The sequence below is a fragment of the Rutidosis leptorrhynchoides genome, chromosome 10, assembly GCF_046630445.1.
Source record: "Rutidosis leptorrhynchoides isolate AG116_Rl617_1_P2 chromosome 10, CSIRO_AGI_Rlap_v1, whole genome shotgun sequence".
Lineage (NCBI taxonomy): Eukaryota > Viridiplantae > Streptophyta > Magnoliopsida > Asterales > Asteraceae > Rutidosis > Rutidosis leptorrhynchoides.
Window position 1 is genome coordinate 73609750 of NC_092342.1, and position 72089 is coordinate 73681838.

Consider the following 72089-nt stretch of genomic DNA (forward strand, 5'->3'; position numbering starts at 1 on the left):
TTCCAAGGTGCAACCTTCAACATTACACGATCACCAACGTTGAATTCAAAGTCTTTACGTTTAAGATCGGCATAACTCTTTTGGCGGTCACGGGCAGTCTTAAGTCTAGCTTGAATCTGAGCAATCTTCTCCATGGTTTCGTGGACTACCTCGGGTCCGGTGATTTTCTTTTCGCCTACTTCGGCCCAACAAATAGGAGATCGGCACTTACAGCCATATAATGCTTCAAAAGGTGCAGCATTAATGCTTGAGTGATAACTGTTGTTGTACGAGAATTCGGCTAATGGCAAATGCCTTTCCCAGGCCTTTCCAAAATCAATGACACATGCACGCAACATGTCTTCCAACGTCTGAATCGTTCGTTCACTTTGCCCGTCAGTCTGAGGATGATAAGCAGTACTCATGTCAAGACGAGTTCCCATGGCTTCTTGCAAAGAACGCCAAAATCTAGAGGCAAAACGGGGATCGCGATCGGAGATGATCGATAAAGGTACACCATGACGAGATACAACCTCTTTGATGTATAACTGAGCAAGTCTCTCCATTGTATCAGTTTCCTTCATCGCTAGAAAGTGTGCAGATTTGGTAAGGCGGTCAACAATAACCCAAATAGTATCGTATCCACCCACCATCTTCGGCAGCTTAGTAATGAAATCCATTGTGATCCTTTCCTACTTCCATTGTGGGATCTCCGGCTGTTGGAGTAAACCGGAAGGTCTCTGATGCTCGGCTTTAACCTTCGAGCAAGTTAAACACTTACCAACATAAGTCGCAACGTCCTTCTTAAGATTCGGCCACCAATACTGTTCTTTAAGGTCGTGGTACATCTTACCCGCACCGGGGTGAATCGAATATCTCGATTTGTGTGCTTCATCAAGTATGAGGTTCCGTAGATCTCCATAGAGAGGTACCCAAATTCTTCCGGCATAACATCGGAGTCCAGACTCCCTAATCTCGAATCGAGAGACAAGTATGTTCAAATGTTCATGAGATATATTCTCCTCCTTGAGAGCCTCAACTTGGGCTACTCTGATCTGGCTGTTGAGGTCGAATGGATGGTGATGTTCAGAGCCCTAACACGAAGAGGTGCCGTCCTCTCCTTTCGGCTTAAAGCGTCAGCTACAACATTGGCATTGCCAGGGTGATAACGAAGTTCACAATCGTAGTCGTTGAGCGTCTCGATCCATCGACGCTGTCTCATATTCAGTTGCTTCTGATCAAAGATGTGCTGGAGACTCTTGTGATCGGTGAAGATAGTGCTCTTAGTTCCATACAAATAATGTCTCCACAATTTAAGTGCAAAGACAACGGCTCCAAGTTCAAGATCATGTGTAGTGTAGTTCCGCTCGTGAATCTTCAATTGTCGGGAGGCATAGGCAATAACTTTTGATCGTTGCATCAGTACACAACCAAAACCACTCTTCGATGCATCACAATAAACAACAAAGTCGTCAATGCCCTCGAGAAGTGATAGGATAGGTGCGAAGGTTAACTTCTTCTTCAAAGTTTGGAATGCTGATTCGTGTGCGGGTTCCCAGATGAACTTCTTCCCTTTGTGAGTCAGCGCGGTCAAAGGACGCACAATCAGAGAAAATCCTTAGATGAATCTTCGGTAGTAACCGACGAGACCTAGGAATTGGCGAATATGCGTCGGAGTAGTGGGGGTCTCCCACTTGCTAATGGCTTCAATCTTGACGGGATCAACTTTGATACCCTGGTCGCTTACAACATGACCCAAAAATTGTACTTCCTTCAACTAAAATTCACACTTGGAGAATTTGGCGTAAAGTTGCTCTTGTCTTAAGAGTTCAAGCACTAATCGGAGGTGTTGCTCATGTTCTTATTCGCTCTTAGAGTAGATGAGGATATCATCTATGAAGACGATAACAAACTTGTCCAAGTAAGGCTTGCAGACACGATTCATGAGGTCCATGAACACGGCAGGTGCATTTGTTAAACCGAACGGCATCATGAGAAACTCATAATGACCATAACGAGTCCTGAATGCAGTTTTCATCACGTCACTTTCCTTCACCCTCAGCTGGTGATATCCGGATCGCAAATCGATCTTTGAATAAACGCTCGATCCTTGTAGTTGATCAAAAAGATCGTCAATTCGTGGAAGAGGATACCGATTCTTGATAGTCAATTTGTTGAGCTCACGGTAGTCGATACACATACGAAAGGATCCATCCTTCTTCTTCACAAACAGAACCGGTGCGCCCCAAGGCGAGAAACTTGGTTGGATAAATCCTCGGTCAACTAGCTCTTGTAGTTGACTCTGTAATTCTTGCATCTCGGAAGGTGCGAGTCTATAAGGTGCGCGAGCTACAGGTGCAGCTCCTGGCACTAAGTCAATCTGAAACTCTACTGCTCTCTGCAGCGGCAATCCAGGCAATTCCTCTGGGAAGACATCGAAAAATTCGTTCACAATTCGAACGTCGTTCACGCTCTTCACCTCAGTTTCTACCGCTTTCACATGTGCTAGGACAGCAAAGCGTCCCTTCTTCATAATCTTTTGCGCTTTCACGCAACTAATGAGGTTCAACTTCGAGGTACATCTCTCTCCATAGATAACCAGTGGTTCGCCATCTCCTTGTGGTATGCGAAGTGCTTTATCTCCGCAGATTATATCGGCCTTTATCTTGCTCAACCAATCCATACCGACGATCACGTCAAAACTTCCCAGTTTGATAGGTATCAAATCAATTTCGAAATCTGCACCAGCTATGTTGATAATAGCTCCACGACTAATATGGTCAACCTTTTCAAGTTTTCCATTTGCGACCTCGACAAGCATACTTTCTTTTAACGGGACTAATGACCAATTAATCTTATCGCAAAAATGTCTACATACATAACTTCTATCCGCACCAGTATCAAACAAGACAAAAGCTAAAAGATTGTTGATTGTGAATATACCTGTCACCAAGTCGGGGTTATCGCGTGCATCCCTTGCATTAACATTAAAAGCTCTACCACAGGGTGGCCCGCCATCTTTTCGCTTGTTTGGGCACGCATTTCTGAAATGGCCCGTCTGTCCACATTCGTAGCACTTCTTTGGCCCATTGGTGTTCGGCTTCCCATTCAAAGTGGTGACCTTGCAGTCTTTCCCGATATGCCCAGCCCGTTGGCACTTCTCACAGACGACATTGTAATACCCAGTGTGGTTTTTGTAACATCGCTTGTATTGAGGTAAGGTTCCTTTGTAGTTCGGGTTGGTGTTGGTGTTGTTGTTGGGATTAGGGTTTCCACCGTTGTTGTGCCTCTTGGCAGGGGTTTGATCGTAGTTTCTCCCCCTGTTGTTGTTGTTGTGGTTGTGGGGGTTGTTGTGGTTGTTGTCCCATTTCCTCTTTTCACTACTACTGGCTTCAAACTTAGCCTTCTCCGGCTAGTCAAGGATGATTTGATTCAGGAGAGTATGCGCCGTGCGCATTGCTTCGGGGACATTCGGTGGCTTGGATGAGGTAACATTACCCTTGATGGACTTAGGAAGTCCCGAGAAGTATTTCTCCAAGCGCTTAAATTCGGGGGTGACCATGGTCGGACACATTAATGCTAACTCCAAAAACCTACGATTGTAACTGTTAAGATCGTTTCCCACGGCTTTCAACTGCATAAATTCGCTCTCCATCTTCTGGATTTCGGTTCTCGGACAATACTCATCAATCATAGCCGCCTTGAATTCCTCCCATGGCGTAGCATACGCCTCATCGATACCTTTCGCTTGAGCTAACGTGTTCCACCACGTTAGCGCGCCGTCAGATAGCGTGCAAGATGCAAACTTGGTCTTGTTGTCCTCCGAACAGTTGCTAACTCGGAATACTGATTCAAGTTTCTCGAACCATCTGGTGAGACCAACTGGTCCCTCGGTGCCGCTGAAGTTATGCGGTTTGCAGCTCTGGAATTCCTTGTATGTACACCCATTTCGAACGGGTGGAATAACCGGTGGTGGTGGCGGTGGAGCTTCGAGATTTCTTTCTGCTAGGGCTGCAGTGACCCGTTCGTTGATCATGTCCTCAATCTGGGCGGCGGTAGGTGTGGATCTTCCGTTAGCCATGGTATTCTAAACAAAAATTTTGACTCAAGTCAAAATCCAGTATGCAAGTAGTAATAATACAGTATATAGTGACCAACATGGAATCAAGACATCACATGTTATTAAATAATGCATCTAGGTACAAATATCACAGAATCATCGTACAGCAATGTAAATAGAACATCGTGCAAGAATTAAATAACGCAAAGTTCCATTCATTAATAATAATAAGTTTCATACATCTGAATAAGTTCGTACAATACATATGAAATACATGAAACTATATCTAGATTACATCATGAAATCTAAATACAAGGTCCTACGGTGAAGGCGGGTGAACTGCTCCTCGAGCTCAGTGACTCGAGCTCGGAGAGTCTCAATCTCCCTCATCAGTTCCTCGTTAGAGGGAGCTGGTGGGGCAGGCGGTGCAGGTGGGGCGGGTGGTGCGGGTGGTGCCGGTGGTGCTGATGTAGATGGTCCGGCTCCAGATGTAGACGGTACGTCCCTAGATGTAAGTGGTCCGTATCTAAATCTAGGTGGTACGGTTCCAGGAATAGTCAATACGTAACGGGGAACCTTACGTATCTGTGGGTCGGCAGGGTATGGCACAACTCGTTTACGAGCAGTAACCCTACGACGATGGCCAAATGCATCAGTAAAAGCACGACCTCCATTCACCCCTGGAATGACGGTGCCGTCGAAACGGTACCGCTTCTTCGGCGGGGTAGAGGGTGCCTGAATAGGTCTATCAGCAGGATCCTCATCATCGCTGGAGTCGTCTGATGATGAAGAATCGGCGGATGATGAGTCATCCGAATCGTGTGGTGGTGACACTGGTGGCTGAGCTGGTAATCCGAAGCGTCCGAAGGCGGCCAACATCTGTCTGTGTCTGCCTGGCGGGATCACGACTAAACGTCCGTCGGGAGTGTGTCGGCAAGGCATGCGCATGTGGTTACGAAACGGCCCTTCCCCGAACTCCGCGGGAATCTCAATACCACCAATGCGGGGCTGTGACCTCGAGGGTCCGGGAGCAGACACTGGGGCAGGTGCACTAGTACCAGCTCCAGAAGTAGAAGCGCCGGGATCACTAGTGGGTGTCGGGGCCGGTGTACAGGCAGTAGCAGCAGCAGGTGTAGCAGTAGGTAGGGAGACGGGGTCTGAGTCTGTACTGCCCGAAATGCCAGCAGGTGAAACATCCGACATCTGAACAAGGAAAAATAAATTTTCCATGTCAGTATGTCATAAAGCAAGCAAATAATATGCCAACAGTTTAAATCATGTATAACGGTAACTAGCATGGCAATAACAGTAATTCGTATGAAAGTAGCATGCAATCGAAAGCAAGTAGCATCATGCAGTAGTTATATCATGTAGTAGCATACGGCATATAGCGGAAAAAGTAAGCAGTAGCATGCAGTAAATTCAGCGGAAACAAGTAAACTAGCAAGTTGTAGATTAGTCCTATTAGTGAATCCTACTCGGTTCGGTCTTAGACTCACTAATGCAACCTAATTCCCTACAACCTGGCTCTGATACCAAATGTGATGCCCCGTACAAAACCATCGTGTACGAATCATCAACAACAGGATCATTACAAGGTTAAGTACTATATGCTGTAATTAAAGAAGTTGCATTCACGATAAAAAGGTGATGTCATAACAGACATCAAATGTTTTACATTTCAAAAGCATGCTTCACTAAGTAAAAGCAAATAATAAGTGTATGTGACCACAATGGTCGTTACAAGTCATAGTTCAAAAGTACGAATGTTTGAATGCAAAATAAAGTAGTTCATGCGATGACAACTCTAAGCAGCGGGTGTCTACAGCACGACTAGTACACAGCGGAAGCTAACCTCAAGCACCTGAGAAAAACATGCTTAAAAATGTCAACACAAAGGTTGGTGAGCTATAGTTTAAGTATAACAGTATGTAAGTAGGCCACGAGATTTCAGTGCTACAAAGAGCGTTTCAAAACAGTATGATAAAGTATATGTTAACCGTGGGCACTTGGTAACTAACTTAACGTTTATACCCCCTGAAAGTACACTTGACAAGTGCGTATGTTTACGAAGTATTAAACACTCATTAAATACTAGCGCTACTAGCCCGAGTGGGGATGTCAAACCCTATGGATCCATATCTAAGATTCGCGTTCACCGGTTCAAAAACCAATGACTAAACGTTACCGAGCTAAAGGGAATGTTTCTGCCGTTATATAACCCACACATATATAAGTTTAAGTACTCGTGCCTAGTATGTAAAACATAAAATCCGCATGTATTCTCAGTTCCCAAAATAAGTTAAAGTAAAAAGGGAATGCTATAACTCACAATGATATGTAGCGGTAAAGTAGTAGTCGGGAAAGGTGTGCAAGTAAACGGTCTGAAGTCCTCAACCTAAGTCAAATAGTACTAAGTCAGTAAATCGTCTTAATAGGTTTAAAAGTATGTAATTAAGGTCTTAAGGGTCATCATCATTCATCATTAAACAAAAGGCGTAAGGTAGGTTTCGTTTATGAAAATAGTTTAAAACAAAGTCTGACTTCAGTCAGTCACCACCGCCTCTACCCTTACTGAATTAAGGTGAGACCAGTGGCCATGGCTCCGTCTATGAGTCCCTTAAGTGTGGTAAAAATTCCAGAAGAAAAATCGTCTTCGTTTGACCGTGGCGACGGTCTAAGTGCGAGTAGGTCAGAAATTTCTGCACAACGTTAAAGGACATAGTGACGATCGGAGGGCCATAAATCCTAAACCGTAACTCGGATTAAGACGAGTCCTATATGAAAAGTTATCTACTCGAAAAGTTCTATCTAAAAATCAAGGTTAGAACAGCCCAGGTCTACTGGTCTGTTACAGAAACATCAGATCAGTAGCTTTTGGACAGAAACAGTAAGTTTAAAAGGGTTCCGGTGGTCTTGGTGCTTGATGTTCATCATGGTTCTCATCCTTGATGCATATAGCTTCAAGTGTATAACTCAATGATGTATCTACATCATCTTAACCAAGTCTTGACCATCATAACCCTAGTGAAAGTCTAAGACATGAAGCACAACTCACTTAAGAGTTGCATGTAGTTTGATGAACCAAAGTTACATCAAAGTCTTAGGTTTGACACTTACATGAACTATGATAGAAATATTGAACTCTAAACTTGAAAATAAACTAACTAATCAAGATCTTAAGATGTAGAACATAGTTCTTAGTTAGATCTTGAAGATCCAAGACTCAAAAGTCTAGATCAAGCATAAGTATACAAAGTTATATTTAAAGAAAACTTATTTATATGTTCTTGAACTTTCAAGTTAACTTTTAGTTCAAGATTAATGAGATCAAAGTTAACTAGTAACATTTGACCAATAATAACATAAAGCATGAAATTAAAGTGCAAGTAAATGAAGTAAATAGCTAAGTAAACAAGTAATTAAGTTCATGGTTTGCATACTTTAAAGATTCAAGCCTAAGCTTGATCTTTAAGGAAAGTAAACTTTAAAGTTTATTTCATGAATCACAAGTATGCTTTCAACACATGAACTTACAAACTTTTGAAACAATATATGTAGAACATAAACTAGTAAGTTTAGTTCTTGTGTTCTTGATAAATACAAGAAATAAGAAGAATCAAACTAGAAAGTTTATTCTTGGAAACTAGTAAGTAAAGTAACAAGTAATAAAGTAACAACAACTAACAACTACAAACATTTAACAACAAAGAACAAAGATGATGATGATTTAAGGGTGTTAGGTTCGGTTTTAATCAAGAAAGAAGAAGAGAAAAACTCAAGATACTTACAAGACTTAGAGAGAAAAGTGAGAGAGAAAGTGGAGAGAATTAAGTGTGAGTTTTGGAATGAAGAATGCAAGAGAGCAAGTAAGTAAAAAAATGAACCAAACTCCCCTAATAGTGGCCTAAGGCCGACGGTTTCATGGGTCAAGGGGGGAAGAAAAGTGTTCAATGGTCCATGCATGGTAAAGCTCATAAAAGGTGGTTAATGGAGGTAGTCTCATGGGGATTATAAGGTAACTAGATTCTAAAAGCCTTAACCAACTAGTTACTCTCCAAATAATACTTACACTTTGAAATACATGGGCCAAGTAGTCCATTAAGATGCAGGGTGGGCTTATGAGTCTTTATTCATGAGTCCATTAACTTAAAACAAGCCCAAGTTCCAATAATAACAAGTTAATCTAATTAAAGCCCAAGTAACTAACTAATAGTCTTAGTTAATTAAAATGATTAATAAAATTAATCATGAATGCAAATAATACTTGAAAATATTATTCGTGAAGTTTCATGTGTCACAAAGACGTTTCGGGCACTTAAAAGTCAAGTACGGGCAATCATGGCAACATGTAAATGTAATAACATACATTCGTTTTATCACACGTATTAATAATAATAATTATTAATAAATAAACGTTGGAAATTCTAGGGTCATTACAAATAATGTGTCTTAAGATCTTGATACATCTTTCCAACTCCAGGATGTATCGAGTATCTTGTCTTATGTGCCTCATTCAATATCAACTTCCTTAATCCACCCAACTTCGGTACCCAAATACGGTTTGCAAAATATCGAATTCCGTCTTCCCACATAACGAGTTGCTTCTCATACTTCTTCATTATTTCATTTCCTATGTTTTCTTTAGTAAGAGCTTCTCGTTGAGCCTCTTTGATTTGTGATTTGAGATTCGTGCGAATTTTTATGTTCATTACTCGTACTCGAATTGGTTCCCGTTCCTTTCTGCTTAGAGCATCGGCTACTACATTCGCTTTCCCGGGATGATAGCGAATCTCACAATCATAGTCATTTATCAGCTCGACCCACCTACGTTGCCTCATGTTCAGCTGTTTCTCATCGAAGATATGTTGAAGGCTTTTATGATCGGTAAACACAGTGCATTTAACCCCATATAAGTAGTGTCTCCATATCTTCAATGCAAACACTACTGCTCCCAATTCTAAATCATGCGTCGTATAATTCCGCTCATGAATCTTCAATTGTCGGGATGCGTATGCTATAACTTTCTTCCGTTGCATAAGGACGCAACCAAAAACTTGTCGCGAAGCGTCACAATATATCTCAAAATCATCGTTCCCTTCAGGTAACGATAAAATAGGTGCTGTAGTCAACTTCTTCTTCAGTAATTGAAATGCATTCTCCTGCTCAGAAGTCCATTCGTACTTCTTCCCTTTTTGTGTTAACGCTGTTAATGGTTTAGCTATTCGGGAAAAATCTTGAATAAACCTTCTATAATAACCAGCTAAACCCAAAAATTGGCGTATCTGCGTTGGTGTCTTAGGAGTCTCCCATTTTTCAATGGCCTCAATTTTAGCTGGGTCAACCTGAATTCCTTTGCTACTAACAACGTGGCCAAGAAATTGCACTTCTTTCAACCAAAATGCACACTTAGAAAATTTGGCGTATAACTGTTCTTTTCTTAATAATTTTAATACCAACCTTAAATGCTGCTCATGCTCTTGCTTACTCTTGGAATAGATAAGAATATCATCAATGAAAACGATAACAAACTTATCTAAATACGGACTACAAACTCGATTCATGAGGTCCATGAATACAGCTGGCGCATTAGTCAACCCAAACGGCATAACCAAAAATTCGTAATGACCATAACGTGTCCGAAAAGCAGTTTTCGGAATATCTTCTTCTTTGACACGTAATTGATGATAGCCCGATCTTAAGTCGATTTTCGAGTACACACATGATCCTTGCAGTTGATCAAATAAGTCGTCAATTCTCGGTAGTGGATACCGATTCTTGATAGTTAACTTATTTAATTCACGATAATCTATACACATCCTAAAAGATCCATCTTTCTTCTTGACGAATAAAATTGGAGCTCCCCACGGTGAAGTACTTGGTCGTATGAATCCACGGTCCAGTAATTCTTTTAACTGACTCTGAAGTTCTTTTAACTCAGATGGTGCAAGTCTATATGGAGCACGAGCCACTGGTGCAGCTCCTGGTACTAGATCTATTTGAAATTCTACAGATCTAAATGGAGGTAATCCTGGCAACTCTTCCGGAAAGACTTCAGGAAAATCTCTTGCCACAGGCACGCCATTGATGCTCTTCACTTTTTCCTTCGTTTTGACTTTATTAACATGTGCTAAGATAGCATAACACCCTTTCTTCAAGCACTTTTGAGCTTTCAAACAACTAATGAGTTTTAGCTTTGAGTTACCCTTCTCTCCATAAATCATTACTGGCGTTTTATCCTTACGAGGAATGCGAATTGCCTTCTTGGCACACACAACTTCAGCTCCTATTTTGGACATCCAGTCCATGCCGACTATTACATCAAAACTTCCTAATTCTACGGGTATCAAATCAATCTTAAATATTTCTGCGGCTAAATTTATTTTACAATCACGGCAAATTTTATCGGATTTAATTAGTTTACCATTAGCTAACTCAATCATGTACTTAGCATCTAGAGGTAATGATGAACAATTCAATTTAGCGTGAAAGTCTCTACACACGTAACTTCTATCGGCACCAGTATCAAATATAATAGATGCAGATAAGTTATTAATGGTAAACGTACCCGTAACAAGCTCCGGGTCTTCGCACGCCTCTCTAGCATTAATTACAAATGCTCTTCCACATGCAGATCTGTTATTCTTCTCTGGATTCGGGCACTGACTCTTATAATGACCCTGTTTCCCACACCCATAACAAGTAACAGTGGCCAAGGCAGTTCTATTTGCATTGGTGGCAGGAGTCTTGGTACCGTTTGTATTTGTAGCGGGAACCCTACAATCTTCAGCAAGATGACCTTTTCGATTACAATTGTTGCACACCACATTACAATAACCAGAGTGATGTTTGTGACATCTGTTACATAAAGGATTTCGTCCCTTGTAACCTGAGTTCGAACCGCTACCCGCACCTTGCGTGGTTTCTTGTTTCTTGTTGGATTGTTGATGATTACCTTCCCACTTTCTTTTGTTTCCCGATGTCTTGACATCGGTGTTGTTATCTAGAATAATCTGGTCCATCAACTCATTCGCCATGGTGATAGCTTCATGAATAGTCTTGGGTTTGGATGCTGTAACATTTGCCTTGACCTTTTTAGGCAAACCGTCTTTGTACAGTTCAATCTTCCGTTCTTCGGTTGGTACTAATTCGGGACATAGCAAAGCTAATTCCATGAATCGCTGATTGTAGTTGGTGAGTTCAGTACCAACAACTTTCAGGCTTCGTAATTCAGCTTCCAACTTCCTAACCTCGTTCCTTGGACAATACTCGTTGATTAGCATTATTTTGAATTCTTCCCAGGGAGTATCATAAACTACATCTCCTCCTACGGCCTTCACATAGTTTTTCCACCATGTGAGTGCACTATCTTGTAAGGTGCACGATGCATACTTGGTCATGTCCTTCTCAATACAACCACTGATTTTAAACACAGACTCAATCTTTTCGATCCACCGGGTTAAACCGACTGGTCCTTCTGTTCCACTGAATGATGAGGGCTTGCAACCTTGAAAAGTTTTGTAAGTACATCCCACACGAGGATTTGGGTTAACTGCAGCACTTCTCGCAGCCTCGACCCATAACATTCTGTCGTCCACTCGCTGATTGATGAGTTCCTCGATTTCTTGTTCCGTCATTCGGTTCAATCGCGCCATAATCTTCAATAAGAATGAAAAAAAAAAAATTATTCACATGGAATATTATAGATGTAGTATGTATTTACAGTACATCGTAGCTTATTAATAATATGAACCAGTTATTATTATAAAAGCCTTTTCTTCTTATTAGCGTTTTATAATTATACCTAGGGTAGTACCTACCCGTTAAAGTTCATACTTAATAGCTTAGTACGAAAATCAATTACTATCACCCAAATAATACTCAACCATGGAAAATTATTGCATTTCACACTTCACTATTTTACATATGCTTATCTTACATCAAACATTAAGCAAACCACACTAGTAATATTATACAAAACATTATATGATCCCATGGTTTAAAACAACAGCGCATCATTTAACCCAAAGCGTTTGTGTTCAAAGAAATCGCTTAAAGGTTATCCTGGTTGTCTCCCTGCGTTTTGGCTGAGGAACCGAAGAACTGGATGTCGGGATAGAACTAATAGGAATAGCGGGAATAGGTGTGGAAGTATCTGGTGGAGTTGGTGCCATAACATCCTCTCTAGACTCGGGATTTGGATTTTCCATTTCAGTAGCCTTTCGTTTCTTTCCTCGTTCGAACTTGTCTTTCGTAATTTCCTGTATTTCTTCCTCCTCAGGATCACTTTCCGGTTCCTCTTCAATTGATTCATCCGGAACTTGTGAGTCTTCCCCAAAGGTGTCGTTTTCATCATCGGATAGGTTAATGACTGGAACACCATCTGAAGATTCTGGTTCAGAGTCGCTGAATGTGATAACAAGTTCTAAGCCAGACATCTATCACATAACAACTAGCACGTTAGTACCACATAATATTTACATATTAATTTTTTTTTTTAACCAACAAGGATAAGCAATAGTTTTCGAAATCAAACACGGTCAAAGTCCAGACTCACTAATGCATCCTAACAAACTCGATAAGACACACTAATACAAATTTTATGGTTCTCTAAGACCAACGCTCTGATACCACATGTCATAACCTGACCTTAACCATAAGGACGATTACAATAACATATGATTTCATCGAGAGGTATTGACCTCTATATGCGACATTTTTCAAAAACTGCATTCGTTTTTACAATACAAACCATAGCTTTTATTACAAATACAAGGTTTAAACAACTTAATAATGATTATCGTTTAGCGATAATCTTAGACTTACAAACTTTACATGTGATAATAACAATACGACTTCCAACATATTTTACATTACAAATCCTCCGATATGCAGTTTTATTTTTGACACAAATATGCATACTCGAGATCTTGCTTAAATTTAACATGTTGCAGCGGAAGCTTTTAGTTATCACCTGAGAATAAACATGCTTAAAACGTCAACATAAAGTTGGTGAGATATAGGTTTAATGCCGGCAGCGTTATAAATATAGACCACAAGATTTCATATATAAACGTTTTAATAAAAATATTCTAAGTTGTTGAGCACTTGATAACCATACTTAACATTTAATCAACGTCGCATATTCCCTTTATTATGAAATCTTACTACACCGTACCAAGTGTAGTTATCGAAACGAAGTACTGTGCAACCGTTGAATACTGGTCGTCCAGTCCGGTTGGGGTTGTCAGGCCCGATAGATCTATCAATAGGATTCACGTTTACAATACCTCATGTAAATAATAGTTACCAAGTTACAGGGAAGTATGCCAGTGGTACAACTCAACGTAGAATATATATTTTTAATCACTTGTGTCCATAACGTAAATCATAAAATGCATGTATTCTCATCCAGAAATATTTAGAGTTTAAAAGTGGGACTATATACTCACTTTTGCCTTGAAGGTATTTATCACGACTTGGTCTCCGATAGATATCACGAACCTAACCATATATATAATATATCAACATATTTTCTTTTTAAGTAATCGTTACATATATATATATATATATATATATATATATATATATATATATATATATATATATATATATATATATATATATATACTTTTAATATTTTATTAGTCCGTAGTTAGCAGTCCGATGTTAGTGGTCCACAATTAGTTGCTTAAATAAAATAAATAAAGACCCCATCGTATTCGTATTGATCAGAATTAATCTCGACCCATGGTACCATGTTGTCAAGTGACGTGTTGCGTACATAAAGTACCGTGTTGTCAAATGACGTGTTGCGTACAATCATGAGGTCTTATGATTAATCTTCTCGTGTTGTTTACGGGTGGTCCTGAAATATATAAAATCAAATCATAAGTAAATATATATGAAATATCATATTAATTAGAAATATATGATTAATTTAATTTTTCTCCAAATATTTTCGTAGCTAAACTAGCTTCGGATACCCGATCTTGTTTTAGTCGTAGTTTCTTCATTACAACTCCGTTTTTGTTGGCTCAACTTGCCACTTCCTTGGATCGAGTCAAAATTTAAGAATATGAACTGGAAATACCTTAGGTTGTATTCGAAATCACAGGTTATAGGTCAAATTTTGGTGTAACTTATGAAAGTGATCATTTTCCATCATAAAAACAACATTTAATGATCATTTTTCTAAAAATACTTACACTTTGAGTTAAACCATGAAATTTTTATGTGTTAACATATTCATAATAAATATCATTTTTTCAGAACATGAACTTCTAATTCAAAGCTTAAGATGGTTTTTAATTATTCAACCCAAAACAGCCCCCGGTTGCACTCCGACGACGTAGATTCAGTTTTTAAGATGTTCTTTGTAAAACCAAGTTATATCTTGTTAAGTTAGCATATAATTATGATATATTACAAGTCTTGAAGTGTTTTAAAAGTCAAGTTAGAAGGATCTATTTAGTTTGCGAACAAGTTTGAAATCATTCAAACTATGTTCTTGTTGTTAAAATTTTATACCACAGAATAAGATAGCTATATGAATATGAATTAAATAAGATTATGAATAAAGTTACTAACTCAAGTTACTTGGACAAAGTTACTGTAAGATATGAGAAAAATCCTAGAATCAAAAGAGTGGTGGAGTTGGATTGAAAGGTTGGAAGTAAACTTGTTTACTTGGAAGGATTTTTGAAGTGTTCTTGAATGGATTTTCTTATGATGATTAAGGGTTGTTTTTGAAGCTAGATCTTCATGGTTATTTGCTGAGATTGTGAAGAACACTTAAGGTTCCTAAGAGTGTGTTTTTAGTTAGAGAAAATGTGTAGTAAAAATGAAAATGGAATGGAGTATAAATGGTGGTGAAAAGATGTATAAATTTGTAATATTGTGCAAAAGTCTTGTAATATGCCAAATTGATTAATCATGCATGCTAAGATCCAAAATTGGCTGACTCATGGCTGCTAATAAAGTGATTTTGATGTGTATATACTAATAGTAAATACGTATAGGAGCTGGGTATGATACGAGTACATATACTCTAGGTATACATGTAGAAATTTTGACGAAACGGGACGAGAATTCAAATATAGCTATCTTTTGTAAATATACTTATATTTTTTTATGTATATAAGCCCTTTAAAAGTGATTAAATACATATTTATATGATACTTGTATAAGTATTATAGGTTAAAGGTATATATGTCAAATATCGTTACGTATAGTTATCATTTTGAAAACTTAAGTTAGTAGTCTCAAAGTATACTTATAACTTATTGTTATTAGTACACAATAAGATGTTAAACCATTCTTAGATCATGTTAAATATATATAAATACATATATATACACAAACGTATAATTATCGTTTGTTATATAGTTCGTGATATCATCGGTCAAATTGGACGGTCAAACGTTGTGTAAAACTTTTTTTAAAAACATAAATCTCAACAATTTAGATTACTTATCATGTTGGTAAGGTTTAATTTATGTAAATATTAATCTCATAGGTATAAAATGATCGGAAAAATCCGTGTTGTTACAATGTAAAACATAAAATCCGCATGTATTCTCAGTTCCCAAAATAAGTTAAAGTAAAAAGGGAATGCTATAACTCACAATGATAAAGTAGCGGTAAAGTATGACTCGGAAAGTAAGCAAGTATGTAGGTTGTCCAAACGGGTCCTCAACCTAATTCAAATAGTACTAAGTCATTAAATCGTCCCAATAGGTTTATAAGTATGTAAAATAGGTCTTTTCATCATCATTCCTCATCAAACAAAAGGTGTAAAGTAAGTTTCGTTCATGAAAAGAGTTTAAAACAAAGGCTGAGTTCGGTCAGTCACCACGGCCTCTATACCTACTGAAATAAGGTGACACTAGTGGCCATGGCTCCGTATATGATTCCTTTAGTTGTGGTAAAAATTATAGAAGCAAACTCGTCTTCGTTTGACCGTGGAGACGGTCTAAGTGCGAGTAGGTCAGAATTTTCAGCACAACGTTAAATGGACATAGTGACGATCGGAGGGCCATAAATCCTAAACCGTAACTCGGATTAAGATGAGTCCTACATGAAAAGTTATCTACTCGAACAGAGATATCTGAAAATCATCTTTACAGTAGCCCAGGTTGTACGGGTCAGACACAGAAACAGTAAAACAGTAGGGTCAGTAGGTTCCGGTGGTTCTTGGTGCTCGATGCTTATCACGGTTCTCATCCTTGATGCATATAGCTTCAAGTGTACAACTCGTTGATCTGTTTGCATCATTTTCATCAAGGTTTGACCATCATAACCCAAGTGTAAGTCTAAGATATGAAGCACAACTCACTTAAGTGTTGCAAGTGTTTTGATGAACCAAAGTTACATCAAAGTCTTAGATCTAACACATACATGAACTTTAAAACTAATAATAAGTTACAAACTTGAAAGTGAACTTATGAAATCAAGATCTTAAGATGTAGAACATAGTTCTTAGTTTGATCTTGAAGATCCAAGACTCAAAAGTCTAGATCTAACATAAGTGTACAAAGTTATAATTAAAGAAATCTTACTTACATGTTCTTGAACTTTTAAAGTTAACTTTAGTTCAAGATTAATGAGATCAAAGTTAACTAGTAACATTTGACCAATATTAACCAACAAAAAAATGAATTTAAAGTGCATAATATGAAGTAATAAACTAAGTAAACAAGTAAATAATTCATGGTGGTTCATACTTTAAAGATTCAAACCAAAGTTTGATCTTTAAGAATGTAAACTTTAAGTTTACAAACATGACTTACAAGTAATGATTTCCAACACATGAACTTACAATCTTTTAACAAGTAAAGGTAGAATCATAAACTAGTAAGTTTATGTTCTTGAGTGTTCTTGGAATTACAAGATAAAAGAAGAACAAACTAACAAGTTTGATTCTTGAAAGCTAGTAAGTAAGTAACAAACAACAACTAACATACACAAGTAATTATACAACATTAAAGAACAAAAGATGATGATGATTTTGTAGATAATGCTACGATTTTGGCCAAAGGGAAAAGAAGGAGTTTAAGCCTTGCTACTTACAATTCTAAAGAGAAAAGAGAGAAAAAAAAATAGCAAGTCTTGTGTGTGTTTTGAATGAATGAAGTATAAGTGAGAAGTAATAAAAAAAATGAACAATCCTCCCCTTATCTCAATGTTGGCCGACGGTTAGGCCTTCCACAAGGGGGAAAGGAAAAGTCTATAAGGTCCTTGTATGTTATTGTCCTAAAAGTTGGTTACTAGGTGTATTGTTATAGGAATGAGTTGTAACTAGATTCCAAATGTAACTTAAGCAATCTAGTTTAATTTTAAGTGGTACTTACATGTAGTAATGGGCTAATAAGTCCAAGTTCAAGTAATTAGTAATTTAATCCAACAAAGCCCAAGTAATTAACTAATAACCATAGTTAATTAAAATGATTAATAAAACTTAATCATGAATGTAAATAATATTCAAAAATATTATTCGTTAAAAGTTCGTGTGTCACAAAGACGTGTCGGGCATTCAAAATTTAATCGTGGTAACAAGTAAATGTAATAACATACATTCGTTTAATCACAAGTATTAATAATAACCATTATTAATTAAAGATGGAAAAGTCAGGGTCGTTACATTACCCACCTGTTAAAGAAAATTTCGTCCCGAAATTTTAAGGAGTGACCAAACAACGGTACCGTATTCGAATAAGAAGGGCGTATCAAAGTTCCGTGAGACTCGTGGGCTCAGAAGTAAGTTATCTACCTTGAAAGGTACTTCGGTGTATGAAAGTGAGAATAGGTATATGCCGTTAATTAAGCCTCTTGTCCTAAGAGGTCAACAAATTGATTTCGTTTTCTGATTAACAGGAGTATGTCATCTGAATGTATATCCACAAAAGGAAAGATGGTGTGTTTAGCCTTACAGGCACCTTCGGTAAGCTGGATGCGTGAAATGCATCCTGAATATTTCTAAGCTCATCTAAAACATCGAGCGCTTATGTCGTAATACAAAGCTGACAGGTAGAATGGAAAACATAGTGATCACAACCATGCGATTTGATGTCTGGATAGTGTTAACCATAGATTTTACTAACCCCTTGATTTCGGAAGGAGACCATAGGCATAATGAACCTGATATTTAAGAATGTTTCGTTTGAATAAGTGAATTAAAATTTAGCTAAAAGTGATCAATCGGACTGGAAAGCCATAATTATTCTTAGTGTCTTCAGAACGGTCTGAACGAACAATGAGGGATATCACCCAGTTTACCATACTACAGGTGAACCTATCCTTGGATGAAATGAAAACATAGTTTCGCAATATAACTTCATCCTTTCAGTTACATATTGAAGTTAGGGTTAACGTTAACTAGAGCAACATACAGTTGCAACCAATGAAGGAAGAAATGTATAGAGTATCCACCTGAGTGTCGTAGATGTTTTAAGCAGTCTCTTCCCAAAAGGTATAACGAGATTCATAGGTTCTTAAAGTATCTTATATTACATTTCTAAAAGAAAGTCGCACGAAAGGCGTGAGAGTGAACTTTTTGAGTGGTTCGTTCTGAATTTATCTGTGTACTTAGGGGACGAGCGGATGAGAAGATACGTGAACTCTTGGTCCTAAAGAATGGTTTATTCCGAGTGAAAAGAATCTCCAAAATGATTCTTGTATCTCAACATACTGATTCATAGAGATGATGTTTACGAGGGTGTTGCGTTTAGTCATGAAATTTTGAGAGTAAAAACTCACCTAGTGCCTTTCTTACAATAGGGTGACCACTGGGTGTACCTCAGAAATCTGATTTATTGGCTCGCGTTTTTATCATGTCTAATTTTAAAAGAACATTTTATGGGTGCAGAGACTTTTCTAACAAATTTTGTAAAACCGCCATCCAAAGTGGCTCAAGAGTTTTTAACAAAGATCTTAATAGTAAGTTTCATCTCTAACAGAGGGCGAGAAAAAGTGTGATCCATACACGGTGTAGTCTAATATGAAAACCTTTAATAAAATCAACTAAGGGAGTTTTGAAGGACAAAACCTTTAAACGTTTGTTGTGACAACGTAACCGGAACGAGGTTCTTGGTAAATTTAGAAGTAGGTACAATGTGTACCATTTTGCACAAAACTATTTGACTTAAGTTGAGTAACTCGGTAAAGGAGCGGTTTTTAAATAATTTGAAGATGTAACTTAGTATCAAAATAAGTAAGTATAAGTTTAAACATATATGCTTTTATACATCGTAATAGTGACATAAAAGTTTTTAGTACTTTCATTGTCTGTAAACCTTGTGAGGACCGCACAAATAAACAACGTGTAAAAATTTTGATAAACATAGTTTTTCGTATTACAAAGGTTACGAGTTGGAAAAGATTGAGTGGAAAAGCTTTGAATTCATCGGGTGACTAGTTACTAGGTAATGAAAGCTAATGGTAATTATCAGGACACAAGTCTTTGGGCCAAAAATATTTACGTGCGAAGCCGTTGCTAAAAAGTGAGGTACGAAGGATAGAGCACGAGGATGAAAAGTTAATTGCTTCATGAATTTGCAAAGTGCCAAACAGGTTATGACTAGTATTAAAGTCGGAATGACGATGGTACTAATACTACTAAATGAGAATCCCTTGGAATAAGTCAGGACCTAGAGTTATGTAAGAAAGAGCATTGTTCCAACAAGCGTGGCACATAAGATTCTTGGGGTAACGCAATGATTTTTAAATGATTTAAGTGTCAGTGGATGTCCAAGGGCTCTTAATGACGTGGCAGAAGTGTCTTCAACACATACACACATGAACCTCTCGATTTGAACGGTTGTAAAGTTTTCACGATAACTTGGGTACGAATGAGCAGCGAAGAATTTTTATATAGCAAGCAACGAAAATTTTATAGAGATTGTTTATGGTGACAAGAAGAAACGAAGTTCTTAGTAAATTAGGTTTATGTATAACACGTACCGTTCAAAGTAAAATATATCTTGAACAAAAGGTTTGATTTGTAAGAGTGAAAATAAAATTCTACATGTATTTGTCAAAAATAAGAAATCATTTACTTTATTGTATATGATTTTAAAATTTGCGCGAATGACGAACAAAATAAATTAATTTTTATAAAACTTTGAGAGGATGGCATAGTAAAATAATGTGTAAGATTTTTGGCAAACATAATTTTTCATATCTCGGAGGTCACAAGTTGGAAAAGGTTGATGAGAATCGAGTAAAAGACTTTTGAAAATTTTGAGTGATATTTGAGGTAATAAAAATCGTTGAATTTATATGTGATTGACGACTATTAGTAGATCATAAGTCCTTTGACCCAAAATGTTTAAGTGTGAAGTTGTTGCTTATAAGTGAGATACGAATTGGAGAGTATGAGGATGAGAGTTAACCACTCATTGATTTTAGGAAAATTTCGAACTGGTATGACTAACATCGAAGTAAAAAGGATGATGTTGTGGTTATCATCGAATAAAGATTTCTCTTAATAAGTTAGGATTTAGAGTTGCGTAAAAATGAGTATCAAATGAGATTCTTGGGTAATCTTTAATATAGAATTTGAATTGTTGAAGTGACGGAATACAATTTCCTTTAAATATCGTTGTGCAAGTTTGTCCATTGTATCGGTTTCTTTCACGGCTAGAAAGTGAGCAGTTTTGGCGAGATGGTTAATAATAACCCAGGTGATGTCCTAACCGCCTTACCGTCTCTGGTAGTTTAGTGATGAATCTCTTCCCATTTCCATTGTGGGATTTCGGGTTGTTGTCATGTAACTAATAAGGTTCAGTTTCCGGGCTACATCTCTTCCCATAATAGTTTCACCATTCTTGCGAGGTATACGAATAAATTTTTCCTCATAATAATTAAATTCCGCGTTCATCCTTGAAAGTCAGTTCGTTCCAACTATTTCATTAAGTTTCCTAACTTGATGAGTATTAAGTTAATCTTAAAGTTCATCCCCACTATTGCATCCAATCTCCCCAAATTGATGGATGTTAGGTCAATCCTAAGGTTCATTCCAACCAATCTTATTATACTGCCGTGAAAAGTTTATAAATCTTCTCAAATAACATATGCGTGTGTGTAGGTAACTAATCCTTTTCAACTACTACATTAAAACTTCCAAGTTTGGTTAATATGAGGTCATCTCCAAATGACCCACCTGTTAATCTTAAAGTACTACCTTAAATTATTCCTCTATCTTTCTCAGCTTACCATTTGCTTGCCCTATAAAATACTTAACCCTCATGGTTGTTATTGGCTTATTGGTCATAACACTAAGGTTCTTGGATATAAGGTTTCTATCGCCCCAGTATTAAACAACCTTGAGACAATAAAACGTTGTGATGAAACGTACCCTAACTAAAATCAGGATCCATGCGAGTTTCCATATCTGAGATAACGATTGCTCTACCGCAAGTCAGTACAAGGTTTTTCCTATTTGAGAACTTTTTCCTTAAATGTCCAGGGTGTCGATATCTATAACAAATTTTCGGGTTATCAATTCTGCAATCAAGGCCCCTCTTGTACAGTATCTGGGCTACGTGGTTATTCATTCTCTACCTTTAACAGACTATAATGCGTATGCTCAAGTGATCCCTGCCAAAGTTTTCCCTGGATCACCTCATATTCCTCATGTAGTAACATTGGAACTTCTGCATGATTTACCTCAATATAATCACGCTGGCCTGGCAACATTATATTGTGCTAAATCGTACGTTCATTCCAATATCATTCCATATGGTCAATGCAATGTGATCACTTCCAGTTATACTAAATTTCATCTAATAGTGCTTTACCTGTGTTGTCTCAAAATGAAATCTATAAAATTAATCTCACGGTTTCTCGGTGTGGATGCATAAGTTCCATAGGTCATGCATCAATGCCTAAGTGCTCCGAAATTTCTTCAAAGTATTCGGGTTCAAGTAACATTGTTAGGTTCCTTCTAGATGTTCATTCCGGGTCTCGCGTTGGGTTGTACGTGTAGCAAGTAGTGATACGATATGTCTCAAGCGACTCGCAAGTCTTTGGGTATGGCTGAGTATCAGTAGAAGACACTATGACCTTGTTAAAGGGAATGCCTTCCCGACTTCTCCAATGTCTAGGAGTGTTAGGGACTTAAGTCCAGAAGTGTCGTTAGATCGTCGAGCAGTGGTAAAGAATGAAAGAGTTAAGTGACGGTCATGAAAGCGTACAGGGTATGTGTCAACTGAACAATCTTCTACATTGCGTGAAGTAATGTTTCGATCTCTGGAACGGTGGAATAGTAGTAACAGGTGGATTACACTACTAATTCTTAGGGTTAAACGGGTGGGAAAGTAGTTCAGGAAAACATCTGAACCGGGAAGGATAAGTTCTCCAAGTCGGTATAGCGGATAGTAGACAGGTAGCAAGAGCGTAATCAGGTATAACAACTACAGCAGCCTAGATCGCTTACAGCAGTACGTAACATGGCAACAGTGATAGTATCATACCGAGGTAGCATGCTAAAGGCAGATAGTAGCATGCAGTAGCGAGAGTAAGCAAAGGCATACATCGAGTTTACATAGCAGTAAAAGGTAATAGTAGAATGCAATCGAAAGCAAATGGCATCATGCAGTAGTGTATACAAGTAGCAGTATACGACATATAGCAGTAAAAGTAAGCAGCAGCATGCAGTAAGTTCAGCGGAAACAAGTAAACTAGCAAGTTGTAGATTAGTCCTATTAGTGAATCCTACTCGGGTCGGTCTTAGACTCACTAATGCAACCTAATTCCCTACAACCAATGCTCTGATACCAAATGTGATGCCCCGTACTAAATCCTCATGTACGGACCATCAACAACAGGATCATTACAAGGTTAAGTACTATATGATGTTTCAAAAGAGTTTGCATTCATAATAAAAGTGATGTCTTAACCAACATCAAAGTTTAACAACCCAAAGCATGCTTCTACGAATAGCAAGCATAAGTAATAGCATGTGACCCATAGGTCGTTACAAATAAATCATTTCAAAAGTTTCATGTTTGAATGCAAAATAACGTTTCTGCGGTGACATCCCTAATAAGCGCAGCGGGTGTCTACAAAGCATGACTAGTACAACGGAAGCAAGCAAACCTTAAGCACCTGAGAAAAACATGCTTAAAAACGTCAACACAAATGTTGGTGAGCTATAGTTTAAGTATAACAGTAATGTAAGGTAGGCCACGAGATTTTAGTGCTACAAAGAGCGTTTCAAAACAGTAATCCAAATCTGTATGTTTAAGTATATGTTTAACCGTGGGCACTCGGTAACTAACTTAACATTTATACCCCCTGAAAGTACATTTGGCAAGTGCGTATGTCTACGAAGTATTAAAAACTCGTTAAATGCTAGCGCGACTAGCCCGAGTGGGGATGTCAAACCCTATGGATCCATATCTAAGATTCGCGTTCACCGGTTCAAAAACCAATGACTAAACGTTACCGAGCTAAAGGGAATGTTTATGCCATTGTATAACCCACACATATATAAGTTTAAGTACTCGTGCCTAGTATGTAAAACATAAAATCCGCATGTATTCTCAGTTCCCAAAATAAGTTAAAGTAAAAAAGGGAATGCTATAACTCACAATGATAAAGTAGCGGTAAAGTATGACTCGGAAAGTAAGCAAGTATGTAGGTTGTCCAAACGGGTCCTCAACCTAAGTCAAATAGTACTAAGTCAGTAAATCGTCCCAATAGGTTTATAATTATGTAAAATAGGTCTTAAATGTCATCATCAAACAAAAGGTGTAAAGTAAGTTTCGTTCATGAAAAGAGTTTAAAACAAAGGCTGAGTTCGGTCAGTCACCACGGCCTCTATACCTACTGAAATAAGGTGAGACCAGTGGCCATGTCTCCGTATATGAGTTCTTTAGTTATGGTAAAAATTACAGAAGCAAACTCGTCTTCGTTTGACCGTGGAGACGGTCTAAGTGCGAGTAGGTCAGAATTTTCAGCACAACGTTAAATGGACATAGTGACGATCGGAGGGCCATAAATCCTAAATCGTAACTCGGATTAAGACGAGTCATATATTAAAAGTTATCTAATCGAACAGAGCTATCTGAAAATCATCTTTACAGTAGCCCAGGTTGTACGGGTCAGACACAGAAACAGTAAAATAGTAGGGTCAGTAGGTTCCGGTGGTTCTTGGTGCTCGATACTTATCACGGTTCTCATCCTTGATGCATATAGCTTCAAGTGTACAACTCGTTGATGTGTTTGCATCATTTTCACCAAGGTTTGACCATCATAACCCAAGTGTAAGTCTAAGACATGAAGCACAACTCACTTAAGTGTTGCAAGTGTTTTGATGAACCAAAGTTACATCAAAGTCTTAGATCTAACACATACATGAACTTTAAAACTAATAATAAGTTACAAACTTGAAAGTGAACTTATGAAATCAAGATCTTAAGATGTAGAACATAGTTCTTAGTTTGATCTTGAAGATCCAAGACTCAAAAGTCTAGATCTAACATAAGTGTACAAAGTTATAATTAAAGAAATCTTACTTACATGTTCTTGAACTTTTAAAGTTAACTTTAGTTCAAGATTAATGAGATCAAAGTTAACTAGTAACATTTGACCAATATTAACCAACAAAAAAATGAATTTAAAGTGCATAATATGAAGTAATAAACTAAGTAAACAAGTAAATAATTCATGGTGGTTCATACTTTAAAGATTCAAACCAAAGTTTGATCTTTAAGAATGTAAACTTTAAGTTTACAAACATGACTTACAAGTAATGATTTCCAACACATGAACTTACAATCTTTTAACAAGTAAAGGTAGAATCATAAACTAGTAAGTTTATGTTCTTGAGTGTTCTTGTAATTACAAGATAAAAGAAGAACAAACTAACAAGTTTGATTCTTTAAAGCTAGTAAGTAAGTAACAAACAACAACTAACATACACAAGTAATTATACAACATTAAAGAACAAAAGATGATGATGATTTTGTAGCTAATGCTACGGTTTTGGCCAAAGGGAAAAGAAGGAGTTTAAGCCTTGCTACTTACAATTCTAAAGAGAAAAGAGAGAAAAAAAAAGAAAGCAAGTCTTGTGTGTGTTTTGAATGAATGAAGTATAAGTGAGAAGTAATAAAAAAAAAATGGACAATCCTCCCCTTATCTCAATGTTGGCCGACGGTTAGGCCTTCCACAAGGGGAAGGGAAAAGTCTATAAGGTCCTTGTATGTTATTGTCCTAAAAGTTGGTTACTAGGTGTATTGTTATGGGAATGAGTTGTAACTAGATTCCAAATGTAACTTAAGCCATCTAGTTTAATTTTAAGTGGTACTTACATGTAGTAATGGGTTAATAAGTCCACTGTAGGGTGGGCTTCATAGGTCCATTAACACTAATAAAGGCCCAAGTTCAAGTAATTAGTAATTTAATCCAACAAAGCCCAAGTAATTAACTAATAACCATAGTTAATTAAAATTATTAATAAAACTTAATCATGAATGTAAATAATATTCAAAAATATTATTCGTTAAAAGTTCGTGTGTCACAAAGACGTGTCGGGCATTCAAAAGTTAATCGTGGTAACAAGTAAATGTAATAACATACATTCGTTTAATCACAAGTATTAATAATAACCATTATTAATTAAAGATGGAAAATTCAGGGTCGTTACACAATGTCTCCTCCTTCTCCTTTATCTGATACATCAGTCGACCATGGAAGTAAATTACCATTTATATAATTAGTTGATTAAACGAATTAAGTGTCTTAATTTAATTATAAGTAATCCAGTAATTGAGGCTTAAATTAATCAGACACAAAAAAATTAATTAAAAAAAAAAAAAAAGCAGCCCACCTGTTGTATTCGTCGAGCACATATACATAAAAAAAATTGATTTTTGATTTTTATGGCATTATAGAAAAAATGTAAAACACGAAATAATTTTCAATTCGTACCTAGAAATTATCTGTAACATCAATTAGTCCAAAATCTTTACAACACATTCGAATTTTTCAAGGAACAATTCGTTTTGACTTTTTCTTTAAAATGTTTGACTTGGAAATTCAGAATAATTAGAATGAATTGTAAACTGGAAACTTACAGATAGTTTATATATATGATTCCTAACGCTTCTGCATTATTAGATTGTGAGGATTACCTTGAATTCGCGTTATGTCAATCTGAGTTCATTAACAGAGGTATGGTTCTTTTTATGTAAAATTTTCTGTTTTAATCTTCATGAATCGAATTCTGTTATATTTATGAGGGAATGTAATAAAGGAAGTGAATTAGTCACGGGTTGTTTTGTAGGAAATCAATGATCGAAAAGAAAAACGAATCAGATAGAGAAAACAAAAACAGATAAAGAACTGATAAGGATATAAGCAATTAAATAATACGCGTAATATATATATCAGATTATATCTGTATTTTATATTTTATTTATTTGCCTTTTATATATTAATCTTAATATTTAATAAATATATTAATAATATTATTATTTTTAATATTATAAACACTGATCATACAATAATATTAATAACATAAAGATAACAATAGTACAACATTAATATTAATAATAATAATAATAGAAAGAAAATAATAATAATAATAATAATAATAATAATAATAGGTCACCATAATAATAATTTTAGTGAAATTTATAATAATTATAATTGTAATATTAATTATATTGATATTAATAATAATATTAGTAATAATAATATATAAAAATTTCTTAACTATATATATATATATATATATATATATATATATATATATATATATATATATATATATATATATATATATATATATATATATATATATATATATGTTCACATTACAATATATATGATTAGGTTTTTAAGCCTAAGGTTGTATTACTTAGATCAATATTAGTTATTAAAATAATTAATAATTAATTTCAAGTATAACATCGTACATTTACTACTTTGTTAACGTTGACCAATTATGTTCGAAATCCTTTATATTAAATTTACCCTATATATTAAAATAACAAGTTTTAGTTATTTTAAGTTATCTTTCATAATAACTGAATCATATAACAGTTCTTTAATATATTTAATTTATTATATATGATTGTTTACATATATAATTATTTGTATATACACTTCTATTTACAATTATAATGTTCGTGAATCATCGAGAATGGTCAAAGGGTTAAATGAATATATGTAAACTATTCAAAACTTTGAAACACGGTTTAACAGGCTTTGCTCATTATGTCGAGATCATATAAAGATTAAGTTTAAATTTGGTCGAAAATTTCTGGGTCGTCACAGTACCTACCCGTTAAAGAAATTTCGTCCCGAAATTTGAGTGGAATGGTCATGGATGACAATAAGTATGTTTTCATGACACATATGAGCTGATAAATAGAGTTTTACCATCTTTGCGTAATATGGATAAAACAATTCGATTATTCGAAGAGTACGAGTGAAGCTATCACTAAATAGTGAAGTGAGAAAGACAAGTTTCATCATAACTTTTGACTAGTCATGGTTGAATTCCGGAATTCAAGGGTTTCAAAAGAAATCTTGGAAATCTATAAGATCTGATTCTTCGAGATTTAAGAAAATTAGGATCTCTTTAATTAAATGCGATGATCTGTCCCGATTACTACGTCTGATATTTCCATTATAAATTTACTTTTTCCGTTCCATTAGTTTTCACCACTCCTATACTCAATTCCCAAATTCAAAAGATTTTTTGAAAATGCTTAATCCAGTTCTGATCTTTGTCCTTATTCTTACTATCACAACAATCATTCTCCTTTTCCAACTTCTACAGGAGGAATCTGTTTTTTTCTACTTCGCCCTTGGGGTTATAGTGTTTTTAATTCTCCCGTGTCTTTATGTTGCGATAAACATTGACATACACGGTTTGTAATTTCGGTGTTGTTGTTGGGCTTTATATTTTCCCCTATGTATTGGAGCTTCATACTTTTGTTTTCTCTTCCCGACTTTAAGTCAAGCGAATAATGGTCCAGAATTCGTAGATATAGAGTTTCGAATGGTTATAATGTTCTAAGAAGGAAGGAACATGATAGCACGATTTGATTTTCAAATTTATCAACATCACTAAGGATAGAACTATCAAGAATATACTTTCTTGATATGTTCAGAAGTTAAGTAGAATGAAAGAGTTATGTAACATGGCACATGATGACGTTATGATCTGTGAATCATCATGTCCCATTAGAAACTCAGCATGACTTACTGTAATATAATCACGTTGATCAAGTGTCATTATATTATACTAATTCATGCATCAATTTCTTTACATTTCTACAGAGTTCATTCATAAATTAAACTTAAATTTTACAGAAGTTTCCAATATAATGAAACACAGGAAGCACGAAGAGGTATATAATTTCGGACGAGAATATTTATGAAAATATCCTCAGAAATATCGAAGATATTTATGATGATATTTTGGAATTTCTAAGTTCGAAGGTTGATGAAGAAAAATTTTCCGCAAGATTTTAACATGACTTCGGAGCAGGATATTCTCTAAAGATTTCATCGGACCCAGAATTACCTGGATTCTTTGAATATAGGGTTTGGTCCTTGTATTTGTCCTTGGTCTCCTTCATGGTTAGCTCAATCTGTTTTTCAGTACCAAATTTTCTATCGAGCATTCCCAACACTCTCTTCTTTATCATCAAACTTTTGGCCGTTTAGACCATTTACAATTTTTCTGTTTCCTCTGCATTTAATGCTACGATATCTGAATCATCGGTTATCAATCCGAGGTGGTTTAAAGAGAATTGTGTTTTTAGATAATTAAACGCTGATGGTAATATGGTGGAATATAAAAGGTTTTCCGGTAACAATAAAAGAGCACGCATATATATCAAAGTTATAATAAGGTTGTTTCGAACGAAAAGTCGAAGTTGACTTGTTGGAGCTGTGACAAAATTGACTAATTTGAAAAGAATTGAAATGTTATTTTCGGTAATAACAAGGCCAAAGGAGCTAGCACTGATATGTGTTAAACGTTTACTCAGGTTCCAAGAGTTTTCAGGTACATAACTATATGCATAAATCTTTCCTTCCGTAGATGAAGTGCGGTTGGTTCATCCTCTCGATTGTGGTGTTTTCAAGAATCATGAAATGTTTGAACGCAGATTGGAATCATCAAGATACAAATGAGGTTTAAGTTGAAATCAAGTGGCAAACTTGAAGAATTATTTAGTTTCATATGTTATAATCAATATTTTAATTTATTTTAATTGTCCAATATTATTAGTCCACAGTCGATAGTCCACAGTTAACAGTCCAATAATTCATATATAGTTTAATATATAATATTCGAATTAATTAATACGTATCGTGACCCGTGTACATGTCTCAGACTCGATCACAACTCAAACTATATATATTATTGTAGAATCAACCTCAATCCTGTATAGCTAACTCCCGCATTACTGCATATAGAGTGTCTATGGTTATTCCAAATTATATATATAGATGCGTCGATATGATATGTCAAAACCTTGTATACGTGTCCCGATATTTAAAGTGCGTAAAATAAATAACAGAAATTAAATGACGATAAATAAAGTAAATAACAGAAATTAAATGACGATAAATAAAATTGCGATAATTAAATTGCGATAAATAAAATGATATAAATAAATAATTAAATTGCGATAAATAAATTGCGATAAATAAAATGTAATCAGTTAGCTAGGAACAGTTAGCTAGGAACAGTTAGCGTGGATTCTTAACAAAATTTCTCATAATTAATTTGTTTGTTTCTAACAAATTTTATTTTGTCCAATGTTTTCTTCATTATGCCACTTGTTGGATTCTGATATGTTAAAATCCAAATATGAAATTTGAATGAAAATGGTTATTCTGTGTTGACGGATATGTATATCGGTGAATGTAAGTAAGACAGTAAATGACTGTTGAATCAAATTCGAAAATTGTACAGTGTAACTTATTAATGTGAAATCTAAATATTCCTCAGGTATTACCTACCCGTTAAAATATTTTCACCATTAACAGTTTGTACGAAAGAATTTTTAATTACAATCTTTATGATAATATACTTACATATATATTTTCTTCAGATGTAATATAGATTTAATGAGTTGATATGATATTAATCTCATTTGGTTTACCATCAAAAATAGAATACATAATCTCTATAACATTAGAGATTACATAATCGCCATGAAGAACGAAGATAATTGATGTAGAACAATACGTAGAACGATGATTATACTCGAGGTACAGAATGAGATGTTGAGGCATGGATTGTTGATGGTACTGGTATTGATGTTGATGGTACTGTTGGTTCCGTTGATGTTGCTGAAGTTGGTACGTTTTGCACCATATTTTTTAAGGCTACAACTCGGGCGCGTAGTTCGTTGACTTATTACTCAGGGATGATTGTCTGTAAGAACGGGCGAATGAATAAGGTTTAGAATTTTAGATAGAATATAATCGTGGTGATATATTCTGGAAATGAGGGTGAAAATGGTGTTTCGAACTGGTTCACCGGTAAGTACTTCGGGTTCTTCGTCAAGAGGTAAATTCGGTTGGTGAAAAGGATCGCCTTCTTCGCGTCTCCATTGATTAAGTCGACTACGAACCCATCAGATGAATTGGGGATGGATGATTGGTTGATTCATTCTGGTGACTTTGCTTTCGGAGCTCGAGTGAAACTCTATGTCAGAATAGCTGTCGGAATAACTATCGGAATAGCTATCGGAATCTAAAGGACTCGAACTGGTTGAGGGATTCATCTCGTACGATCAGATGAAGGATTTTCGATAAGAAATAGAATAGGATGTAGATTAGTACCCTGCAATACATAATTTACATATGCATATATAATACTAAAATCCCATAAATTACGGAGGAATCTACGAAAGCTGTCAAGCAAAGTCTACAGTAACAGCTACGCTAAGATGTGAATTAGCAGATATGCATAGATATGAATTTTGTCTATACACTAAACATATAATCAATGCAATAAGATGTGTCTAGACTAAGAATGATAAGAAAGTGATTCCCTAAGAATGATAAGCAGGTAATTTTCGACACGAAATGATAAGCAAAACTTTTGACATGCAGACACGGTCAACGACTATCAGTTAGACACACTAATGCAAGACCTGGTTCGCTAAGACCACCGCTCTGATACCAACTCTAACGACCCGTCCTAATCCATCTAGACAAATACATTACATTTGGTTACATTGCGAGGTACTTGACCTCTATATGATACATTTTACAAACATTGCATTCGTTTTGAAAAGACAAACTTTCCTTGCATCGAAAGTTGACGATATGCATACCATTTCATAATACATCCAACTATAATTGACTTAATAATAATCTTGATGAACTCAACGACTCGAATACAACATCTTTTGAAATATGTCATGAATGACTCCAAGTAATATCTCTAAAATGAGCAAATGCACAGCGGAAGATTTCTTTCATACCTGAGAATAAACATGCTTTTAAGTGTCAACCAAAAGGTTGGTGAGTTCATTAGTTTATCATAAACATTCATTTCCATTATTTTAATAGACCACAAGATTTCATATTTCAGTTTTCATAAACATAATCTCATATCAGGCATTTCGCAAACTGCATAGAGATAAAAATCATTCATATGGTGAACGCTTGATAACCGAACTAACAGGATGCATATAGAATATCCCCATCATTCCGGGACTCTCATCGGACATGATAATCGAAGTACTAAAGCATTCGTAACCCGAATGGGACATGTCAAGGTCCATAAATCTATCTTTAGGATTCACGTCAATTAGGGGCCATTTCCCTAATTCTTAGGCTACCAAGCTAAAAAGGGGCATATTCGATTCGATAATCCAACCATAGAATGTAGTTTTGATTACTTGTGTCTATTTCGTAAAACATTTATAAAAGCAATGCATGTATTCTCTGTCCCAAAAATATATATTGCAAAAGCATTTAAAAAGGGAGCAAATGAAACTCACCATACTATATTTTGTAGTAAAAATACATATGACTATATTGAACAATGCAAGGTTGGCCTCGGATTCACGAACCTATAACATTTATATATTCATTAATATATATAATAGTAATCGAATAAATATTTTTTATTACATTTTAATTTATATATTATGTATAGTTGATTTGTGTATATATTCCAATTGACTTATTATTTGTATAGTTATATTAATATGTCTATATTTATATACGTAATTATTTAGTGTTACATTTAAAATTGATAGTTTGTCATTTGTAAGTATTTATATGCATAATCTTAATAAATTTGATATATATAGTTATATGAGGTTTTATTATAATTATAGTATACGTAAAGAGTATATTTATGTATAAAATATTTATCTATTTGAAAAGATAGTTTTTGATAAAATTAATAATCTACTAATAATAATAATAACCTTAGTAATAATAATGATAATAACTGTAGTTTTTAAATGAAACGAAAAGTTTGATAATAATAGTAACGAAAATAATACTTTTGATAAAAAAAAATATATAATACTTAATGTTCATAATAATAATAACAAAAATCTTTTTATTATTAATGTTAGTATTTGTAATGATTCTACATAATGATATTACTAGTAATGATAATAATGTTAGTAATAACAATAATAAAAATCCTAATTGTAATTGTAACTATAATACTTATATTAATAATTACAATAATAATAACTCTTAATGTGATTAATAATAATAATACTTCTAACATTTTAGGAGTAACAACAATTATCATAATAATAATAACAACAACAACTAATAATAATAATAATAATAATAATAATAATAATAATAATAATAATAATAATAATAATAATAATAATAATAATAATAATAATAATAATAATAATAATAATAATAATAATAATAATAATAAATAATAGTAGTAATAATAATAATAATAAATATAAAGATCACTACCTCTCAAAATGGGCAGAAAAATAAAAAGATGTCACCAGCAGGACTCGAACCCGAGACCTCTTGCTCACCCACAAACACTCGGGCCACTCCTCTGTTTCATTAATTCTATTTTAAATTACCATCGAAATTTATTTAACCATTTGTTCAATGTCTCCTCCTTCTCCTTTATCTGATACATCAGTCGGCCATGGAAGTAAATTACCATTTATATAATTAGTTGATTAAACGAATTAAGTGTCTTAATTTAATTATAAGTAATCCAGTAATTGAGACTTAAATTAATCAGACACAAAAAAATTAATTAAAATAAAATAAAATAAAAAAGAAAGCAGCCCAGCTGCTGTGTTCGTCGAGCACATATACATAAAAAAAAATTGATTTTCGATTTTTACGGCATTATAGCAAAAATGTAAAACACGAAATAATTTTCAATTCGTACCTAGAAACTATCTGTAACATCAGTTAGTCCAAAATCTTTACAACACATTCGAATTTTTCAAGGAACAATTCGTTTTGACTTTTTCTTTAAAATGTTGGACTTGGAAATTCAGAATAATTAGAATGAATTGTAAACTGGAAACTTACAGATAGTTTATATATATGATTCCTAACGCTTCTGCATTATTAGATTGTGAGGATTACCTTGAATTCGCGTTATGTCAATCTGACTTCATTAACAGAGGTATGGTTCTTTTTATGTAAAATTTTCTGTTTTAATCTTCATGAATCGAATTCTGTAATATTTATGAGGGAATGTAATAATGGAAGTGAATTAGTCACGGGTTGTTTTGTAGGACATCAATGATTGACAAGGAAAACGAATCAGATAGAGAAAACAAAAATAGATAAAGAACTGATAAGGATATAAGCAATTAAATAATAAGCGTAATATAGATATATATCAGATTATATCTGTATTTTATATTTTATTTATTTGCCTTTTATATATTAATCTTAATATTTAATAAATATATTAATAATATTATTATTTTTAATATTATAAACACTGATCATACAATAATATTAATAACATAAAGATCACAATAGCACAACATTAATATTAATAATAATAATAGAAAGAAAATAATAATAATAATAATAATAATAATAATAATAATAATAATAATAATAATAGGTCACCATAATAATAATTTTAGTGAAATTTATAATAGTTATAATTGTAATATTAATTATATTGATATTAATAATAATATTAGTAATAATAATATATAAAAATTTCTTAACTATATATATATATATATATATATATATATATATATATATATATATATATATATATATATATATATATATATATATATATATATATATATATATATATATATATATTCACATTACAATATATATGATTAGGTTTTTAAGCCTAAGGTTGTATTACTTAGATCAATATTAGTTATTAAAATAATTAATAATTAATTTCAAGTATAACATCGTACGTTTACTACTTTGTTGACGTTGACCAATTATGTTCGAAATCCTTTATATTAAATTTACCCTATATATTAAAATAACAAGTTTTAGTTATTTTAAGTTATCTTTTATAATAACTGAATCATATAACAGTTCTTTAATATATTTAATTTATTATATATGATTGTTTACATATATAATTATTTGTATATACACTTCTGTTTACAATTATAATGTTCGTGAATCGTCGAGAATGGTCAAAGGGTTAAATGAATATATGTAAACTATTCAAAACTTTGAAACACGGTTTAACAGGCTTTGCTCATTATGTCGAGATCATATAAAGATTAAGTTTAAATTTGGTCGGAAATTTTCGGGTCGTCACACAAACCTTTCTAGGAGCATCTTCAAACCTCAAAACAAGCTTCACTTCCACCATCGACCTCTCCTCATCATCAAATCTCGAAGTGCCCAAACGCTTCACACTCGGTTTCAAGAACACCAATGTCATGGATCATCCAGCAGCAACAACAACAACAGCCACCACCAACACCGTGTGCTGGTCAAACAGATCTTGCATAGTCAATTTATAATTTAATCTCGTTTAATAAGTTGATTGACTTGATGGATTGCTCTTCATTTACACAACACAACCATGTGTTGGCTCTTCATCAAGTCAGCACAAATATGTTGTAAGCTATCTGTTGTGGCTGTACAACATTGCTGACGAGTCTTCATTAAAGAGCATAACTTCAACTTTTGTTAAATGACATTGTATTAAGTATGTTAAGCAGTGTTGTAAAAGTCGTCCGACTTGACCGACGCGTCGGCCGATGCGTCATTTTTTTGGGTTCTCCGTCCCGTTTTTTCTAAAAACGACTCGAAAGACGGTCAAAGCTACAAGTTCGGTCAAAGTCTGTCAAAGACGGTCAAAGTTGGTCAAAAACTGTCAAAATCAGTCAAATTTTCGTCAAGATCTGATATGTTTTTAGAAATTAGGTTTTGTTTTATTTTTTGGGCCACTCTTTTCTTAATGTCCTTACTGATTATGTACTCGGTAACATTAATTAAGTTTAAAGTTCGATTGTTTTTAAATTTAAGTTCTTATTTAAGAAATTTATGGTACATAATCAACTATTTTATATGTATATAAATATATATTTAAGAAATTATTAATAAAGTCAACGTTGGTCAACGACCGATGCGTCACCGACGCGTCACCGACTCGGCCGACGCGTCCTTTTTAGGTCTAGACCGATGCGTCCCCGACTCGTGACTTTTACAACCTTGATGTTAAGTGTGTTGGTCATTTATTTTTACTAAGAGAACTTTGAGTTTATGATATTGTGTGCTTACTTAACCATATACACACTTAGTTGTGTTCATCATCAAAATAGCGATTAGGTTGATATGCCTTCAACACACGTTTATGTTGCTTAGTTGCTTTGTTTCTTTGGTGTTTGTATGTTTTTTCTTGGGTGTGTGATTTTCATTTAGTTTGGCCTTTTGTGTTCAAGCGAAGCTTGTCTCTAGATATCGTTTTGTTTTAGGTTTAGCTAGGATGTCGTCTTGTTGTGCTAGTTTTCTAGTTACGAGGCTCACTAGGTTTCCAGTTGTATTTGGTTTTGATTATTATTTCATCTCTTGATTAAAGTTCCTTTGATTATATATAAGTTTCGTTTTCTCAAAGAAAAAGAAGTGAAATACTCAACTAGACTCGAACCCCACTATTTGAACCCCTTTTAACTCTATATCTAATAATCAACAAAGGAAATGACCAAAACATTCCGATGAAGAGTTGTGAACGACAATCCCTAAATCATTGTTGGACACACAATTCGTCTTAGAAATTTTTTTTGACGAGTATGAAATATGATAAAAAAAAAAAATTTAAAAAAGCAAGTAAAAGAAATAAAATGTCGATTCTTTAACACATAAATACACTGGAAAATAATTTAAATCATCGAAGGCGGACGGCCTACCTCCATTAAACCTTAATGCTATGCGTATCATTTTATTTTTTGCTGAAATATCTCAGCATGAAATGAAAAGTAGTAAACTGACAATTTTACCCTTCATTCACACCGAACTCAGTGGTTCCTATGATTTGTAGTGATAATGTTGGGCAAAATATAATAATGACAAAAAGATAACCTTAACTTATTATACACACCGTTCCCCCTATATAAATTATATGCATTTTAGAAGCACCATAACCATAACCATAACTAACAAAAAAATGGAAGAAATGAACAAACAACACAAAATCCATGATGGAAGAAGGGCCAAAGGTGGAATCATCACAATGCCCTTCATTTTTGGTACAAACTTTCTTCTTTTCTTTGCCTTCTTTTTTTAGATAAAATATAAATATAATCGAGTTCTTAAATTCTAATAATTTAATTTTTGTGTAGCAAATGAGGTATGTGAAAAGTTGGCTGTTGTGGGATTTCAAACTAATATGATTAGCTACTTAACACAACAAATTCATATGCCCATAACTCAAGCCGCAAACACGCTAACCAACTTTGGTGGCACCGCGAGCTTGACCCCTTTGCTTGGTGCTTTTATAGCTGATTCTTTCGCGGGTCGGTTTTGGACCATCACAGTTGCTTCCATAATCTATCAAATTGTAAGTAGTTCGAGCTTTAATTTTGTTATAGAAGAAAAAGAATACGTGTTGTCATGTACCCAACTTAGTAGAGAATCTTTCTTCTAACTAAAACAATAAGGAGTATTATTTTGTTAAAAAAATTAAACAACTCACACTTCATTCTTCAAAACATAACCTTAACCTTAAAGTGATACTCCGTATAAAAGTGTACATAGATGACAAAAAGTTAAGTTTTGTTTAAGTAAATGTTTTTTTTATAAAAAGTCCGTTTTGTAGAGAGTTAAGTTGAATTGGGTAAAACTAACAATATTAAAAAGTCCATATATTTTTAACGGCGCTTAGAAGTCATTGACGGGTTAACGCAATGTCACAGCACACCACCTGATTATATTTTGAGTACCGTCCTCAGAAGGAAATCTCGATGACGAATCTATACGGACATCGCGTGCGAAACCCCGTCTAACGAGGCTTGAATGCAAGATATCCGAGACTACCGAGGCCCATGAAATGGACGGGTAACCTCAAAAGAAATATTTTACAGCTCATGGAACTCGCACCTTGAACTCACTTATAGGAAGTCATGTCACTGCCAATACACCAAGCGTACACCTTCACGTTATACGCCATATATTTTAATAAAGGGTGTGTGAGTTGTTTAATTTTTTAAAGAGAAGTAGTTTTGATAAGGTTATAGATCAAATTGGTTACATGACAATCACATATTTCTTTCCTCTTTAATTCTTTTAATATTAATATTAAATTAATAATTATAATTATAATTATAATTATTATAAATTATAGTAATGATATATTACTCAAGTAATAATTTTGTTACATTTTTTATGACTAGGGTATGATATCATTGACAATTTCTGCAATACTACCAAAGTTAAGACCTCCACCATGCCAAAATGGACAAATATGCGAAGAAGCCAATTCGGGCCAACTAGCAATCTTATACATATCCCTTTTGCTAACAGCAATTGGGTCGGGTGGGATCCGACCCTGTGTGGTGGCATTCGGGGCGGACCAGTTTGATGAAACCGACGAAAAACAAAAAGCTAGCACATGGAAGTTTTTCAACTGGTATTATTTTTGCATGGGAGTATCTATGCTAGTGGCCGTAACGGTAATTGTGTATATTCAAGATAATATTGGGTGGGGTTGGGGTCTTGGGGTCCCATCAATAGCTATGGCTATTTCTATTATTGCATTTGTATTCGGGTTACCTTTGTACCGGAATATGGACCCTTCGGGTAGCCCGTTTACAAGGTTAGTGCAAGTGTGTGTGTCCGCTTATAAGAAGAGAAATTTGCCAATGGTTTCGGATGCTAAGATGTTGTATGAGAATGAAGAGCTTGATGCTTCCATTTCTGTTGCCGGAAGACTAATTCATACCAAACAAATGAAGTAAGCTCTGTTTTAACCGTTTATATCATTGATTTCCGAATTTAGTAAAGTTGGGTTTGGGTTGATGATCAAACGGGCCACACTATTGTGCTCCATCAGGCCCATGAAAATGGGCCTAGTAAGTTGTGTAGGGGAGAAAATGAACCTAGTCGAGTTTGAGTTTACATTGCTCGCTTAGCCCATTTCGAGCTTAATATATTAAGAAGCTCGAGTTTGGCTCGATTTTGGTTCATTTATATATAATAGCTAGTTTTATATTATAACGGGTGAGAAGTATCTATGCGTTGCCGCAGCAGGACTTAATTTGACTATATACTTTAAACAAAATTTTAATCGTTTCTAACTGCAATACGCAAATTAATGATAAAAATATATAGTCATAATTGGTATAAAAAAAAATTGTGTATTTTTATAAGTAAATTTATAATAAAACGTATACTCATATTCTAAATTTTAATAAAACATGTAAATTGTAAAAATAAAAATTAAAAAATTAATAAAAATTAATATTACGACAACATGATGACATAGCTTAGTCGCGTGCAATCTACGTTTGTGAACTCTTATATATTGCTTCTCCATTCAAACTCAAGCTCGATATAAGAAGCTCGAACTCGTTTATTGAATAATCTTAAAAATATTAAATTTATGTTCAAGCTTGGACTCGATTTCATTTAAACTCAATTCAATTTGACTTTTTAACAGGTCAATCTCGAGCAGCTCGGCTCATTTACACCACTATCATTTACTATATTACATAAGCACATATAACATATACTAATTCAAGTGTAATTGCAGGTTTTTGGACAAAGCAGCCATAGTGACAGAAGAAGACTACCAAAAATCAAAATCAAAACCAAATTTATGGAGATTAAACACAGTCCACAGAGTTGAAGAGCTTAAATCACTTTTGAGAATGGGTCCAATCTGGGCATCTGGCATTCTTCTATTCACAGCTTATGTTCAACAAAACACATTCTCACTTCAACAAGCCAAAACCATGAACAGACACCTCACAAACTCATTCCAAATCCCAGCTGGCTCCATGTCCGTTTTCACGTTAACCTCGATGCTCGCCACAATCGTATTCTATGATCGTGTTTTCGTCCCAATCGCGCGTAGATTCACAGGGGTAGAACGGGGAGTTTCGTTTCTTAGTAGAATGGCAATTGGTTTCACTATATCAATCTTAGCTACATTAATAGCCGGTTTTATGGAAATCAAGCGTAAAAAAGTTGCGTTTGAACACGATTTAATCGACAAGCCTCACGAAACGATTCCGATTATGGTGTTTTGGTTAGTACCTCAATATAGCCTTCATGGTGTGGCTGAAGCTTTTATGGCAATTGGGCACCTAGAGTTTTTGTATGATCAAGCACCTGAAAGTATGAGGAGTACAGCGGCTGCGTTATTTTGGATGGCGATTTCAGCGGGAAATTACATGAGTACCCTTTTGGTGACATTGGTGCATAAGTTTAGTCAAGGGTCAAATGGGTCAAATTGGTTGCCAGATGATAACTTGAATGAGGGAAGGTTGGAGTATTTTTATTGGATGATTACTTTGTTGCAAGTTGTTAATTTAGTGTATTACTTGTTTTGTGCAAAGTTTTACACTTTTAAACCACTTGAGGTTCATAAAAGTGATAAACAAGTTGAACTAGGAAATCATGTCTGATTTGTAATATTATAAAGTTGTTGTAGTCACAACTTTCTTGACTATATTATATAGATATAAATCAGCTTGTACACTATTAATCTTTGATCTTTAAATAAATGCAAGACATTTGCAACTTCGAATTTAGTAAATTATGAATACTAACACAGTTGAATGTTTTAACTAACTTTTTGTTGTCCAAGACATTGTAAACATTTTACCAATTGGTATACTTAACTTTGAAACTTCTACAATCACACTTTTATACTCATTACATTCACTTTTAGATATACCTAAACAGTTTTGCTTGGTTTCGAACAACATTACTTTCGACTCGTCCAAAAGTTCCGATTCGCCCTCAACCTCGAGCGCAAATGATCCCCCGACCCCACTCGATCCTAAAACGGTAATTTTCTCGATAACCAAACCTTGTTTAAGAGCAAACTCACTGTCTTCAACAATTGACCACACTTTGACCATTTGTGCTGAAGTAGTCGCAAAAAAGTCAACGTAAGTTGACTGACCATTTCCAAGCTTCATCTCGGGATGTTCGTCGTTATCGAGGTAAAGCTTTCCTTTTGCTTGTGCATTCGTGGGACCCACTGGGAACGTTACTAGCAGAGTAAACGGTGTCGTTCTTGCTTCATTAGTAACCAACGCTCCCTTTTGCATAGGGAGAATCGTGTTTTCGTATAGATGGACATTGATCACGTGCAAGGGAGCGTCTAGGATGAAAGTTTTGGTTCTTTTTGTAATTATTGCTTGACGCGGGTCAAACAAATTGTACCATGTTCCCGGAGGGAACACAGCTGATACGTTGGTTTGACCCGGGTCTAGAACCGGTGAGACCATCAGTCTCTCACCAAGCAAAAATTGAGTGCTGAGCCCGTATAATTTTCGGATGTTTGGGAATGAGAAAAACAGAGGACGCGCAATGGGTGCACCCGTAGTGTGTGCCTCGTAAGTTAACGTGTACAAGTAAGGAAGCAGCTTGTACCGCATACCTAAAGCATTACGAGCAGATATTGCTACACTCTCCCATTGGTAAAGCTCGTGACGTGGAGTATAGTAGTCGGCGTGGTCTCTAGAAAACGGGTAAAACGCACCCAACTCGATCCAACGACAACATAGTTCTTCACTTGGTTGCCCGAAAAACCCACATATATCGGACCCCACCATTGGAATACCGAGAATCCCAAAATTCAACATTGTGTATATTGAATACTTTATATCATTCCAAGAAGCTTGGTTGTCACCGGTCCAATGGGCAGCGTAACGACCCGACCCAACAAAAGTGGATCTTGACAAAATAAACGGGTGCTTCCCTTTAAGCGCCCGGAGTGCCTTATAAGTTGCAATAGCTTCGGTGAACCCGTACAAACTATGAGCATCGTACTCTCGAACTCCATTATAATGAACCGCACTAGTAGCTATAGTCTTGAACCCGATCGGTACGTGAGTACCCGATGCATTAATCTTATAAGGCGGATCATCCCATTTCGTGTTAGTTAAATTTGTGCAATACAAACAACACGTCACACCCGGGTTGCTTCCACTTGGACACTTCTCTTGAGGAAGCGTGCACAAGCCCGAACAAAAATTTGCGATCTCGTTCATATCAATCCATAGCCCGTCAAATGGGACGAGCTCATGAAACCTACGAATTTCATCACTCCACCAATCAACCGTTGTAGGGTTGAGAAAATCCGGGAAGTTTACCACCCCGGGCCAAACTTGACCCAAATAGGGGTTACCCTCGTACTTTATAAAAACATCTTTCGCCAGGCCTCGTTTGTAGGTCCCGTAAGACGTATTAACGCTTATCCCGGGGTCGATAATCACAACGTACTTCATACCACGCGTGTGTATTTTTTGCAAAAATTCGTATAGTTTTGCCTGAGGGTAAGCTTTTGGGTTAAGAGTGAAGTCTTTGTGTTCATCCATGTAATCAGCGTCGTTCCAAATAACTTCGAGTGGGATTTCGGCCTTTCTGTAATTGTCAACTACATCTTCCAACACTGAAAGATTGTAGTAACCCCATTTACATTGATGAAATCCTGCAAAACATATGAAAATGAAACTTTTAGTATTCAATCACTAATACATAATGTACGTGTAACTATTAACATATTTCTAACTGCTTATAGTTTGTAACGTCTTCAAAACTCAATAAGTTGAGTTGAGATTAACGGTATTGAGGTGACCCTTTAACTATGACGTTATGAGTTCAAGTTCAGTTGTGGACAGAATGTATATACTCGTGAAAAAAGTTTAATGTTAAGATGTGTGAGTTGTTTTAAAAAGAGATGTACTAACCGAAAGACCAATAAGGCATAGGCGCAGGCCGACCAACAAGCTGCGTGTACTGATCCACGACAGCTAACGGCGTGGGCCCGGAAAAGAAGTAAAAATCGAAAATACCCCCAATGACATTATACTTTAACGAACTCCCTTCATAAAACACATCCATTCCGTTACTATTCAACAATAAAACACCATGTGCATACGCTTTCCCGCCCACATTCCTTAAATCCATATAAAACGGGTGTGACCCGTAAAGATCAACATTCAAATTAATCGGGGATTGATCGGTTGTCCATAATGTGTACGGATCATGTTTAGGATACAATTTAATCCCGTGTGGTTGTGTGTGTTCACCTAGTCCATACAACGACGCCGTTTTAGGTAATGTAGTTGAGATTTGTAAGTATTGGTCTTTGAATACTAATGAGGTTGTGTTGAATAGTGTGTCACGTGTTGATTTGCGGTTGATTGAGAATGAGAATGGGTTGGTGGTGTAGCTGAATATTAGTTTGCCGTTGGAGAATTCCGTATTTGTCGGAGGTGGTCGTTGTGGCTGTGTTGGTGATGGTGTTGGTGGTTGGTGTCTTGGTACGAGATCGTACGGAACTTCCCATCGTTGTTGGTTTGTGTCGGATATGTGGACTCTTAAACGCTCGTTGGTTTCGTGCCTGAACAAGAAATTTTGGTAATATATATATAGTTAATGACCATTATACTTATATTTATACTTGTATAGCTTTGTATTACGGAGTAATCTTAAGAAAAATCCTTAAATTTCTCTAAAGGAAGGTTAAGTACCGTATAGCTTTGAACTTAACATCGGAAATTAATTTCACAACCATTATATACTAACCACGTACCCATAAATAAATAGATTAATAATAACAAGAACTTTTTTAATGTTATAAAATCACATATGAATATTTTGTTTTGTTTGTACATTAAAAATAATAATCACTCACTTCTTGATAAATTTACTTTTTAATCACAGTCCTACAAAATGTGCAATCTTTTATCAATAAGTGCAATCTTTTTTTTTTTTTTTTTTTTTTTTGGCATAAATTTACTTTTTAATCACAGTCCTATATCCATTACTTTTTAATTACTTTTTTTTTTCTTCCATAAATTTACTTTTTAATTACTTGTTTTGCCATATTCAATTAAATACCCTATATCCATATATTTCTACAATTTGAAATTATATTATTCAAGCAAAGTTTAATTTTACTCATCAAAGTAAAACTGAAAAACTAGAAACATGGGAAATAAAAACAGAATAAGATGAAGTTTACTTGATGTACAACTGCAGTAGAGGAATATCAGGGCCATAAATGTTGTTTTTCTGGTTAACCTGAAGCTGGCCAACGAGCCCACCGTCCGATGACTGTTGTAGCGACACCAACCGGTAGCCGTTACCGATCTTTGTGAGCAATGGTGTCCGAGCACCAAGTTTTGAAGAGAATGCAATTAGTAGACATGACGATAAAACAAGCAGAGTCGTAAAGTGAAAAATGGATGTCAGATTAAAAGACAACATTGTGGTGTGGTGAGTTAGCTATAGCTAAAAGGGTGGCATAGATATATATGCCAAATGGAGGGGAATAAAATGATACGACTAGGTGGTACGCCTATGTATGGTGAAGTGCATCATGTGACTTTAATTCTGTAAAAAAAAAAGCTAAAAGGTGGAAGGTTTTTAATCTATTCGGGCTATGCGTAAGGGCGAGTAATCTGACCTCATACTCTGATGTACGTAGATTAGAAGATTCCTCTCTGGCTGTTTCCAACCCTTTACTGACCACCACAAAATATAACTCAGAGCCCCAACCACTAGATTATCATGTGATGGTTTCATTTTAATTCGGAAACTAGTAACAATACTTACAACACATTGTGTACTAATACAGATGAGTGACACATTCGTACGGACGTGAAATACGTCCGTACGAATAGGACATCATGTCCTATAAATAGAGGGTTTCAGATATTATTAAAAGGTTACTCACTTTTACACAACTCTAGCTGCAACTATTCGTGTTGTTTTCGTTCTCAATCGTCTACTGTTTCCATTGATTTCTAACCAAAAAACGTTCATTCTAGTGCAAATCGATTAAGGTTTCAAAGTGGTTTTGACATAAAATTCAATATTGAGATTAACGATTGATTTATATTCTTAAATCGGTTCTACAACTTTGAAGGTGATTTAATGGAGAAGTGAATTCAAATTTAGTGTGCGGAAGTAAATTATATCATTTCATTTTAAATTTAATGGAGAAGTGAGTTCAAGTTTGTGTAATTTCACCACCCTCTATAACATATATGATAACTTCAAAGTTGGTCGTATTAAGGTTTGAAAGTTCATTAACGCTGCGGTCTTGGAAATTAAACTTGGATTTCCACCGGAAACTTTCAATCATACAAACTACCATACTACCTCCTTTAAGATTTATTATTATTATTATTATTATTATTATTATTATTATTATTATTATTATTATTATTATTATTATTATTATTATTATTATTATTATTATTATTATTTATTATTAATATAAAAAAAAGAAGAAAAAAAATACCTGACCAGTAGAGAGAATAACAGGGTCTCTCATAAGTTCTTTAGAAAGAGGGCAGCAAAATTCTGGCGGGCACAAACCATAAAACGACGTCGTAGAACTTTCATTATTATTATTATTATTATTATTATTATTATTATAATAATAATAATAATAAACTTAAAAGTTTTAAAATTTACAAAAAATTAGTGGGAAGCCTAGAGACAATCTGGGCCCCCACACCTCTAGCAATAACAAAACCTATCCTAGTAAAAATATGATTAGCAGCACCGGCACCAATATCTTGCGCCATCGAACTCTTCTGAACCCGCTTTAGCAAAGAAACAGCCTCCTTCTCTAATTCCCCAAGGGAAGAAAATGAAAAAGGAATGAAACCATAACCAATCGCCAGACAACTAGATTCGTACTTGACCCGCTTCCGACGAGCCGCATTAATCACAGCACGTCCAGGGACAAAGTCAGAAAGCCCAGACTGTGTCAAAGGAGAAGACCCTGTCAAGTCAACACAAACATCGCGACCACAATCCCAGGAATAAAGTAACACATCTGCAGGTCTGAGGGCCCTGTCGTTCCCTCCAGACAACCCAATGTCAACCTCCTTTCTCGCTGAAATTTCAGATCGATAACAAACATCAACAAGATAATCCCGGACAATATTATGTCGATGCTTATTATTATTATTATTATTATTATTATTATTATTATTATTATTATTATTATTATTATTATCATCATCATCATCATCATCATCATCATCATCATCATCATCATCATCATCATCATCATCATCATCATCATCATCATCATTATTATTATTCTTCTTCTTCTTCTTCTTCTTCTTCTTCTTCTTCTTCTTCTTCTTCTTCTTCTTCTTCTTCTTCTTCTTCAACGAGTTCGTATGATTGAGTAATCAATATAAGAAAGCTTTTCAAATATATGTTTTTGTTGAAATTCTAAGATGACGTGACGCGAAACTAACAATTAACATTACAAATTTACAAGTATACGTTAATAGAAATAGATGTTTGTCACACGATTCAAGCTATATACATTTTAAGACATTCCAATGGATTGCAAGACAACTAATTTTAAAGTGGGGTCTTAAGGCTAATTGACAATTCTTAAGAGGTTATAATTGGCTTGGGTTCATCAAGGAAAACGTCCTTACTTGTGTTATAATATAAAAACATTTACATTAATGTTATTCATATAATGACACTTCTATTATTAAGCTAGTTTGTGTTCCGTCTAACAACACGAATGTGAGAGCTAAAGAGCTGGTGTTGAAGTACCAACCTTATGGTACATGACGTGGGTCATGAGAGCGTGACCCAGTTTAAGTGATAAAAAGTTGTAACATCCTAATTTTAAAAGGTATTATTTTATATAATTGTTACTGTTAGTTAATTGATGGTGGTCAAAAAGGACTAGTCATGTAATAAGATTTACGGCCTTATGTGCAAAGAAATAAGTAGAGAAGGGTAGAAAGTGTAAATATGATTCAAAATATAATTTCGCAAACCAATGTTTTACTTCTATTATTTCCCAAATGCAGAAAAATTAAGTGTGTAGTGTGAGTGAGAAGTGACCATTTTGGTAGAATCGAGCAAGAACCCTAGAATTTTTCTACACATGCAAATTGTTATGAATGTGTAATCATCCTTTTTAACGACCCGTTCATATCGTTTATAAACGTTTCATAACAATTGGTTTCATTGCGAGGTATTCGACTTCTATATGCTGAGTTTTATAAACATTGCATTCCTTTAAAAGACAAACTCATTTCAAAATATAATCTATCGATACAAATGATATATGATTCTCGTAATATGAATGACTAATCTGTCATTGATTTAATAATAATCTTTTTGAACCCGATTGACTTGAATGCAACGTCTTTTGAAATATGTCATGAATGACTCCAAGTAATATCTTTAAAATGAGCAAATGCACTGCGAAAGATTTCTTTCATACCTGAGAATAAACATGCTTAAAAGTGTCAACCAAAAGGTTGAAGAGTTCATTAGTTTAACAATCATTTCCATAATTTTAATAGACCACAAGATTTCAAATATTTAATCGTACACATAACCTGTGTACAAAAATCATTCATATAGTGAACATCTGATAACCCATATTAACAAAATGCATCAAAATATCCCCAAGGATAAACAGAACCACTCGTCTGTAGAGAATAGATCGATAGAACCACTCGTCTGTAGAGAACAGAACCACTCGTTTGTTAGAGAATTTATCTATCTTTAGGATTCGCGTCAATTAGTGGCAATTATAATAAACACTAATTCTTATGTTACCAAGCTAATAGAGGTCATATCCGGTATAATAATCCAACCATAGAATGTAGTTTCAAGTACTTGTGTCTATTTTGTAAAACATTTAAAAAGCAGCGCATGTATTCTCAGCCCAAAAATATATATAAAAAGGGAATAATGAAACTCACTATACGATATTTTGTAGTAAAAATATGCATACGACGAAACTGAACAATGCAGGGTTGGCCTCAGATTCACGAACCTATACCAAGTATATATATTACCACAAAATAGTAATCGAACAATTTATATATATTATTATTAATAATAAACTTGTTATATTATATGTTATATAGATAAATTTATACTTAATCTATATATTTTATATAACTAATACTTATCACATTAAATTTTATTATAGAAATTACTCATTTAAAATATTATTTAATATGTAATATTGATATTGATATTAATGTAGTTAAGTCGTATAAATATATTTTTATATAGAAAATCTTTATTTGATATATTAATATTAATATACTAATAATAATAATGATAAAAATAATACTAATTATGATAAAAATCATGATAATTCTAATAATAGTAATAATGAAAATTTTAATAATAAAAATGATAATTTTAATAAAAATGTTAATTTCAATATTAATACTAATTTTAATAAAAATGATAAATTAAAAAAATAATGTTACTAATAATAATAACTATAATGATCATAATACTACTAATAATAATGCTAATACTAATACTTATGATAATAATAATAATAAAAATAAAAATGATATTACTAATACTAACAATAATGATAATAATATTTTATGTATGAATAATACTAATAATTATATTTTTAATATTTGTAATAATCTAATAACAATAATAATAATTAATATTAATAATAATAATAATAATAATAATAATAATAATAATAATAATAATAATAATAATAATAATAATAATAATAATGAGTAATAAGTAAACTACCTCAAAGAAGTAGCCCTTAAAAAAAATGTCCAAGTCCGGGTTTGAACCCGCGACCTCCCGCTAACCCGATAACACCCCACACCATTCCTCTGTATCTGCTTTTCTATTCTAATTCCGATTTTTATTTTATGTAATCTCATTTGCAGTTTTCCCATTTTATTCAAAAAAAGACTAAACCTAGAGCCCAATAACAACAATGTTGCTCACGACCCAATTACTAAAACGTTTTCTCGGCCCAACATGATAAGCCCAAGAGTTGATTAATCTAAACCCAAGAAAAATAAACGTGGTCGTTGGTTTCTATTTGAACTACCAAGAACAGAAAAACTTAAACATTGCTGTAGCACAATCGTACTGCATCACCATCTCCTATCTTCACTGCATCATCATCGCTTATCATCTTCTCATAACGACAAGAATTATTGCAGGTTCTCGGATAACAACAACGGGGTTTCTAGCTGCTAGGTTTGAGGTTTTCGATTAAGAAGAAGAGAAAGATACCAGCTGTTTTTCGAAATGGGTTGTTGAGATGGGTTTAATCGAACGAACAGAAAGATAGAAGCAGTAAATCAGAAAATAGGAAGTAGATATAGTAGACAGTAGTTCGAGCATGGAGCTCAGTATGTAACCACTTTAAACCAAGGTGTTGGAGTGGGTTTAACGAAAAAGAAAAAAAAACAAGAAGGAAGGTGGTCACGGTGATGGTGATTGTACATAGTGGTGTTTTGGGTTGAAGAGAGTGGTGGCGATGAGGGTATCGTGGTGATCTAGAGGTTGAAGATGGTAATGGTGTTCGATTGTTCTCGGTTATCAAGATAGGAGAGGGAGGTATTTAGATAGAGAGAGAGATGAGAAGGTGGTGGTTGCGGTGGTTGGTATGGCGGAGAGTGATGAAGGATGGTGTCGGTGGAAGCTCATGGTGGTGATGATCAAGGTGGTGTACGTGTGTATGTATCTATATAGATGAAGAGTTCGTGAAGGTTTGCAAGGTAATGGTGGTTCGTGTATGTGTGTAACGGAGGTGGGTTAGTGGTGGTGTCGTTCGACTATGGTGGCCGGTGGTAGTGGTATAGATGTTGAAGATGGCGGTTTATGATTGTTTAAAAAGGTGAGGTGGTTTTGATGTACTACGTTGGTTATGGTTGATCATCAAATGTGTATGCTTCATAAGTTGTTAAAGTGTGTCTCATCTCACTTTTATGTTTGTAGTTTTGTATTGCAGAAAAGATGATTCTCAAGTGGCTTCCACTTGCCACAGCTAATAGATTGAAGGCACTCTTCTTTATTAACTTCAATTATTGTGACTTGGATCAACTTCAAATGTTGTGTATATATTTATATATTAAATTGTTAAGTGGATATGAATTTCAACCCAACAGTGAAGCCGCCCCTCATTTATTCTCATTCTATCGACATAATTAAGGGTATTATTTCGTGTCCATTGCTAAACAGTTAAAATATAAAAGTGTTCCTAAAAATCCCAAATTTTTAAATTGAATCTATTTATTTATTTTAGTCATTAGCGGTGTAAAACCTGATCAAAAAGGTTCATCCATTATATGTTTTTAATTTCAAGTAATCTATACGGAGTATTAAAACTCAACTCATCAAAGTAAAAATATTCTTAATAATCTTAAATTTTATATAACTTAATTATGGATCAACGTTTATCTTTATCTCATCATGAATTCGTATTTAGATTTTTTTTGTATCAATTGAATGACAAACGAGTGTTACTGACGATTACTAATTAGGTCTTAAATCACAAAATATATAACTAATATACTTTATTTTTATATATAGATAGGTTTTAAATAAAATTTCACATAATTACTTTTATTAACATCAACATATAATATTTCAAATTATATTACCAATTATTATATATATATATATACACACACACACACACACACATATCTATTTACAATTAATTGTTCGTGAATCGTCGAAAATGGTCGAAGGTTAAATGAATGTACGAAAATGGTTCAAAAATTTTGAGACGCAACATAACGTACTTTGCTTATTATGTCAGAATTATGAAATCGTATCGTGAGTTTGGTTCAAAATTAGTCGAAATTTTCCGGGTCATGACAGTACCTACCCGTTAAAGAAATTTCATCCCGAATTTTGATCGAGGTCGTCATGGCTAACAATAAGAATGTTTTTCATGACGAATATGAGTTGTTAAATAGAGTTTTATCACTATTTGAGGAATTGGGATAAAATAATTCGATTACTCGAATAATATGAATGAAGCTATCGCAAAAGAGTGAAATGAGGTAAAAATATTCGTCTCGACTTTTGACGTAGTCACGGTGGATTTCCAGAATTCAAGAAATCTAGAGATAATCTTCAAAATCTATATGTTCGGTTCTTCGGTGAATAAGGAAATTAGAATCCTATTAAATGTGGTAATCTGCCTGGATTGTTATGCCTGATATTTTACTATAAATTCATCTCTTCCGTTCCATTATTTTCACCCCTCCTCTTCTTCCTTCTATTCTGAAGCTTCATGCTTTTGTTTTCTTCTCGACTTAAAGTAAAGCGATCAAGACATCTCGAAATTTGTAGATTAAATCTTTGAATTTCGAATGAACATGACTAATGTTCTAAGAAAGAAATTGTAATAGCACGATATGATTTGTTAAATTACCAGAAATCACTGGAAAGATAGAACTATCAAGAAAATATATTTTTTTTTTTGTATGTTTAGGGTTTAAATAGAATGAAAGAGTTATGTAACATGGTACATGATGAGGGTATGATATGTGAACCATCATCACGTTCCATTAAAAACTCAGCATGACTTACTGTAATATAATCACATTGGCCAAGTGTCATTATATTATACTAACTCATGCTTCAATTCCCTACACTTCTCCAGAAACCATTCATAATTCAAACTCGAATTTTAAAGAAAATTTAGAAACTAAAATAGTTTCCTTTATGATGTAACATAGATAGCACGAGGAGATAGATAATTTCGGACAGAGATATTTATGAAGGTATCTTCAAAAATATCGAAGATATTTTTAACGAAAGATACGATGATATCTTAGAATTTAAAATATCTAAAATCAAAGGATGTTGCCGAACTTTTCCGCAAGGATTTAGAATAAGTAAGGAGCAAAGTATTCGCTAAAGATTTCAGCGGATACTGAATCATATGGATTCTGTAAGTACAGATTTTGTGATTTATGCACAGCCTCCTTCATAGTCTGCTCAATCCATTTTTTAGTTCCAAAACTGAGCCTTTTCAACACACCATTCTTTATTATTAAGCTTCTGGTCATTAAGACCATCTATAGCTTTGCTACTTTATCAGCACTCTCATATTTGAATCATTGGTTATCAATCCGAGGTGTTTTCAAGAGTTTCGAAGGGTTTGAATGCAGATGGTATTCGTCAAGATACAAATGATGTTTAAGATGAAATCAAGTGGAAAACTTGAAGAAATGTTTAGTTTCATATGTTATAATCAATATTTTAATTCATTTTAATTGTCCAATGTTAGTAGTCCACAGTTAGTAGTCCACAGTTAGTGGTTCAATAATTCATATATAGTTTAATATATTATTTTCGAATTAATAAATACTGTAAGACCCCAATATTTATGGCACACGGAGTTTTAAATGATGTACGTATAGTGGATGAAGCTTAGTGTAAAAGTTAAAAGGTCAGAATCTGCCCAGACATGGGTGCGCGCCGCGCACCATAAGGTGTGCGCGTCGCGCACATGCCCAGCGACAGAATTCTGCCTTTTCCTATTTTAAGCTTAATGAAGGGCTTTTTGGTCTTTTCACTTGAGGCCGGATCTTAGGCCTTATCAGCTGGTTTGGATCCACTTTTGGATCATTTTCACATCCATTCATCACTCTCAAGTATCTTAGAGAGAGGGGGAGAATTCTAGTGAGAGAATTGGGGTTTTGGAGAGGAAGGAGCTTGAATTGATCAAAGTCTCGGGTTTTAAAGTTGTTCACCTCGTTCCTAGCTTCATTTTGGTTATTGTGGTAAGTTCTAACTCCGAATTTCATTGTTTGATTTTGATATTCAAGTTAGGGTTTGAACTTAAATTGTTGATAAACCCATTTAAACTCATGAAGTAAGTTTAGTGTTGATTGTAATCGGGTTTATTGTTATTATTAGTGGATTTTGGGTTGGTGAACAAATTGGTTATGATTAGGACTTGTAATTGGGTTTAATCACTAGGTTTAGTGATTATGGAAGTATTGGAACCCTTTTTGTATGTTTGAAAGACTAATTTTGGAATTGAGTCAAAATTAGGGTTTTTGGGTGATTTTGAGATTGATAAGTGTTTAACACTTATGATTGGGTTAAATTGGCATATTAGGACCATTGTCACTAGTATTAGTGATTATTGGTTAGTTTGGGCGCGGATTGTGCTTGTAAGTGCAATTGGTCGAATTTGCACTAAGTGTCGAATTGAGTTGGTTTGTAAATCAACTCTAAGTGTGTTGTTGTAATTGTGATAATGGAATAGGTACTTTCCATTAACGAGTTGCGGATTACTTGGAAGCATTCATCAAGGCGACAAGGTGAGTGTTAATATCCTATGTGCATATGTATGTGTAGGATAGGTGCGGGTCGGGTGAAGTGGTTCTCGGTTATAGAACTCACTTCATGTATAGGTGGATTTTTATGGACTTGTGTAATAGGTCCAATTGGCACGGTTGTGCGTTTTGGTTGACCACCGTTGGCGAGTTGCACACTTGTGTGTACGATATCACATGGATTGTGATTTGGAGTTATAACCCCGACGGCGTGGGTTATGGAGTGGGAAATGAATATCGGTTTGCTCGTATTCATAATATTTTGAGTAGTGAATCTCGGGTAGTGCGGATTCATGATGACTCGGGTTGTTCGGTCATCTTGTTGATGAGGTAGTGAATCTCGGGTTGTGCGAATTCACTAAGGCTCGGGTAGTTCGGCCAACCTCGGTTGTTGAATTGGTGAAGAAGTGAATATCGGGTTGTGCGAATTCACTAAGGCTCGGGTTGTTCGGCCAATCTTCATTGTGGTATTTGGTTCTCGGTATTGGGTTAAGGGTTTAACCTTGGACGTTTATATATTGTTATATATATATATATATATATATATATATATATATATATATATATATATATATATATATATATATATATATATATATATATATATATATATATATATATATATAGATGTATTGTTGTGATGTAGCTAACCCTCCGGGTGTAGCTATTTGGCGTTGTTCACATCGTCGTTGGTGAACTTATGTTTGTTGTTGTATCTTTAGCTCGTTGCTTAGTGATCGTACGGTATGCTTAGACTAGCTTGCCTTTATGCTTGGATGCTTTGGTATGCGGTATTTGATTATTTGTGTGGCGTGTCCATTTTATGCATATATATGTATGTAGTATATTTTCACTCACTAAGCGTTAGCTTACCCTCTCGTTGTTTTCATTTTTATAGATTGCATGGATGCGGTGGCTCGGGTAAGCGGGAACTAGTGGACTCGCATAGTTGCTTTAGAAGATCTTGCTTTTGGATTGATTAAGATTGGGTAGCGTATCCCCAATCGCCATGCTCGGTTTTTATTTTGTGTTAAAAATCATGTAGTTGAAAACTTGTATTTTGTACGAAAGTCGTAAAATAGCGGATGTGGGCCCGGTCTCGTAAAACTCATTTTATTATTGGAACGTGTTAGTTTTAACTAATATAAATTGTCGTGAAGAGCGTTTGGTCTAAAAGTGTCGGGAAGCAAGAGATCTTTTTACGAAAATTGGAAAAAGTGGACAGCGGGCTGCCAGGCCCTGTGCGCGCCGTGCACAGGTGTGGGTGCGCGCCGCGCACCCCATCTGGACAGCTCAGTTTTAATTTTTTTTTTTTATTTTATGCTGCGTTTTTGGTCGGTTAACGGGTTGGGTTGTTACAAGTAGTATCAGAGCATGGTCTAAGGGATTTAGGTGACTTGAGATAGGTGCCTAGACTTAGACTTTTGTGTGTGCTTAATTTGTTACGGGACTTGTAGGATTACGGGTCGGAACGGGTTGTAGTTAGTGCCTTGTTTGTAGGTGGACTAACGTTTATATTAGTAATGCGGATATTATTAATATATTATTGTGTTATGATAATAATTCTCGCGTGTGCTTATATCGTGTAGAATTTTGTTTGAGTTGGTTATATCATCAAGCGAGGCGGTCGTTGTACTAACAAGTTGATACGGCGTGTGTGCGTAATAAGGACTTGCAAACCTTATTAAGGGTGCAAATCGTGTCTAACAAGTGATGTACGACGAGTGTTTAGCAATATGAGGTGGTGTGGTGCGTATGGTTTTATACGTTCGTGGACTAATCATTTTGCATTCTTTAGAATGGCGACGCGAAACGAGATCGAGACAAATGACGAGGAGTTTAATACTAGAGTTGCGGCTGCCGTTGCGGAGCAAATGGGTGCATTGGAAGAAAGAATGGATAGGAGGTATTCCGAATTTCGAAGTAGTAGTGAAATGGAGCGTTGTCTTAAGAGCTTCATGAGGACTAGACCTCCGATGTACGATGGGAAACCGGATCCCTTGGTAAGCACCACTTGGATCTCAGATGTCGAAGGGTGTTTTCGCACGATTGAATGCCCTCCCGAGAAGAGGACAAGGCTCGCTACTAGCTTGTTGCGGGGTAGAGCAAAGGATTGGTTGGATGGTAAGATTGATCTTGTCAGTGGTGAACTGTTTATGGTGTTATTATGGGACGAGTTTAAGAGGGAATTCTTCGAGGAGTTCCGGACTTCAGCCGATTTTTCAGAAATGTGGAATGAGTTACGAAATTTGCAACAAGGATCAATGGACTTGAATACTCTAAAGACGACCTTTATGTCGAAGGCTCGTTTTTGCCCAGAGTATATTGGGAATGATCGGATGTTGATGAAAGATTTCTATCGGACTTTGAATGATGATTTGCAAGGCAAAATTAGCATTGGCCAAGTGAACTCGTTTGCGGAGTTATTTAACATGGCTAGGGGTTTCGAATCACATTCGCGATCGAAAGCTAGGGAGCTTTCAAGTAAAAGAAGGGTTGATTCGTATGGTGCTCCAAGTAAGAAAACTAAGGGTGCATGTGCGAGTATAGGTAATGTGGAGAAAGGTTCGACGAGTTCTCGTGCGCCTAGATGTTTCAATTGTGGTGTTAGGGGCCACAAGTTGTGGGAATGCACAATGCCGAAGAGTGATGACGGAATGTGCTACTATTGTCATAAAGAGGGACATCGCAAGCCGGATTGTCCCGAGTTGGCGGTGGCGAATGCCGTAAGGAGACGTTGATGTACGTTTCGTTTTAATAAATATGCCCTTTTGGATATTTATTGTGTGTCGTTGTGTACGAATTTGTTGAAAGCATTTGTGTTGTGCATATTTTGTTATGGGTGACGTTCCTAGTGGAACTACCCTATGGTGACGTTTGATTTGGTGGACGAAGGGCGTAAGACTTGGTGCAACCAAGCATTCCTTAGTATTGAGAAATGTTCTAACAAGCCTTGGGAATGGGCTTTGGTGTTCGGATGTTAGAGCGTGTTCGCTCTCGTGTTGAAATTGATGAACCATGAGGTTCGTCGGGTGGTTGGAACCTTTGAGATCGAGTGTTTTGGATCTCGATGTATGTTGGTAATGGAGTCTACATGACGCGACGTTAGGTGCCTCTTTCATACCTACTAGCGTAGTGTTCGACTCCGATGGTGTTGCGATTACACTGTGCTTAGGGTACCGGAGAGGAACCCTTAGGTATATGAGTGACTGGGTGAAGTTTGGCGAGCTATAGCAATTGGATGATTGCGAGTGTATAGTTGTGTAATTTGTGGTACACTTTTCGTTCAAAGTGTTTAGGGATTTGGTTAAAATCCTTCGTGTGTTCAAGATTGGAGCAAGAAGTAGTGATGGGTCGTGTGAACCCAATTGTTGGTAAAGTCTACCTTTGGTAGCACTGTACGGTAGTACGAGTTGTGGTTATGGAACGTAGTTCCAAGTGGGGGAGTTACACTCCCGCACGAGGAGGTTTTAGTGTGAGACTTCGGATAATGCTTTTGGTAGATCCGAAAGTTTGCGTTGGGACCTAGTTTTGGTCGATTTGTGGCAGAGTACAATTTTGGTTAAATTGTACTTATGATTTTGGGATATAAATTATCACCGAGGTGATAATGTGGTAATCTCGTTGAGAGATAATGGGCGTGTTTGGCGAGCAAGGTGAAATCCCTCGGCTAAGGGATGTGCGTGGTGGATTCTCTTGTAGAGAATTATTCTTTTGTGCCTATGTTCGATATAGGTGGTTCTTGCTCGATTGTGTGGATGGTTAGTGGTATCCGTTAGGGTTCACTATAGTGTAGCAGAGCGCGATGTTGCACTACTCGTTGTTTGAGGCCAAAAGTGCGTACGAGATTGGTGAAGCATGACCTTCGGGGTCCGCTGACTTCATCATGGTATTGTTGATTGGTGGAGCATGACCTTCGGAGTCCGCTGACTTCATTATGGTATTGTTGATTGGTGGAGCATGACCTTCGGGGTCCGCTGACTTCATCATGGGTTTAGTGTTATATCGGTATGGTATAATGTTATTGGAATGGGAGTACCATTCACGTGTTGTGTTGTGGGACGTGAATATCGGGTTGTTCGTATTCACAATATTTCGGGTAGTACGATTGTCCCTGTTGGTTGGACTCATAGTTTGAGGTAGTGAATGTCGGGTAGTTTGGATTCACTAAGGCTCGGGTTGTACGGCCATCCTCGGTTATACTATGTGGCAGAGGTAGTGAATATCGGTTTGCGCATATTCACAATGACTCGGGTTGTGCGGTCATTTCATTGTGGGATATATGGATTGGGTTGGTGAATTTCGGGTTGTGCGAATTCACTAAGGTTCGGGTGTTTCGACCATCCTCCATATGTGTTTAGGCTCGGGTTGTTTCGGCCATGTTGTGTTATGTGATCTATCGGTTGTTTTATACGCCGATGGTGGGGTCGTAAGGACCATGTTGTGAGATCAGTGATGCGATAGCTGTGTTTCGCTCACATGTTGTTACGGGTGTGACAATAGTCGATTTTGTACACCTTGGGTTTAGCGTTGCCTTAGTCGTTTTGGGTGCTATCAGTTTTAGTCGTTGTTATGATGTTACGGTAGTTGCATATTGGTCGTGTTACGCACTACAAGGGATGTTTCGTGATTGGTGTTATCCTTAAGGTTTCGTTTGGTTCGGTCTTCATCGTTTCGGGTTGTTGACCTTAGGTTGAGACTTGGTTGCTTTTAGCCTTGTACTCGGTAAGGGTACGCTAAGGGATTGATATCTCGATAAGAGACTGGATGAGTTTTTCCGATATGAGGGAATGAGCAAGTGTTAGTGCTCGGATTTGCGGATTTGATAAATCGCGGGTGACGATTTAGTTGTTAAAGGCGATTCATTGGGAAGAATTTGTAGCGACCCGACCAAATCGTCATTGACGGCGCCGTCTATTTAGGTCCCGTTACGTGGTCATAAGTCTTTAAAACAACGTTTGACCAAAAGATATGTCGCATTTATTTCAAATGTAAAGGTTGTTCAAGTTTACAAGAATTGTTCCACCACAAGTTACGATACAAAGTTTTAAGTACAATTGAAACTTATGCGACACAATTTAAAAGTATCCAAAAGACGCTCCATGTATGCATATATACTCGACATCCCATGCAAGTATCAAAATAATGAGCGGAAGCATGTATCATGTATCGTTCAAGGACCTGAGAAAAACATAGAAATCTGTCAACGAAAACGTTGGTGAAATCATAGGTTTAAGTAAGTAAGTACAAGTGAACCACAAGATTTGCATCAATGAAATAATAGTAATACATTCCAAAAGTTTGTTTCACGAGCACCCAATTATCAAAGCTTAACATTCCTTCCATTGTATACCCCATCACTTAGTGCTAGAACAAACACTGATTCTCGAAAATATATTTCATCCGTAGACGGTAGCGAACCGTCAAAGATGAGGGTTGTCAACCCATATGGCCATATAACATAAGTTCTCGCTTACACCCGGCAAGTGTAACTAATGATAATCGAATTGAGGATTTTTGTTCTAAACTCGTATGTAGAATGTTTGTTTTCCCGTTCTTGTGTTCACTTAGTTCAAAAGAATCGTTTATGTTTTCTCATCCCAATATAAGTTCAAAAAGAGTAAAAGTGGGACTATGATCTCACCTTGAATGCACGAGTAGTAAAGTACTTCGACAAGTAAACGTGTGCAAAGAACAATGCTAGTCTTGACCTAAACAATAGGTTTGTATCAATAACGGTAAACACGATAGGTCAAAGATGTTCAATTAGTCCTATGGCTCGTTACGACTCGATTATTGAGCATGTGAAATCAAATTGTCAAGTTTCATGCAAGATACAAGTATATAAACAAGTTAGGAAGGTTGCAAAATCATTTGGTTAAGTTTGACAAAAAGTCAAACTTTGGTCGGTCAAAGTCAACGAAAAAGTCAACACGTTCGGGTCGTGTCCCGAACTATTTTTCTGAGGTTTTTAATCATGTATGAACATGCTAGGACAAGTTACATGTGAATCGGAGGTGCGTAGCATAGCAAACATTATTCGAAAATTGACCAAGTTGGACAGACCCAAACGGCGCGCCGCGCGGGTATATGGCGCGCCGCGCGGGTACCTGTGCAGAGAATTCTGGCAGTTTTTAAGTTTTATGCACGAACCTAACTTCAAACAATCACCATTTATGATCCGCAAACAATCAAGACAAGTACCTTATACCGTTGGGAAGGTAATTTGACGAGGAAAACAACTAAACACATTTCATCAATCAATCTACCTATTACAACAACCAAAACCGCATCTAATGCTTAACATTAACCGCATACAAGTTCATAAATGCAATTCAATGATTCGGGCAACCAATTTACATGAATGATATGCCGTTTCGAAGGTAATCAAGCATACAATCCAACTAAACACTTACCAGTAATAATCCATGGCATTCAATGCATCACAAGTCCATTTCAAGTTCATCAAACCCTAACCCAAATTCACCAAAATCACTAATCAAGTTCATGAAGTTTTCTAAGGCAACCTACACATCAAATTGAAGCTAGTGATGCTAGTAACACAATTAAAACATCAACTTTTAACATCTAACAACATATGATCATCCAAAATTCAAGAACAACACACCAAAATTCAAGTTCATGCTAGTTACACTAAAACAACGAGATCGAGCATACAAATTACATACACGACATCACAATGAGCCATAGACACTAACTAACACCATTTCAAGTCAAAAACACGAATTTAGAGAAATCTAGAGTTTTAGAAATGTTACCCAAACGAGATGAAGTTGGTACCAAAATGAAGAGGATGAAGAGAGGATCACGAATATGTAATTTATTTTGTTGTAAGCCTCCTAGATCGGATTTAGATGATGATTGAATGAATTTGGTTTTGGGTGTGTGTTCTTGCTAGAGAGAAAGAGAGAGAGATGGAGGTGGAAATGAATGGGTGAAAGGGGTTGACCCTTTGACCTAGTCAAGGGTTTGATCCCTTGTCAAGTTTAGTCCCTCAACTTTCGTTCGATTGCGGGAATTACCTAAACGAGATAATTTAAAACGCGTATCAACGGGAGATGTTATAAACATATAACGGACTTTATATTAGTATAACGGAAAAGTAAATGGAAAAAGGCGGGATGTTACAGAATTGCTTAGAAAAGTCGGATTGGGACTTATGTTTGAGGACCATGGAGTGTGGTTCGTTTGGTTAAGTAATGAGGATCACGAGGACGTGATCGATTCTAAGTGGGGGAGAGTTGTAAGACCCAAATATTTATGGCACACAGAGTTTTAAATGATGTACGTATAGTGGATGAAGCTTAGTGTAAAAGTTAAAAGGTCAGAATCTGCCAAGATATGGGTGCGCGCCGCGCACATGCCCAGCGACAGAATTCTGCCTTTTTCTATTTTAAGTTTAATGAAGGGCTTTTTGGTCTTTTCACTTGAGGCCGGATCTCAGGCCTTATCAGCTGGTTTGGATCCACTTTTGGATCATTTTCACATCCATTCATCACTCTCAAGTATCTTAGAGAGAGAGGGAGAATTCTAGTGAGAGAATTGGGGTTTTGGAGAGGAAGGAGCTTGAATTGATCAAAGTCTCGGGTTTTAAAGTTGTTCACCTCGTTCCTAGCTTCGTTTTGGTTGTTGTAGTAAGTTCTAACTCCGAATTTCATTGTTTGATTTTGATATTCAAGTTAGGGTTTGAACTTAAATTGTTGATAAACCCATTTAAACTCATGAAGTGAGTTTAGTGTTGCTTGTAATCGGGTTTATTGTTATTATTGGTGGATTTTGGGTTGGTGAGCAAATTGGTTATGATTAGGACTTGTAATTGGGTTTAATCACTAGGTTTAGTGATTATGGAAGTATTGGAACCTTTTTTGTGTGTTTGAAAGACTAATTTTGGAATTGAGTCAAAATTAGGGTTTTTGGGTGATTTTGAGATTGATAAGTGTTTAACACTTATGATTGGGTTAAATTGGCATATTAGGACCATTGTCACTAGTGTTAGTGATTATTGGTTAGTTTGGGCGCGGATTGTGCTTGTAAGTGCATGTTGTCGAATTTTCACTAAGTGTCGAATTGAGTTGGTTTGTAAATCAACTCCATATGTGTTATAGGCTCTGAGTGTTAATATCCTATGTGCATATGTATGTGTAGGATGGGTGCGGGTCGGGTGAAGTGGTTCTCGGTTATAGAGCTCACTTCACGTATAGGTGGATTTTTATGGACTTGTGTAATAGGTCCAATTGGCACGGTTGTGCGTTTTGGTTGACCACCGTTGGCGAGTTGCACACTTGTGTGTACGATATCACATGGATTGTGATTTGGAGTTATAACCCCCACGGCGTGGGCTATGGAGTGGGAAATGAATATCGGTTTGCTCGTATTCATAATATTTTGAGTAGTGAATCTCGGGTAGTGCGGATTCATGATGACTCGGGTTGTTTGGTCATCTTGTTGATGAGGTAGTGAATCTCGGGTTGTGCGAATTCACTAAGGCTCGGGTAGTTCGGCCAACCTCGATTGTTGGGTTGGTGAAGAAGTGAATATCGGATTGTGCGAATTCACTAAGGCTCGGGTTGTTCGGCCAATCTTCATTGTGGTATTTGGTTCTCGGTATTGGGTTAAGGGGTTAACCTTGGACGTTTATATATTGTTATATTATATATATATATATATATATATATATATATATATATATATATATATATATATATATATATATATATATATATATATATATATATATATAGATGTATTGTTGTGATGTAGCTAACCCTCCGGGTGTAGCTATTTGGCGTTGTTCACATCATCGTTGGTGAACTTATGTTTGTTGTTGTATCTTTAGCTCGTTGCTTAGTGATCGTACGGTATGCTTAGACTAGCTTGCCTTTATGCTTGGATGCTTCGGTATGCGGTATTTGATTATTTGTGTGGCGTGTCCATTTTATGCATATATATGTATGTAGTATATTTTCACTCACTAAGCGTTAGCTTACCCTATCGTTGTTTTCATTTTTATAGATTGCATGGATGCGGTGGCTCGGGTAAGCGGGAACTAGTGGACTCGCATAGTTGCTTTAGAAGATCTTGCTTTTGGATTGATTAGGATTGGGTAGCGTATCCCCAATCGCCATGCTCGGTCTTTATTTTGTGTTAAAAATCATGTAGTTGAAAACTTGTATTTTGTACGAAAGTCGTAAAACGACCGATGTGGGCCCGGTCTCGTAAAACTCATTTTATTATTGGAACGTGTTAGTTTTAACTAATATAAATTGTCGTGAAGATCGTTTGGTCTAAAAGTGTCGGGAAGCAAGAGATCTTTTTACGAAAATTGGAAAAAGTTGACAGCGGGCTGCCAGGCCTTGTGTGCGCCACGCACAGGTGTGGGTGCGCGCCGCGCACCCCATCTGGACAGCTCAGTTTTAATATATATTTTTTATGCTACGTTTTTGGTCGGTTAACGGGTTGGGTTGTTACAAATACGTGTCGTGACCCATTGTATACATGTCTCAGACTCGATCACAACTCAAATTATATATATTATTTTAGAATCAACCTCGACCCTTTATATGCTAACTCGAGCATTACCTCAATATTGAGTGACTTACGGTTATTCCAAATAATATATATATAGATGACGCCGATATGATATGTCAAAACATTGTATATGTGTCCCGATTTATCCGACGATATTTAAAGTGCGTAAAATAAATAACAGAAATTAAATGACGATAAATAAAATTGCGAGAATTAAAATTGCTATAAATAAATGTAATAAGGAATTAACAGTTAGCTAGGATTTTGTTAGCGTGGATTCTTAACAGAATTTCTCATAGTTAATTTGTTTGTTTCTAACAAATTTTATTTTGTCTATTGTTTTCTCCATTATGCCACTTGTTGGATTCTGATAAGTCAAAATCCAAATATGAAATTAAATGAAAATGGCTATTCTGTGGTGAACGGATTCGTATATCTGTGGATGTAAGTAGGATAGTAAATGACTGTTGATTCAGATTCGAAGAATGTACAGTGTAACTTATTAATGTGAAATTTAATATTCCTCGGGTATTACCTACCCGTTAAAATATTTTCACCATTAACACTTTGTACAAAAGAATTTTTAATTACAATCTTTATGAAAACATATATACATATATATTTTCTTCAGATGTAATCATGGATTTAATGAGTTAATATGATATTAATCTCATTTGCTTTTCGGTTTGAGCTAGAATAAATAATCTTTAAGACTTTAGAGATTACATAATCAAAATGTTCAGTGAAGATAAATGATATAGAACGATTATGTAGAACAAAGATAATCGATGTAGAACATATATGTAGAATACATAATCCCTAAGACTTTAGAGATTACATAATCGCCGCCTAATAGTTCTCCAATGAAGTTATGAATCAATACTTCATCGTTGATTTTTATTAGTACTCCTTGGTATCTATGATGCGTACGACGTTGATGCTCGTGGGACAGATTGTGAAGTTGAGGTTTGCGGTGCGGATGTGGTTGTTGATGGCACTGGTGCTGATGTTGGTGGTACTGTTGGTGCCGGTGATGCTGCCGGTGTTTGTAAGTTGTGTACCATATTCTCCAAAGTCACTACTCGATCGCGAAGTTCGTTGACTTCTTCTATTACTCCGGGATGATTGGCGGTTTGAACAAGGGAATGAATAAGGTTTAGAATAGTATATATTAGGTAATCGTTGCGAGCTATTCTGGAAATGAGAGTGAAAATGGTGTTTGATATCAGCTAAAAAGTCACGTTTTCACCCCAGTATTAAGGCCCAAAAACAAGAAAGATTCGAACTTTGTCAGCAAAATACCCACTTCCTCGGTTAGAATTGAAGAACAAGTAATTATGAAGGCGGTGCAAAAATAATCAAGAGTCGGAGCTAAAATGAAGATTCTAGAGCAAAAACGGTGAAAGACAAGAAATCAAGTTACGATCCAGTGAATCAAGGCTGACCAGCACCAAAAACGGCCTATCAGTATGGGGTACAGCCTGCCAAATAGTCCAGCAAACGGCCCCAAGAAACGAGTTGCCAAGCAAACGGCTTGCAAAATACGGCTCACCAAACGGGTTACCATACGGCTTGCCAGCCGTCTGTAGGTAAAAACTTTGCTTATTTAAAGGGTCTTTGTCATTCATTCCAACACACACTTCAATTCACTTCTTTCTCTCTCTTGTATAATATTAGTCATACTCTCAAGGCCTTCGACTCCGTGCGGGAAACCTAATACCCGGAGAAGACCGCTGAAGATTGTATTAGGAGCGGTCTGGAGTCTTGTAGTTGTCACTTTTGTATTCAGAACTCGTTTAATCTACCGGTACTTCTATCCTTTATCTTATATAATGTTTTATGATATTGTTGCCATGATTAGCGAGTAGTTATCTTTAGTGTATGCTATGATGTAAGCAGTTATAATGCCGAAATAATATTATGGTTTGTGTATGCTGTCGAAAAGCTTTCCGATTATGCTTTAAACTCAATTGCTTTTCCAACTAATAGAACGTAGTTATATGCTCTGTTATTGGGAAGTCGCGAACCCCGATTCAGAGTATACTATCTGTGTCACCCCTTGGTAAGAGAAGTCTATCGGATACAACATAAGATCGAATGAGGCACACCGGTTGTAGTAAGTCTATCAAGCTTTAGATTCCAACTGAGGACTCTTTCATAGTGAAACATCTAACTAGACCCTTAGTACATTGTCGGTCCTAAACCATGCTAGTGTAGTCACTAAGCATATAAACTTCGTACTTGTACGCTGAAGCACAACAGTTATTGTAAGCTGTACCTCTGCTAAGTAAGGCCATGGAACCCGGTTAGTGTTGACCAGTACACTGCACCATAATGCGGTCTCAAGCATTGCACCCCGCTTGAGGGATTCTTAGTTAATTAAGGAACTGTTTGTTTAGACACATAAAGGATTGGACCGTTAGGATAATCGAACGTGTTCATGGAAGTCGGCTTGACTTGATCATGATGTTCTTTATGGTTGAACTCTTTTTAAGGGCCTAAATATCTTTCAAAACCAATCATTAACGAAAGCATTGAAACACATCATGTCTCTCGGATATGGTAAACCATGTATTCTATTATGCTTAAGAAAGTTTAGACCATTTTGGAATGTTAATACGTCACCCAACCGAGTCGCTCAATTGGATGAGCCGTCTGAATGTGTATGCCTGTAGTTAGACTGCATGGGCATCGGGGGTAAGGGACGTTGCTGTCTATTCAGAATCTTCAAGCCTAACGCAGTACCCAGTGACATGTCTTATGACAGGGGCGTTTAGGACCAGTGTAATGAATACAAGGCCTCTGCCTATTCATGAGCCAGCATTCCATAATCTCGGCAGAATAACTGATGAAGTCATAGTATGCACTCACTTTAACCTTATCTGAATTACGAATTTTATCGCATTTACTTTATCTATCTTATAAATTAGAAAATCCCAAATTAAATAACCACTACTCCCTAACTATCTTAGGCTTAAATATAGGTTCGATTCTACTGATATCTCAAAAATACAACTCTAGGTCATACTTTCCTTACTTATAAGGAGTAGTAAGATTTAGGCCCCGCTAAATATAAATTTAAAACATTACCCTCTCCCACGAGTGGCTGATCCTGGCGAGCCGCGGCCCGACGACATCGCGCAAATAAAAACCGTCCGTTTCGGCCATATCAAGGGAGAGTACTAAGTTTTTGGCACCGCTGTCGGAGAACTGGTATCAGGCAATACTGCTCTCTATCAAACTTATTCACAAGCATTTAGTGGTGTCTAAGAAGGACAATTATACATGGACTTGGTTGTTGGATTTTTCGAACAGTCGCCAATTATATTGGGACCAAAAGGATCCTGCCTCTCCGTAGTCGGTCTGGCCACTTGGTTTGTTGAATAGTTCGTGCGGAGCTCTGTTACCGAAATACCAGGGAATCAGTAGCCAGAACCAAAAACATATTCAACCGTAAGATAGTTAGTTAATTAAATTAGATTACCTTAGATTACTTTAGACTACCTTAGATTAATTTAGATCACATTAAATTAGATTACCTTAGATTACTTTAGACTACCTTAGATCAAACTAGATAAAATTAGATTACCTTAGAATTAGATTACCTTAGACTAGTTTAGCTTACTTTAGATTATCTTAGTTTATTTGCGAAAAATTAAAAACAAAAAGGCATACCTAGTGTATGACCCAAACCCGATCTAGACCAGGGCCGTTGCTATTCGTACCTGAGCCAGACGCAATAATCTCTAAAGCACACAAGAAGCACGAATCAGAAATCAAATGGCGTTATGCGTTACTTTAGCAGAAAACACCAAACCCTCGATTGAAGGTCGAGGAGGACCAATCAGATTTCCAGAGATTCAAGGACACTCGTTCGAGTTAAAACATCACATCATCCAGCTCATCCAAAATAGCTGCCAATATTACCGAATGACGATCCTAATTCTCACCTTGATAAATTCATATCTCTTTCGAACTCCTACAAACAGCCAGGGATAGGACAAGATATAGTCCGGTTATACTTGTTCCCCTATTCTCTCACTCATCATGCTCAAACTTGGTTTGAAGGACTGGAAAAAGATTCCATCACCTCATGGACGGAGATGGCTACTAAATTCCTAACCAAATATTTCCCTCCTTCTAAAAAAACCAAACTGAAGAATGACATCATTAACTTCAAACAAAGTTATGATGAATCTCTTTACACTGCATGAGAGTGATTCAAAACCCTGCTGAAGAAATGCCCTAATCACCATCTAGAACGGTCAGCCCAAATCTGTACCTTCTACAATGGTCTTACGGTAAATCATAGGACGACGATCGATGCAGCAGCTCAAGGGAATCTGATGAACCAAACCGCAGACGAAGCATGGGAATTGCTCGAGAACATGACAATGCATCATCATGACTGGAACAGTGGTGAAACAACTTCATCATCTGCCCCACTCTCTGCACTTAACAATCAAACGGAGGCCATCAAATCCCTCACGGATAAGATGGAATCTCTTGCTAAATAACTCGAAGAATTGAAGACGCAGCCGCAGCAGGTTAACCAATCTCGGGCTTGTGTTAATTGTACCAACCCGCAACCCACTGAAGAATATAAAGTTTAGTATGAAAACCCTGACGGTTCAGTCTGTTACGTTCAATACCCAGCTCGTCCACCAAATCCCGGATTCAATCAACCACCTAGGGTTAATCAATTTCAGCAAAGCAATCAACTTTTCTGCTATCGCTATCCACCTTATCTAGCCCAACAATCTCAATTGACCTACGATCAACCACTTCCACTCACTGGTCCCCCCAGTTGAGGAAAATTCCCCTACCACCCAGATTACAAAAGCAACTAATCCCACTCTCGGAGCTGATGATCAATTGACTCAGTTCATTCAAGGACAACAACAGCTAAATCAGAGAACTGCAGCCAGACAAGATCAGACAGAGATACTAATGAGAAATTAATTGGCTCTGCTCAAAAGTTTGGAAATGCAGCTCGGACAGTTATCACAACGCCTTGAAACCCGACCGCAGCGAAGATTGCCAAGTAATACTATCTAAAATCCCCACATAGAAGAAGCAAAGCAAATGGATTCCGTGATCTCAGAGGAAGAACCGCAGAGAAGGTCAGCTAGGCTCAAGAACAAATCGACATATACTCAGAAGCTGACCCCTAAAACTCCAGTTCACGTACCTTATCCTAGAAGGCTACAAGAAGAACCATCCAAGCTTGATTCCTTCAAATTTGATGGAAGATTCCTGGACACTATGTCCAAAGTTCCCAACCAGAAGAGATACATCCGAAGGCTTCTTTCTACAAAGGAGAGGATACCAGACTCTAACAAAATTCCACTGAGTGAAGAATGCTCTGCATTACTCAGAAACTCTCTACCACCAAAGCTAGGAGATACGGGCCGATTCGTTTTCCCGTGTTCAATCTACCAATCTGGAACCATTCATGCACTAGCAGACTTAGGAGCAAGTATCAACCTAATCCCCTACTCTCTCTACAAGAGATTAGAATTAGGAGACTTGTCACCAACCAAAATGACAATCCAACTTGCTGATCACACAATTCGATATCCTAAGGGTATAGTTGAGAACGTATTGGTGAAAGTCGACAAATTCTTGTATCCTATGGATTTCGTAGTAATGGATATTAAGGAAGACCTAGACACATCAGTAGTGTTAGGAAGACCTTTCATGAATACGGCTAGGACTGTCATTGATGTGTACAATCAAACCTTGATCTTACGATCGCATGGGGAGAGCGTTATGTCATACCCCGTCCAAAATCTTCCGAACGAACACAATAACATATGGTACCATCGCGATGAACGGACCTCTATATGCCATGAACGACTCCATGTAATATCTTTAAAATGAGCAAATGCACAACGAAAGATTTCTTTCATACCTGAGAATAAACATGCTTTAAAGTGTCAACCAAAAGGTTGGTGAGTTCATAAGTTTATTGTAAACAGTAAAAATTCATCATTTTGATAGACCACAAGATTTAAATCCTGCATGGTACAAATGGGCCCGAATCCTATACCCACCTGTAATGTACATGCGATATCTTTTAAATACAGTACACATTTCTCGTGTACGAAATCATCTTTCATAAATCTTAGTAACCGTACACATATCTCGTGCACAAAAATAACATACACATAACTTGTGTATAAAAATCATTCTCTCGATTCATAACTTTCACTTTTCATTCATAGCTTTCATAGCTTTCAATACTTGGCTTGGTAACCGACCTTAACATATAATGCGCATAATAATATCCCCAAAACAGAACATCTCGTCTGTATAATAATCATATAAACCTCGAAGTACTAAACACCACACCCACTAGCTCTTCCGTCTAGTGAACATTCTGGGTGGGGGTGTCAAACCCGGTAGCTACCTTTAGGATTCGCGTGAATTATGGCCATACCCGAATTCTAATTCTTAGGTTACCAAGCATAGGGGAAAAATATTCATATCAATTGTGGCAATTATCACGTCCACATAATTTCAATGGTGGCAATTATCACGTCCACATAATTCAATGGTGGCAATTATCACGTCAACATAATTCATTCGAGGAATGTTTTACTTGTGTCTATCTCGTCAAACATTTATAAAAGCATTTCATGCATTCGCAGTTCAAAATATAGTTTAAAAGCATTTAATAAAGCAGTTGTAAAAGTAGCGCATGTATTCTCAGTCCCAAAATGTAAAGAGTAAAAGGGAATCAAATGAACTCACATAATGTATTTTGTAGTAAAAATACACATGACTATATTGAATGATGCAGGGTTGGCCTCGGATTCACGTACCTATATCATTTATATATATTAACACATATATTTGTAATCGAATAAATTTATTATATCTTAAATTATATATTATATATTTAATTTGTATGTATCTTTAAAAATGACTAATATTTATTTAATATTTATATATGATTAATATTATATTAAAAATACATCACTTATTATATATGAATGTTTATATAAAAATATGTTTATTATATGTAATATTTTTATAAGTATAATTTTATATGCATAATATTTATTTGTTGTAAAGATAATAATAATGATAATACTAGTAATAAAAGTAATGATAATGATAATAATGATAATAATTTTTAATAATTATAATACTTATGTTTTATAATAATAATAATAATACTAATAATAATAATATTATTGAATACTACCTTTAAAGCTTTCCTAAAAATAAGTGCCCATGCCCGGGCTCGAACCCACGCCCTCTCGTTAAATCAAAACACTCATAACCATCAATCCACTTCTAGTTTTTTGATAATGTTACGACCCAGATATATATAAACTGTTTCTGTCTTTAAACCGTAAGCCCAATCATAAAAGGCCCAATTTACAATTACAGCCCAACAATTAAATTTTTAAAAAAAATAACTGCAGCAGGTAGGAGTCGAACACACAACCCCTTGTTTAACTAACACTCTTACAACCACTGAACCGTTAACTATTTCCTTGTAGCAATTCACGTGTTTAATCATTTATCAAGCACTGTTTATCATCTTCATCCTAATTCACTAAACCCAAACGATTCGTATTAGTTTCAAATTACCCGTTAACCTTGTTATCAAAACCTAATCCCAATCATCATTATCTAACCGTTAATATCTATTTCGGTTATCATCATAATTGACACACGAGCATCATCATCCTTTCATCATCAATCATCCTAGTTACCAACATTATTCATTTATATCATCTTCTATCAATACTAACATCATCATCTAACTTATCCTATACATCGTCTTTGTTCGTGATTATAGTCATTAACATATCAATATCATATTGTTACTTGTATCATATTCACTGTAAGCATCATCAATACTTACTCATCTTCATTTACTATCGAATATTAACAGAATCAAGTAATCGTTTACCTAAGATTTTAGTTATAGATTCAGCCCAAAAATAAGTCGTATTTCAGTCCAACCTACCAACCTAAACGTGGCCCAACAGCTATTTTAATATCGCCCAATATTCAATTCGTGACCCCCTGTTGTGCATTCACTCAATCAAAATATATAATACCCCTTCTTTTTTTTTATACCTCGTGTACCAGTTTACATCCCCACCACTAAAGAAGTGGTCGGCCAATACTTGTATATTTTATCCAACATGCTTAACTTTTATCTTTTGCAATATTCTGCACAACATATATTCCAATTACGAACGTCCCCATCATAATTTCTAATCCATATCTCGGTTTCTTTTTATTTAGTTATCAAGTGGGGTTACATGATACAATTGGACTTATGATATTGGTAGTTGGATCTTTCGTTGGTGTGGGGTTCGAGTGAGAAAGAAATAGAAAGACAATTATAAATGCAACCTTCATTGATTCCATTTTCATCTCATTCTTAACGAACTAAAAAAAATAAGTGTGCAGTAGACTTGTTTGGTGTTCATGGTGTTTTTAAAAAAATATTTTTAGAGAGTGTGTATAGAGAGAGAGAGTGTCGGTTTGTGTGGTTTGTGGTGGAGATTGGTGACGGTTTATGGTGAGGAATAATAACCGAGAATAAATAAGTAACCACGAAGCAAGTGACAATATAAGTTTGATAATTTGTTGGTGTTGAATAGTTTAATGAACAGATAGTAGCATGGTGGCGGTTTAGGGTTTTTGTGATGTTTTTGGGTTTGATTGTAATCACAACAGAAAGAGAAAGGAGTATGGTTGTTTATGGTGGCGACATATGGTGGTGATTCATGGGATGGTTCATGATCGAATTTAGAGAGAGAGAGAGACAAAGGTGGTGATTGTGTTTTGATCGAAATAGAATTATATAGCAGCGATGTATCAATCCTTGTTGCAGGAGATTGATGGTTAATGGTTGTCGAGTTGTAGAACAGAAATATAGAAACAAGGTTCGGTTTGTACATGGTGATAGAGGTGGATGATATTTTGTAAGTGTTATATTTATGTATCTGATTCTTCTTTGCAAACGTTAGGATATATGTATCTATATAATTCGTTAGATGGGAATGAAAATATCAATTAGCAATAAATGTGAGTCTTAATTGCATAGTTAAAGCAGTATACTTCTTTGTTACTTAATAATGGTGGTCGATAAAGGACTTCGATTAATAGAAGGAAGGTAAGAAATTATATTTAGATAGTGACTTGAAACAAATTCGTACGCTTTATTGATACTGATGGCTAACAAATTTTGTATCTGTCTGTTTGATTTTTCTCATCGAATTGCAGAAGGAATATATAAAGTGTGAGTATATAATGGATGTTGTAAGAAGGATGTCTGTAGTGGTGATATGGGATCGACAGGAAGAATCGATCAAGAATAAGAATACAGAGAATAAAAGAAAGGAAAGCGATGGCTAACATATTTGCACTACATTTGATATTATTATTCCAAAATTTTATACCTGACTCTTGTTATCTTGTGAATTGATATCAATTTGCAGTCATGAAAGGATTTTATACAGTTTGATGTAGATATGAAACAGATTTTTATTATGTATAATTGTAGCTGATATTGAATCCTTCTGTTAATTGAAGTTGACAGAATATTCTTTGAGACAGAAGAAAATAATAGAAAGTTGATTTTAATTTGTACTAGGTTTTGTTTGTTATTGAGACTAATTGGATTTAACTTGCAGATAGAAACAATTTGGAATACAGTTTGATGGATATGTTAAACTGATTCGTACCATTTT

General features: G+C 35.6%; 2 protein-coding genes and 1 non-coding gene across 3 annotated transcripts; 1 reads left to right on the forward strand and 2 right to left on the reverse strand.

Moving 5' to 3' along the window:
* Nucleotides 1-36607: 36607 nt before the first annotated feature.
* On the forward strand, nucleotides 36608-40224 carry LOC139871656 (protein NRT1/ PTR FAMILY 3.1-like). The gene is made up of 4 exons (XM_071859375.1): nucleotides 36608-36735; nucleotides 36829-37046; nucleotides 37879-38438; nucleotides 39237-40224. The coding sequence occupies exons 1-4, from the start codon at nucleotides 36609-36611 to the stop codon at nucleotides 40111-40113; spliced, it is 1782 nt and encodes a 593-aa protein (XP_071715476.1). The 5' UTR covers nucleotide 36608; the 3' UTR covers nucleotides 40114-40224.
* Nucleotides 40225-40275: 51 nt separating this feature from the next.
* Nucleotides 40276-44316, reverse strand: LOC139870376 (alpha-xylosidase 1-like). The gene is made up of 5 exons (XM_071858186.1): nucleotides 44282-44316; nucleotides 44133-44190; nucleotides 43689-43951; nucleotides 42409-43064; nucleotides 40276-42149 (listed from the first exon to the last, which is right to left on the reverse strand). Exons 1-5 carry the CDS (start codon nucleotides 44314-44316, stop codon nucleotides 40276-40278), a joined length of 2886 nt encoding a protein of 961 aa, XP_071714287.1.
* A 22199-nt stretch (nucleotides 44317-66515) lies between these two features.
* On the reverse strand, nucleotides 66516-66622 carry LOC139873746 (small nucleolar RNA R71). The gene has a single exon (XR_011767470.1). It is a non-coding gene; the product is annotated as a small nucleolar RNA R71 (small nucleolar RNA).
* Nucleotides 66623-72089: the final 5467 nt, after the last annotated feature.

Coding starts and splice junctions, on each gene's coding strand:
- LOC139870376 (XM_071858186.1), bottom strand. CDS start 44,316: ATGTGTCACTCATCTGTATTAGTACACAATGTGTT. Junction 44,191..44,281: donor GTATTAGTACACAATGTGTT/GTAAGTATTGTT, acceptor TGTGGTGGTCAG/TAAAGGGTTGGAAACAGCCA. Junction 43,952..44,132: donor TACGTACATCAGAGTATGAG/GTCAGATTACTC, acceptor TTTTAGCTATAG/CTAACTCACCACACCACAAT.
- LOC139871656 (XM_071859375.1), top strand. CDS start 36,609: ATGCATTTTAGAAGCACCATAACCATAACCATAACTAACAAAAAAATG. Junction 36,736..36,828: donor CACAATGCCCTTCATTTTTG/GTACAAACTTTC, acceptor ATTTTTGTGTAG/CAAATGAGGTATGTGAAAAG. Junction 38,439..39,236: donor ATTCATACCAAACAAATGAA/GTAAGCTCTGTT, acceptor GTGTAATTGCAG/GTTTTTGGACAAAGCAGCCA.